Genomic DNA, 72,089 nt, shown 5'->3' on the forward strand with positions numbered 1-72,089 from the left:
ACTACTGCCAGAAGAATAGGAGAAATACAGGCTTTTTCTATTCTACCTCCCTATCTTACTGTTTTAGAAGATAGGATTATATTAAAACATGCTCCTGAATTCCTTCCTAAGGTAGTGACCAAGTTCCACTGTCAGCAGGAAATCACTCTTCCCTCCTTTTGTTCCCAGGCGACATCGGATAAGGAAAAATTATTCCACAACCTAGATGTTAGAAGGTGCGTTCTGCAGTATTTGGAGGCAACCAATAATCTGAGAAAATCAAACCAGTTACTCGTGCAATATCTGGGTCTTCACCAAGGCAAAGCAGCTAGCAAGATTTCCATCTCCAGATGGATCAAGGCCTGTATTATTCTAGCCTATGAGACTGAGGGAGTTGCTCCGCCTCCTTTGTTGAAAGCTCACTCCACCAGAGCATTGGCAAAATCCTGGGCTCACTGGAAGAGATTTGTCAGGCAGCCACATGGTCCAGCCCTTGTACCTTCTTTAAACATTACATGCTGGACGTTTCTATTAATAGGGACTTATCCTTTGGCCGCAGGGTCCTATCTGCAGTGGTCTCACCCTAGTTATTTCTCCTATGTTATTCCTCCAGGTGGTGCCGTTGTGGAGGCGTGGGGAAAAGACAGAAATTACTGTTACCAGTAATTGGATTTTCCTTTAGCCTCCACAACGGCACAGGGATTGCCAACCCAAAAAAAAAAGAGATAGATATATATGTATATATATTCAATTTTTGGGTTATATATTGAGTCGTTTTTGTGGTGCATTGTTGATTCTCAGTTTAAAAAACCTTGTTTATGTATAACAAGTGGCATTACCTCTATTATTTATGTTTATACCTTATTATTAAAATAGTTTTTGTTTCACTTCTATTCTGAGTCCTAGGTTAATAACTGGAGAGGTAAGAGGGAGGGGGCCCTTTATTTGCTGAGCTCACTATTGTTTCCTGTCCCTGAGAAGGCGGGCCAACCTCCAGGTGGTGCTGTTGTGGAGGCTAAAGGAAAATCCAATTACTGGTAAGAGTAATTTCTGTCTTTTTTCAAAAATATTATTTTGTAAAACTAAACTAAACATATTAGGTTATCGCCGTGTCTGTAAGAATCTGCTCTATAAAAATACCCCATGACCTTAACCCCTCAGATGAACACGGTCAAAAAAATAATATAAAAACGGTTCAAAAAAAGGTATTTTTTTGTCACCTTACTTTACAAATAGTGTAATAGCAAGCGATCAAAAAGTCATATGCCCCCCAAAATAGTGCCAATAAAACCGTCCTCTCATCACGCAAAAAATGACCCCCTACCTAAGATAATCGGCTAAAAATAAAATAAAAAAGTGACTCAGACTATGGAGATACTAAAATGTTTTTGTTTATAAAAGGATAATATAGTGTAAAACCTAAATAAATAAAAAGTAGACATATTAGGTATCGCCACATCCGTAAGAATCTGCTCTATAAAAATACCCCATAACCTAACCCCTCAGATGAACACGGTAAAAAAATAAAAATTAAAACGGTGCAAAAAAAGGTATTTTTTTTGTCACCTTACATCGCAAATAGTGTAATAGCAAGCGATCAAAAAGTCATATGCCCCCCAAAATAGTGCCAATAAAACCAACCTCTCATCCCGCAAAAAATTAGCCCCTACCTAAGATAATCGGCTAGAAACTAAAAAAAAAACTGACTCTTGGACTTTGGAGATACTAAAATGTTTTTTTTTTATGTTTATAAAAGGATAATAGTGTAAAACCTAAATTTAAACAAAGTAGACATATTAGATATCGCCGCGTCCATAAGAATCTGCTCTATAAAAATACCCCATGACCTAACCCATCAGATGAACACGGTCAAAAAAATAAAATAAAAACTGTGCCAAAACAGCTATTTTTGGGCAAATTTTCCATTTTAAACCGTTTTTTTTCCAGTAACAAAGTAAGGGTTAACAGCCAAACAAAACTTAACATTTATCACCCTGATTCTGAAGTTTACAGAAACACCCCATATGTGGTCGTAAACTGCTGTATGACCAAACGGCAGGGCGCAGAAGGAAAGGAACACCGTATTGGTTTCAAGAAGGAAGATTTTGATGGCCTTTTTTTTTGGGCACCATGTCCCATTTGAAGAACCCCTGATGCACCCCTAGAGTAGAAACTCCATAATAGTGACCCCATCTAAGAAACTACACCCCTCAAGGTATTCAAAACTGATTTTACAAACTTTATTAACCCTTTAGGTGTTCCTCAACAGTTTATGGCAAATGGAGATGAAATTTCAGAATTTCTATTTTTGGTAACCTTGCCTCACAAAAATGTAATATAGAGCAACCAAATCATATGTACCCTAAAAATATTTCCAACAAAACTGCCACCTTATCCCGTAGTTTCCAAAATGGGGTCACTTTTATGGAGTTTCTACTCTAGGGGTGCATCAGGGGGGCTTCAAATGGGACATGGTGTAAATAAACCAGTCCAGCAAAAACCACACGGCGCACCTTTCCCTCTACGCCCTACTGTGTGCCCGTACAGTAGTTTACGGCCACATATGGGGTGTTTCTGCAAACTACAGAATAAGGGCAATAAATATAGCATTTTTTTTAGCTGTTAACCCTTGCTTTGTTACTGGAAAAAAATGGATTAAAATGGAAATTTTGCCCAAAAATTTTAATTCTTAAATTTCATCTCCATTTGCCAATAACTCTTGTGGAACACCTAAAGGGTTAAAAACGTTTGTAAAATCAGTTTTGAATACCTTGAGGGGTGTAGTTTCTTAGATGGGGTCACTTTTATGGAGTTTCTACTCTAGGGGTGCATCAGGGGGGCTTCAAATGGGACATGGTGTGAATAAACCAGTCCACCAAAATCTGCCTTCAAAAAACCACACGGCACACCTTTCCCTCTACGCCCTACCGTGTGCCCGTACAGTAGTTTACAGCTACATATGGGGTGTTTCTGCAAACTGCAGAATCGGGGCAATAAATATAGCATTTTGTTTGGCTGTTAACCCTTGCTTTGTTACTGAAAAAAATGGATTAAAATTGAAAATTTGCCAAAAAATTTAAATTCTTAAATTTCATCTCCATTTGCCAATAACTCTTGTGGAACACGTAAAGGGTTAACGACGTTTGTAAAATTAGTTTTGAATACCTTGAGGGGTGTAGTTTCTAGAATGGGGTCATTTTTGGGAGGTTTCTATTATGTAAGCCTCACAAAGTGACTTCAGACATGAACTGGTCCTTAAAAAGTGGGTTTTTGAAAATTTATGAAACATTTCAAGATTTGCATACATACTGTAATTAATCATTTTGGTTCAGCAGATTCTGTTAAAAACGTACTTTTAAAATATGCAAATTATCTTGCTACCAGCAAGTAGGGCGGCTACTTGCTGGTAGCAGCAGCATCCTCCTATCCTACAGACGCCCCCTCCGCATGTTGATTGACAGGGCCAGCGAACGGGATCTTTCTCTGATGGCCCTGTTTGCATTCAAAATCTGGCGCCTGCGCCGTACCTGTCTTCAGTCGGCGCAGGCGCACTGAGAGGAGGACGCTCGCTCGGCCGCTCCTTCCTCAATGCGCCTGGGCCAGGTGTAGATGTGACGTCATCGGCGCAGGCGCATTGAGGATGGAGCAGCCGAGCGAGCCGCCCTACTTGCTGGTAGCAAGGTCATTTGCATATACGTTTTTAACAGAATCTGCTGAACCAAAATGATTAATTACAGTATGTATGCATAAATCGCAGTATAGGGATTATAAGTAACCCAACAAAAAAAAAAAATGTTTAGTGGGGTGACAGAAGCCCTTTAAGGTGAAAATGAGCTCGGTCCTTAAGGAGTTAACAAGAAGCCTGGAAGAAAGATTTATTTATTTTTTTATTCCATGATTGTGAGGAGCTTTTATAAATACTCATAGTTTTTCAGATCCTAAAAGTTTTAAAAAAATATCTAGAAAGTTTTAATCAGTATCCCTTTTACAAAAATGAGCCTCAGGAATATAAACAATAGACTGAACAGTATAAGCAAAAAAATCACAGAAAAAAACATCCTGTACAGTATGATAAATAAACATCCGGATGTCCCTGGCCACATTCATGAAAAAAATCACAGAAAAAAAGATGATAATACACTAACAAAATAGATGCAAGCATTATACACTGCTCAAAAAAATAAAGGGAACACTTAAACAACACAATGTAACTCCAAGTCAATCACACTTCTGTCCACTTAGGAAGCAACACTGAGTGACAATCAATTTCACATGCTGTTGTGCAAATGGGATAGACAACAGGTGGAAATTATAGGCAATTAGCAAGACACCCCCAATAAAGGAGTGGTTCTGCAGGTGGTGACCACAGACCACTTCTCAGTTCCTATGCTTCCTGGCTGATATTTTGGTCACTTTTTGAATGCTGGCGGTGCTTTCACTCTAGTGGTAGCATGAGACGGAGTCTACAACCCACACAAGTGGCTCAGGTAGTGCAGCTTATCCAGGATGGCACATCAATGCGAGCTGTGGCAAGAAGGTTTGCTGTGTCTGTCAGCGTAGTGTCCAGAGCATGGAGGCGCTACCAGGAGACAGGCCAGTACATCAGGAGACGTGGAGGAGGCCGTAGGAGGGCAACAACCCAGCAGCAGGACCGTTACCTCGCCTTTGTGCAAGGAGGAACAGGAGGAGCACTGCCAGAGCCCTGCAAAATGACCTCCAGCAGGCCACAAATGTGCATGTGTCTGCTCAACAGAAACAGACTCCATGAGGGTGATATGAGGGCCCGACGTCCACAGGTGGGGGTTGTGCTTACAGCCCAACACTGTGCAGGACGTTTGGCATTTGCCAGAGAACACCAAGATTGGCAAATTCGCCACTGGCGCCCTGTGCTCTTCACAGATGAAAGCAGGTTCACACTGAGCACATGGAGAAGCCGTGGAGAACGTTCTGCTGCCTGCAACATCCTCCAGCATGACCGGTTTGGCATTGGGTCAGTAATGGTGTGGGGTGGCATTTCTTTGGAGGGCCGCACAGCCCTCCATGTGCTCGCCAGAGGTAGCCTGACTGCCATTAGGTACCGAGATGAGATCCTCAGACCCCTTGTGAGACCATATGCTGGTGCGGTTGGCCCTGCGTTCCTCCTAATGCAAGACAATGCTAGACCTCATGTGGCTGGAGTGTGTCAGCAGTTCCTGCAAGACGAAGGCATTGATGCCACCTCATCAGGAGCATGCACAGGCGTTGTAGGGAGGTCATACAGGCACGTGGAGGCCACACACACTACTGAGCCTCATTTTGACTTGTTTTAAGGACATTACATCAAAGTTGGATCAGCCTGTAGTGTGTTTTTCCACTTTAATTTTGAGTGTGACTCCAAATCCAGACCTCCATGGGTTGAAAAATTTGATTTCCATTTTTTTTTATTTTTGTGTAATTTTGTTGTCAGCACATTCAGCTATGTAAAGAACAAAGTATTTCAGAAGAGTATTTAATTAATTCAGATCTAGGATGTGTTATTTTTGTGTTCCCTTTATTTTTTTGAGCAGTGTATATGGACCAAGTCCTCACTCTGATGTAATAAAATCTGAGACTCTTAGCCAATATATTTTGATCAAAACACATCTGTGCCCACCTACCCAGCGCCAAGGTGGTCTCAGGTCAGGCGGGTCCTATGCTAAACCTATTTTTTTTTTATTTTATTATTATTATTATTATTATTATAAATTTATTTATTCAGTTTTTCATTTTTTTTTTCTTCATAGTACAAAGTTTAAGATAACATTTGACAGTACTGAGTCCGAGTACATCCATACACAGTCTGCTAACACAGCAGATATGACACATTATATCTCACATTGAACAGGCAATAAAATACAAATCTAATACATAGTTTACACTATCCAAAATTATTGACAAATTCCCCTTTCAATACTAGAATTGACTCGGATCTCCCACTATCTATCCATACTTGTCACCCAAACCCCCCCACATGGTGGTCATCTCGGTAGAAGTCGCCAATGGTCGTGCCGGTCTCTCCCCCCCCCACCCCCGGGCGGCGGCAGCACTCATTCAGCACCTGCCGCATATTCCTCATACCTCAATCCTTGCCAATAGGTTCTTCCACTCCATAATGTTAGGTGCTCTTTTTGATCCCCACTCTCATGCAATAATAACTTTTGCCGCCATAAGGCCTCTTGTCCAGACCCTTTTTTTTCTTTCTCTCCCTAATTAATAATGGAAAAGAGCCTAGGACGGCCACTTCCAGTTTATATGGAAGGGATATTAGGGACTCTGCGCTTAGGACGCCATAGACCTCTCGCCAGTACGATTGCATGCTTGGGCAAGTCCATATCATTTGCATGTAATCAACAGACTCTTCTCTACATTTCCAACATCTTGATTCTCGTTCTTTATACATCTTGCTTAGCAATATTGGAGTCAAATATACCGTATTCTGTGAATAATATTAAAATAAATAATCCTAAAGTTGCTAGAAATCGTTGTCTTTATCATATTTTTATATATATTCCCCCATTCTATTGTGTTTGAACCTATATTTTTTGCCCATTTTTCCTCACTGTTAAACTTTAATATTTTCCCCAATCCCTTCCTTATTATCCTGTACACTTGAGAGGTGGTCACCCTTGTTGTTGTGTGTTGATAACAAAAGTCTATAAATTCGTGTTTTGTAGTGATAAAGTACTCCCTATTTTGTGTTGCTTCAAATGCATGTTTTAATTGGTAATATCGGTATTGACTCATCAAATCTATATTTATTCCAGGGCATAATTCTTTTAGTGCTCTTATTGTCCCGTTCTTTACTAACTGTGATACATAAATAATACCGTGATTTTCCCCATATTTATAATCCGTGATTAATTGGAATTATACAATATTGCTATTACACCACAGAGGTGAAAAATATAAAGTGTTCGAAATTCCCAATATTCTTTTTATCTTTCCCCAAGACAGGTCCACCATTCGACATATTGGGCATTTATTTTTTAATAAATCCCGTCTCCAATATGCTGAATATATTATACCTTAGGCCAATAAAACCCCCTTCCAGATATTCTTTTATATTATTTCCCCCTGACTTTATCCACTGGACTTGGGAGGCTAAGTAATATCCCTGGAAGAAAGGGACCCATAGTCCTCTATCCTCCTCTGCTAACCAGAGATATTTTTGTTTGAGTTTTACCCTTTTTCTTCCCCAGATTATGTCATTCAGCAGCCGTTCCAGATGGTTGAAAAACTGATCCTCTATCCAAACTGGACAGGCCGCCAAAATATACAAAATCTGGGGAAGCAAAATCATCTTTATTAATGCAATTCTATCCACCTGTCCGATTGATAACTTCTGCCAAACACTGATTTTACTTTTACATCTAGTGAAGAGGGGAATAACATTCAATCTCACAAAGTCTAATATACTCGCACTCAACTTTATGCCCAGATATTCCATAGATTCCATGGTTTTTAAGACCCTGATTCCTAAGGAGTTCGATGGTCTTTCCTGGTCAAGTGGTAACAGTACTGATTTTGCCCAGTTTACTTTATATCCAGAAATATCACTGAACTTATTTATTAATTCCATAAGATGGGGCAATTGTAATATTGGGTTCTCCAAGAAAATCGGGATATGGTCTGCATACATACTTATCTTATCAGAGGTCCCCTTCATACCAAAGCCTCAGATCTCCTTGTCCGCTCTAATTTTGGCTGCCAATGGTTCTATAAATAGAGCAAACAATAAAGGGGACAGGGGACATCCCTGTCTTGTTCCTCCATACAGCTCTATTTGCTCGGACCATATTCCATTGATATTAATTTTGGCTTGGGGGTGATTAAATAGGATCTGAACCCATCTTATAAAGTATTTACCCAGATTCATCCGATACATTATTTTCCAGAGATATTCCCACTCCACCCTGTCGAACGCCTTCTCAGCGTCCAATGACAGGATGGAGCGGGAACCGCCCCCATGCTCAACCTGCATATTTAAAAAAGCTCTGTGTATGCTAGATTGTACCAATCTCTTGGGTATAAATCCGGTTTGATCTGGATGGATTAGCCTTTCAATGACTCCCTTTAGTCTATTAGCGAATATTTTTGCGCAGATTTTATAATCTGTATTTAAGAGGGAGATCGGGCGGTACGCACCGATCTCTCTCTCATCTTTTCCCTTTTTCAGGATAAGTGTGATCACTGCTTCGGATAAGGATACAGGGAGCTCACCTGTCTGATAAGTGTTATTTAGAACCTGTAATAACATTGGCAGAATTGTGTCCCCATATTGGCGATAGATTTCGAACGGAAGTCCGTCTGTACCTGGGGAAGAGTTTCCCTGAATAGTCCCAACCGCTTCTAATAGTTCCTTTAATTCTATAGGTCGGTTTAGTATTTCACACTCCTGCTCTGTTAATTTTGGGAGGTTGATATCCTCCAAGACCTTTTCAACGTCTCCATCCTGCTGGTTTTTGTTATTTGTATATAAGGTTTTGTAATACTCTACAAACTCCCGCTCGATCTCCTCCGGGCAAGTTGTAATTTCTCTGTTTCCCAACTTGATATTTTTTATTCTATTAATACTTTTTTGGTTTTGGATCAAGGATGAGAGAAGATTTCCAGGTTTCCCTGCTTGAATGAAATATTTAGCTCTTGTAAAAAAATACCCTGTGTTGTGCTTTTTCAATTAAATAGTTTTTATATTCCAATCTAGCTTCCTCAAAATGTGATTGGGCAGTAACATTTGTGTTGTTAACTAACTCTCCCTGTAGGTTCTGGACCTTTTTTTTAAGAGATAGTTCTTTTGCTGCATATTCTTTATTTTCCCAGTTTATTTTAGCTATGTAGACTCCTCGCAAAAACGCTTTAAAAGAGTCCCACACTATATGCAAGGGTGCTGATGGAGCATTCAGTAGCCAAAATTCACGGATCTCCCTTGTTATATTTTCCTGATCTTTAACCAACTTGATCCAGTGGGGATTTAGTCTAAAGCTCCTTGTTTTCTTTTTAACATTCCTAATTTTTATTGTAACTACTATTGGAGAGTGGTCAGATATCGTGTGTACTTCATATTTAATTTTCATTACACAATCCAAAAAATTAGGGTTAGCTAAAGCTAAAAATAAGGGGTTGGGTCAGCACAACCTGCTGCAGGTGCACATCACTATGGCGAAATACATATACAAACGGAAAATGCAAATGTGATCGCACACTACATCCAGCACTCTGCCCTCCATGCTGGATGAGACATTGGTTTATATTTTGGCCAAAGCATAGTAAGCCACTCACCGCGTCAAGGCTGTCTCATGAGTGGTCCCTAACTCTTGTTCCTACCTGTTCATGGGCCATGACAGCCACATAAAATCCAGGGAATGCAGGTCAGCATGCAAGCCAAGTACACTTTGCTTGTAACCCCGTCCGGTGCCATTACAGCTTTCATCGGATCCAGGGATGCAAGTACCAACATGCATGCTGAACCTACCATATACTTCTCCTGGAGCCAGATGGCTAATGGTAGGTTCTATACAAGCAGACTCAGTTTTATACTGACTTTAAAACCAGCCTCAAGGACAGATTAACTGGTCAGGTGTGCAATGACTCCAAGGAGATCGCCACGCCTCCAATATATACTACAAAGAAAAAAATAAGGGGTTGGGTCAGCACAACCTGCTGCAGGTGCACATCACTATGGCGAAATACATATACAAACGGAAAATGCAAATGTGATCGCACACTACATCCAGCACTCTGCCCTCCATGCTGGATGAGACATTGGTTTATATTTTGGCCAAAGCATAGTAAGCCACTCACCGCGTCAAGGCTGTCTCATGAGTGGTCCCTAACTCTTGTTCCTACCTGTTCATGGGCCATGACAGCCACATAAAATCCAGGGAATGCAGGTCAGCATGCAAGCCAAGTACACTTTGCTTGTAACCCCGTCCGGTGCCATTACAGCTTTCATCGGATCCAGGGATGCAAGTACCAACATGCATGCTGAACCTACCATATACTTCTCCTGGAGCCAGATGGCTAATGGTAGGTTCTATACAAGCAGACTCAGTTTTATACTGACTTTAAAACCAGCCTCAAGGACAGATTAACTGGTCAGGTGTGCAATGACTCCAAGGAGATCGCCACGCCTCCAATATATACTACAAAGAAAAAAATAAGGGGTTGGGTCAGCACAACCTGCTGCAGGTGCACATCACTATGGCGAAATACATATACAAACGGAAAATGCAAATGTGATCGCACACTACATCCAGCACTCTGCCCTCCATGCTGGATGAGACATTGGTTTATATTTTGGCCAAAGCATAGTAAGCCACTCACCGCGTCAAGGCTGTCTCATGAGTGGTCCCTAACTCTTGTTCCTACCTGTTCATGGGCCATGACAGCCACATAAAATCCAGGGAATGCAGGTCAGCATGCAAGCCAAGTACACTTTGCTTGTAACCCCGTCCGGTGCCATTACAGCTTTCATCGGATCCAGGGATGCAAGTACCAACATGCATGCTGAACCTACCATATACTTCTCCTGGAGCCAGATGGCTAATGGTAGGTTCTATACAAGCAGACTCAGTTTTATACTGACTTTAAAACCAGCCTCAAGGACAGATTAACTGGTCAGGTGTGCAATGACTCCAAGGAGATCGCCACGCCTCCAATATATACTACAAAGAAAAAAATAAGGGGTTGGGTCAGCACAACCTGCTGCAGGTGCACATCACTATGGCGAAATACATATACAAACGGAAAATGCAAATGTGATCGCACACTACATCCAGCACTCTGCCCTCCATGCTGGATGAGACATTGGTTTATATTTTGGCCAAAGCATAGTAAGCCACTCACCGCGTCAAGGCTGTCTCATGAGTGGTCCCTAACTCTTGTTCCTACCTGTTCATGGGCCATGACAGCCACATAAAATCCAGGGAATGCAGGTCAGCATGCAAGCCAAGTACACTTTGCTTGTAACCCCGTCCGGTGCCATTACAGCTTTCATCGGATCCAGGGATGCAAGTACCAACATGCATGCTGAACCTACCATATACTTCTCCTGGAGCCAGATGGCTAATGGTAGGTTCTATACAAGCAGACTCAGTTTTATACTGACTTTAAAACCAGCCTCAAGGACAGATTAACTGGTCAGGTGTGCAATGACTCCAAGGAGATCGCCACGCCTCCAATATATACTACAAAGAAAAAAATAAGGGGTTGGGTCAGCACAACCTGCTGCAGGTGCACATCACTATGGCGAAATACATATACAAACGGAAAATGCAAATGTGATCGCACACTACATCCAGCACTCTGCCCTCCATGCTGGATGAGACATTGGTTTATATTTTGGCCAAAGCATAGTAAGCCACTCACCGCGTCAAGGCTGTCTCATGAGTGGTCCCTAACTCTTGTTCCTACCTGTTCATGGGCCATGACAGCCACATAAAATCCAGGGAATGCAGGTCAGCATGCAAGCCAAGTACACTTTGCTTGTAACCCCGTCCGGTGCCATTACAGCTTTCATCGGATCCAGGGATGCAAGTACCAACATGCATGCTGAACCCACCATATACTTCTCCTGGAGCCAGATGGCTAATGGTAGGTTCTATACAAGCAGACTCAGTTTTATACTGACTTTAAAACCAGCCTCAAGGACAGATTAACTGGTCAGGTGTGCAATGACTCCAAGGAGATCGCCACGCCTCCAATATATACTACAAAGAAAAAAATAAGGGGTTGGGTCAGCACAACCTGCTTCAGGTGCACATCACTATGGCGAAATACATATACAAACGGAAAATGCAAATGTGATCGCACACTACATCCAGCACTCTGCCCTCCATGCTGGATGAGACATTGGTTTATATTTTGGCCAAAGCATAGTAAGCCACTCACCGCGTCAAGGCTGTCTCATGAGTGGTCCCTAACTCTTGTTCCTACCCCTAAAGCTAAATCTATTCTGGACATAACATTATTTGCCCGACTGAAACAAGAGAATACTTTTTTTTCCCCATATAAATATTGCCAAATGTCTGTCAATGCCATTTCCCGGGAGACCCTTCTTAGGCTACTTTCACACCTGCGTTCGGGTGTCCGCTCGTGAGCTCCGTTTAAAGGGGCTCACAAGCGGCCCCGAACGCAGCCGTCCAGCCCTAATGCATTCTCAGTGGACGCGGATTCGCTGAGAATGCATCAGTCTGCCAGCGATCAGCCTCCACTCCGCTCAGTGAGCGGACAACTGAATGCTGCTTGCAGCGTTCGGGTGTCCGCCTGGCCGTGCGGAGGCAAGCATATGGCTCAATCTTCAAACGGATCCGCCCCCATTGACTTTCAATGTAAAGTCTGGACGGATCCGCTCAGGCTACTTTCACACTTAGAAATTTTTCTAAGTTATAATGCAGACGGATCCGTTCTGAACGGATGCAAACGTCTGCATTATAGGAGCGGATCCGTCTGATGAAACATCAGACGGACCCGCTCGGAACCCTAGTGTGAAAGTAGCCTTAGCGGTGTTGATTTATCCTTATCTACTTTATATACATGGTCCTTAGAGTACCTATCTACCTCCAAGTCCATGACATCATTAAAGTCACCCATTACCAGAACCGGACACCGTGCTCTGGAGCTAATAAAGTCCGCCAGGTATGACATGACAGACATAGCAAAAGGAGGAGGAACATACACAAATGCCAGTATACAGACAGTTAATATTCTTATCTATAAGATGTGTTTCTAAGAGGCATACTATTGCAGGAAGATGTCTCGCGACTACATCAAATATGACCACCCGCTTAGCTCTCTCGGCCATCCCCCGTATATTCCATGTTAATATTCTATTCATGTGCTTTCGTGTACCCCAATACAGCCCCTGGGACCCACCACGGAGGCGAGCAAAGGAGCAAGGAGAGAGAGCCCCCCACCGCGACCACCGAGACCCCATCCACCCACCCAGCCCATCCCACCACCCAATAACCCCTCCCCATCCTGGCTGGACGAACCAAACAGTTCCCCAACCTCTTAACCTTCACCCCTCCCACCCTCCTCCCTGCCCGACCCCCTTTATGCTCACTTTACCAATATCCCCTTATCATCTAACCATTCCTGAACCTCTTTAGGATGAATAAAAAAAAAACACTTATTCCTGATGAATCACTCTCAGTTTAGTGGGGTAGAATAGAGAGTATTTAATCTTGGCTGCCGCCATTCTCTTCTTAACTTCCCTAAATTCTCGACGCTTAGCCTGGGTTACCCTCGAGTAGTCCGGGTAAATTTGTATTTCCCTGCCATTATATTCTAGAGGCGAGAGATTTCTTTTATTTTTCATAATAGTATCTCTATCCCGGGCATTCATCAATTTGGCCAAGATTGCTGTTTATTTGGTATCCGGTGGGCTCTCTCCACCGAGAACCACTCAGAAAATCGATCCGCACCAACCACTTCCAGTAGCCATTGCTGAACAGGCCCACTCGGGTCTTCATTTTCAGCCCCTTCAGGGAACCCAACCAAGCGTATGTTCGCTCTGCGAGATCTATCCTCCATTTCCGTTACCCTTTCCTGTAGTGCTTTCTTTTCAGTTTCTATACCCTCCACTCTTCTTTTAATCCCATCCACCTCCCCCTTTAATTCCCTTGAGACCACCTAAAGATCCTTAACGTTCTCGCGCACTTTGTTCATCTCGTCCTTAATCAGAGACAGATCTACCTGTATTGTGGATATTTTAACTGACAGTTCTCCCAGTGATACACTCGACTGCTGCACAGCACTAAGAATATCTGTCAGTTTTTCCTATCCATCACTTCTATTTTCTCTGCCATTGGGGCATTCTTATCACTCTTCCCCTCTACTCTGTCACTCACTTCCACTGCTTCCACTAAGTTTTGTGGGTCTATTAGATCGATTTTATTTTCTCTATTACCCTTCTGATTTGTTCTGGTCTTATATTGTGGGGATTTCAAAAATGTATCCATCTTTTAGATTGGACTACTCCCCCTTGCTCCCAAAGATTTCCTGTTTTGTACCTTTGGTGGCATTATATTATCAGGGAGCGACCTTGGGTGTATAGAGAGGGCGAAAGAGAAAAAAAAAAGGGGGGGGGAAAGAACACAGTTTAAACCGCGGGACATTTCCACTCAGCACTGATGATCCGCAGTCAATTTTGACTTTGCTGAGTGAAAAGTTCCCCAAACAGCCAAAAGACAACCTATAACATTTACAGGGTATCAGTATTTTAGGAGGTGTCCAAGGTATTAATGCTTAAGGGTCGTCCTTCAGAACACTCACTCTTCAGTCAACTACAGTTCCACAGCGCAGTCTAGAGCCCCCCCCCCCCCCCCCCACAGCAAAATAAAAAGAAAGCTGCACCGAATGTGTATGCCTCTATGAAAAAAAAGGCAACCTCACTGCGCAGCACAGATAAATCAAATACCACTCCAGTAACTGTCCCGCTGTTCTGTATATCTCCGATATGGTTCACATTTTTGGAGAAAGTCTCATTCACCAGAGGATTGTTCATCTGCTCCATACAGTTTATTCAGAGCTTCAAGGGTTCTTAAGGAAGTTCTTAAGGAGGGACGATAAACCCTTTAAATACGCTGATTTCTTGTGCCAATATATGCAGGTAAGGGGGGAGCCCACTCTCCCAAACAGATAATCGCCACCTCCCTGTCCGGAACCACCATACAGCAGCAGGATATAAATTACAAATATCTATATCGTCTCCAGATTCAGGCGCAGACATCTATCAGTTCATTCCCGCCGGCCACCTAGTTCCCATATGTTAAAGCCACCAGCCTTTCCCTTATATCAAAAGTTCACCTCAAAACATCAGCGCACCCCCATATACATCCTCTTACCAATCAGGTACACTTGCAGTCAGGGTGAGGGGGGAAGCGCCAAGACGGGACCAAGGCTGGAACTCCTAGGAGCAGGCTAGATCAGCAGGTGGCTGCACTTCAGGAGGAAGAGACCGGCCAGAGGCTAAGCAGACAAAACTAGACAGACGCCAGGCAGAGAAAGAGCATCCATACGCCGCACGCCGACATAAGGCAGCGTGTCCACAGGTGGAGCGGTGTCAAGAGGTCAGCAGGGGAGCGTCAGCAGGGAGGCCAGGAAGCTGGTGTTCGCTGCCCACATCGCCGAGATCAAGCCAGGAGCCGGGTAAGGGGAGGGAGGTGGGAGGCGCCGCAGCATGTCTACGCGGCTACGTGATGCCGCTGAGAACCCATCTTGACGCTAATCCTATCTTAAAGCCCATTGGGCTTCTATGTTCAGGAGTGCAGACTCCGCACATATGGTGTGCTGCTCCTAGTCACCTCCATGTGCATCCAGCAACCAATGAGAGGAGGAGCAAGCACACTTATATGTACCATCTAATCAAGGCGTCTATTGGATAGGAAGGGCAAAAGTGCACAGGAATGCTACTCCCAAGACAAAATAGGAGCGCATTCACACTTGAAGGTGCCACTCCCTCAAGCATATACTACATAATAGACAAAAAAATCACAGAAAAAACTAAGATAAAGACATCCTGCACGGTATGATAAATAAATATGCGGATGTCCCTGGCCACATTGATGAAAAGAATCACAGAAAAAAAGATAATAGTGTTTATTATGTAGTATATGCTTGAGGGATTGGCACCTTCAAGTGTGAATGTGCACCTATTTTATCTTGAAAGTAGCATTCCTGTGCATTTTTGCCTTTCCTATCCAAAAGAGCGCCTTGATTAGGTGGTACATATAGGTGTGCTTGCTCCTCCTCCCATTGGTTCCTTGATGCACATGGAGGTGACTAGGAGCAGCACACCATATGTGCGGCATCTGCGCTCCTGAACATAGAAGCCCAATGGCTTAGGTAGGTTTAGCGTAGGACCCGCCTCACCTGATACCACCTTGGCGCTGGGTAGGTGGGCACAGATGTGTTGTGATCAAAATATATTGGCTAAGATTTTATTACATCAGAGTGGGGACTTGGTCCATATATAATGCTTGCATCTATTTTTTCAGTGCATTATTATCTTTTTTTCTGTGATTATATATATATATTTTTTAATAGACTGAACAGCTGGGAAAGATGAGCATTAGCTTTCTTCACACCACCCTCCCTCCCAGTCTGTTTCTCGCCATCTTTGTTTGGATATCAATCTAACACTCAAACTGGTGGGATAATAATACTGATCTTTACACTTTGTGATAACACTATTTCCTCACTGACGGCTGCATTGTTGTATAGGGATCCGCAGCCAGGTTATTTCCTTTAGTAACTGTGTGATTTTCCCTGCATGACTAGTTATTTCACACCAAACCTATCTATAAAATTACCCATCCCCACCGTCCAGCACAAATGTACAATTACAGCATATAGTCAAGTGATCAATATATCTCTTAGATTGCCCATAACAGTCACTCCTATATGTTCCACAAAATGATGTTCATAGGGTTTTGACACTGTGAGAGAGAAACTGTATTTTATGCATCTACCACCAGGCAAATAGCAAACAACAATATCGAAGAGGCCTCTCGGCTACTGAGAGACCATGTGGGTATACCAGTGTGAGAAAAAATGACCATACTCAAATTGCCATAATCTAGTCACCAATTATTCAATTGTAAATTGTTATTAAAGGGATCTAGATAGCCATCATGCATATGTGGGACCAGGGCTGGCCTTAGGTGTTCAGGCGCCCTGTGCAAGCTAATCTTGTGGCGCCCCCCCATTGGGACCCATAATGCTGCTACATGATAGAATAAAAAAATATATATATTTAAAAGAGAGGCCCTTTTAAGTATAGATACAAAAGAAATGCAAGATTCGCAGCAGCAGTGTACAGATAATTTGAATTTCCTAAATGTAGTACGCCAACATTTGCGCCAAATAAAGCATAGATAAACACAGGTACTTACTATTTGAAGTCTTCTGCTCCCTCCCTGTCTGCAGAGCACCGGCCGCCGCCCTCACACATTGAGCGGATCCTTCCGCGGCTCTCTGTGAAGGCGCAGCACTTGGAAGCTGCGCCTGCACCCCTAAGCTCCTCCTCCACGCTCCGGAACCTGACCTGGCAGCTGCAGCAGCTCAGCTCGCCAGGCTCGCCTCACACAATCTCGGGCCGGCCTGCTGTAAGAGACCGACTGCGAGCTGTGTCGGCCGCCCCTGTTGCCATGGCGCCCTGTGCGGCCGCACAGCTCGCACACCCCAAAGGACGGCCCTGTGTAGGACTTCAAAGAGTTGTGTGTTCATTTCGATGAGTGCTGTGCAATATTACAGCATTGCTTTCCCAATGATACAGGCATCACATGATCACTGGGGGGAATGCTTTCATGGCTCCAAAGTAAATATATTAAATTGTTACTTCATGCAAATCTATGAATGGATGCCGGGATAGGTCATCAGTGTATGATCAGTGAATGTTAGACCCCCCACTGTTAGCAGAATGACTGTCAGTAGCACTTTTTTCAATATGAATCCAGGCACGTCCTTAAATGCAGTTGTCTGGTACTGCTGCTTCACCCCATTCACTTTGCCAACAATGGGGCAGATTTTCTAATCCAGTCTAAAATGTAGACAGTTTCTAATTAGGCAGTCTGAAGATGCACCAAATTTATCAACGCAGCTCATGATATTATAGACTTGGTGCATAGCTAGATGGATTTGTCTAACTTTGCACCAAATATAGTTCGGCTTACTTTGGGCCAACATTTGGTACATATTAAGCCACATTCTTTTATCAAGCTAGAAAAACTAAAAACGGAAGCTTGGCGCAGTGCATTATTTCTTTGTGGCACATTTGCTTTATAAACTAAAGATATAAGAGCAATCACATTAGTACATTTGCTCAAATGTGTATTCCTGTAAAAAAGGGGTATTCTGGTGGCATATTTTAATTAAAAGCTGGGATTATTAAAAAAGTCAGTACTCACCTTATAGATCCCCCATTGCTCTACACTGCCTGTTCCTGGAATTAACACATGGGAAATGGCATAGACTGTCTGCTCAGCAAATCAGTGGATGAGGTGGGTCACTACTGCGGTAGTCCACGCCATTTCTGGTATGTCAAGCCTGAGAATGGGAGGTGGGGAGGAGCAGGCGTCAGAGCAGTGGCTGAACAGCGGTAGCGAGGGATCATGAGAACTGAGTGTTTATTTTACCCCACTAGGACTCTGCTCTTAATTACAATTATGCTGCCAATACCACTTCAACTAAGCCGCTCTGCAGTTTAGTACTAGAGAAGCTGGATGGCAAGCTATACTAGTTGAAAGCCTAAAAATGGTTGAACAGAACAACTTAAAAGGGTTTTTGTGGATTACTATGGTTTATAACAGATATGCTCATGTAATTGTTTACCATATGTACATCTTCACCATGTTTTTGTTTTTTAAGTTTGACTACTCCTGACCCATTTTCCCATGTTAAACTTCTCGTTTCTCTGCTCTAGTCCCACCCCAAACAACACCCAGCTAGTTTATAGCTCCTCGCACAAGCTAGTTACATAGACACTCCTCTATCACTGCCCCTAACAACACCCAGCTAGTTTATAGCTCCTCCCACCCAGCTAGTTACATAGACACTCCTCTATCACTGCCCCTAACAACACCCAGCAAGTTTATAGCTCCTCCCACCAGCTAGTTACATAGACACTCATTTATCACTGCCCCTAACAACACCCAGCTAGTTTATAGCTCCTCCCACCCAGATAGTTACATAGACACTCATTTATCACTGCCCCTAACATCCAGCTAGTTTATAGCTCCTCCCACCCAGCTAGTTACATAGACACTCCTCTATCACTGCCCCTAACAACACCCAGCTAGTTTATAGCTCCTCCCACCCAGATAGTTACATAGACACTCCTCTATTACTGCCCCTAACATCCAGCTAGTTTATAGCTCCTCCCACCCAGCTAGTTACATAGAAACTCCTCTATCACTGCCCCTAACACCCAGCTAGTTTATAGCTCCTCCCACCCAGCTAGTTACATAGACACTTCTCTATCACTGCCCCTAACAACACCCAGCTAGTTTATAGCTCCTCCCACCAGCTAGTTACATAGACACTCCCCTATCACTGCCCCTATCAACACCCAGCTAGTTTATAGCTCCTCCCACCAGCTAGTTACATAGACACTCCCCTATCACTGCCCCTATCAACACCCGGCTAGTTTATAGCTCCTCGCACCAGCTAGTTACATAGACACTCCTCTATCACTGCCCCTAACAACACCCAGCTAGTTTATAGCTCCTCACACCCAGCTAGTTACATAGACACTCCCCTATCACTGCCCCTAACAACACCCAGCTAGTTTATAGCTCCTCCCACCCAGATAGTTACATAGACACTCCTCTATCACTGCCCCTAACATCCAGCTAGTTTATAGCTCCTCCCACCCAGCTAGTTACATAGACACTCCTCTATCACTGCCCCTAACACCCAGCTAGTTTATAGCTCCTCCCACCCAGCTAGTTACATAGACACTCCCCTATCACTGCCCCTATCAACACCCAGCTAGTTTATAGCTCTTCCCACCCAGCTAGTTACATAGACACTCCCCTATCACTGCCCCTAACAACATCCAGCTAGTTTATAGCTCCTCGCACCAGCTAGTTACATAGACACTCCTCTATCACTGCCCCTAACAACACCCAGCTAGTTTATAGCTCCTCGCACCAGCTAGTTGCATAGACACTCCCCTATCACTGCTCTTAACACCCAGCTAGTTTATAGCTCCTCGCACCAGCTAGTTACATAGACACTGCCCTATCACTGCTCCTAACAACACCCAGCTAGTTTATAGCTCCTCGCACCAGCTAGTTACATAGACACTCCTCTATCACTGCCCCTAACAACACCCAGCTAGTTTATAGCTCCTCCCACCAGCTACCTACATAGACACTCCCCTTTCACTGCTCCTAACAACACCCAGATAGTTTATAGCTCCTCGCACCAGCAAGCTACATAGACACTCCTCTATCACTGCCCCTAACAACACCCAGCTAGTTTATAGCTCCTCCCACCCAGATAGTTACATAGACACTCCTCTATCACTGCCCCTAACATCCAGCTAGTTTATACCTACTCCCACCCAGCTAGTTACATAGACACTCCTCTATCACTGCCCCTAACAACACCCAGCTAGTTTATAGCTCCTCCCACCCAGATAGTTACATAGACACTCCCCTATCACTGCCCCTAACATCCAGCTAGTTTATAGCTCCTCCCACCCAGATAGTTACATAGACACTCCTCTATCACTGCCCCTAACATCCAGCTAGTTTATAGCTCCTCCCACCCAGCTAGTTACATAGACACTCCTCTATCACTGCCCCTAACACCCAGCTAGTTTATAGCTCCTCCCACCCAGCTAGTTACATAGACACTCCCCTATCACTGCCCCTATCAACACCCAGCTAGTTTATAGCTCTTCCCACCCAGCTAGTTACATAGACACTCCCCTATCACTGCCCCTAACAACATCCAGCTAGTTTATAGCTCCTCGCACCAGCTAGTTGCATAGACACTCCCCTATCACTGCTCTTAACACCCAGCTAGTTTATAGCTCCTCGCACCAGCTAGTTACATAGACACTGCCCTATCACTGCTCCTAACAACACCCAGCTAGTTTATAGCTCCTCGCACCAGCTAGTTACATAGACACTCCTCTATCACTGCCCCTAACAACACCCAGCTAGTTTATAGCTCCTCCCACCAGCTACCTACATAGACACTCCCCTTTCACTGCTCCTAACAACACCCAGATAGTTTATAGCTCCTCGCACCAGCAAGCTACATAGACACTCCTCTATCACTGCCCCTAACAACACCCAGCTAGTTTATAGCTCCTCCCACCCAGATAGTTACATAGACACTCCTCTATCACTGCCCCTAACATCCAGCTAGTTTATAGCTCCTCCCACCCAGCTAGTTACATAGACACTCCTCTATCACTGCCCCTAACACCCAGCTAGTTTATAGCTCCTCCCACCCAGCTAGTTAAATAGACACTCCTCTATCACTGCCCCTACCAACACCCAGCTAGTTTATAGCTCCTCGCACAAGCTAGTTACATAGACACTCCCCTATCACTGCTCCTAACACCCAGCTAGTTTATAGCTCCTCGCACCAGCTAGTTACATAGACACTGCCCTATCACTGCTCCTAACAACACCCAGCTAGTTTATAGCTCCTCGCACCAGCTAGTTACATAGACACTCCTCTATCACTGCCCCTAACAACACCCAGCTAGTTTATAGCTCCTCCCACCAGCTACTTACATAGACACTCCCCTATCACTGCTCCTAACACCCAGATAGTTTATAGCTCCTCGCACCAGCAAGCTACATAGACACTCCTCTATCACTGCCCCTAACAACACCCAGCTAGTTTATAGCTCCTCCCACCCATATAGTTACATAGACACTCCTCTATCACTGCCCCTAAAATCCAGCTAGTTTATACCTCCTCCCACCCAGCTAGTTACATAGACACTCCTCTATCACTGCCCCTAACAACACCCAGCTAGTTTATAGCTCCTCCCACCCAGATAGTTACATAGACACTCCTCTATCACTGCCCCTAACATCCAGCTAGTTTATAGCTCCTCCCACCCAGATAGTTACATAGACACTCCCCTATCACTGCCCCTTACATCCAGCTAGTTTATAGCTCCTCCCACCCAGCTAGTTACATAGGGGCAGTGATAGAGGAGTGTCTAACACCCAGCTGGTTTATAGCTCCTCCCACCCAGCTAGTTACATAGACACTCCCCTATCACTGCCCCTAACAACACCCAGCTAGTTTATAGTTCCTCGCACCAGCTAGTTACATAGACACTGCCCTATCACTGCTCCTAACAACACCCAGCTAGTTTATAGCTCCTCGCACCCAGCTAGTTACATAGACACTCCCCTATCACTACTCCTAACACCCAGCTAGTTTATAGCTCCTCCCACCCAGCTAGTTACATAGACACTCCCCTATCACTACAAAGAAAAGAATAAGGGGTTGGGTCAGCACAACCTGCCTGTAGGTGCAGATCGCTATGGCGAAATACATATACAAACGGAAAATGCAAATGTGATCGCACACTACATCCAGCACTCTGCCCTCCATGCTGGATGAGACATTGGTTTATATTTTGGCCAAAGCATAGTAAGCCACTCACCGCGTCAAGGCTGTCTCATGAGTGGTCCCTAACTCTTGTTCCTACCTGTTCATGGGCCATGACAGCCACATAAAATCCAGGGAATGCAGGTCAGCATGCAAGCCAAGTACACTTTGCTTGTAACCCCGTCCGGTGCCATTACAGCTTTCATCGGATCCAGGGATGCAAGTACCAACATGCATGCTGAACCCACCATATACTTCTCCTGGAGCCAAATGGCTAATGGTAGGTTCTATACAAGCAGACTCAGTTTTATACTGACTTTAAAACCAGCCTCAAGGACAGATTAACTGGTCAGGTGTGCAATGACTCCAAGGAGATCGCCACGCCTCCAATATATACTACAAAGAAAAGAATAAGGGGTTGGGTCAGCACAACCTGCCTGTAGGTGCAGATCGCTATGGCGAAATACATATACAAACGGAAAATGCAAATGTGATCGCACACTACATCCAGCACTCTGCCCTCCATGCTGGATGAGACATTGGTTTATATTTTGGCCAAAGCATAGTAAGCCACTCACCGCGTCAAGGCTGTCTCATGAGTGGTCCCTAACTCTTGTTCCTACCTGTTCATGGGCCATGACAGCCACATAAAATCCAGGGAATGCAGGTCAGCATGCAAGCCAAGTACACTTTGCTTGTAACCCCGTCCGGTGCCATTACAGCTTTCATCGGATCCAGGGATGCAAGTACCAACATGCATGCTGAACCCACCATATACTTCTCCTGGAGCCAAATGGCTAATGGTAGGTTCTATACAAGCAGACTCAGTTTTATACTGACTTTAAAACCAGCCTCAAGGACAGATTAACTGGTCAGGTGTGCAATGACTCCAAGGAGATCGCCACGCCTCCAATATATACTACAAAGAAAAGAATAAGGGGTTGGGTCAGCACAACCTGCCTGTAGGTGCAGATCGCTATGGCGAAATACATATACAAACGGAAAATGCAAATGTGATCGCACACTACATCCAGCACTCTGCCCTCCATGCTGGATGAGACATTGGTTTATATTTTGGCCAAAGCATAGTAAGCCACTCACCGCGTCAAGGCTGTCTCATGAGTGGTCCCTAACTCTTGTTCCTACCTGTTCATGGGCCATGACAGCCACATAAAATCCAGGGAATGCAGGTCAGCATGCAAGCCAAGTACACTTTGCTTGTAACCCCGTCCGGTGCCATTACAGCTTTCATCGGATCCAGGGATGCAAGTACCAACATGCATGCTGAACCCACCATATACTTCTCCTGGAGCCAAATGGCTAATGGTAGGTTCTATACAAGCAGACTCAGTTTTATACTGACTTTAAAACCAGCCTCAAGGACAGATTAACTGGTCAGGTGTGCAATGACAGTTAATCTGTCCTTGAGGCTGGTTTTAAAGTCAGTATAAAACTGAGTCTGCTTGTATAGAACCTACCATTAGCCATTTGGCTCCAGGAGAAGTATATGGTGGGTTCAGCATGCATGTTGGTACTTGCATCCCTGGATCCGATGAAAGCTTTAATGGCACCGGACGGGGTTACAAGCAAAGTGTACTTGGCTTGCATGCTGACCTGTATTCCCTGGATTTTATGTGGCTGTCATGGCCCATGAACAGGTAGGAACAAGAGTTAGGGACCACTCATGAGACAGCCTTGACGCGGTAAGTGGCTTACTATGCTTTGGCCAAAATATAAACCAATGTCTCATCCAGCATGGAGGGCAGAGTGCTGGATGTAGTGTGCGATCACATTTGCACTCCCCTATCACTGCTCTTAACACCCAGCTAGTTTATAGCTCCTCCCACCCAGCTAGTTATATAGACACTCCCCTATCACTGCCCCTAACACCCAGATAGATTATAGCTCCTCCCACCAGCTAGTTACATAGACACTCCTCTATCACTGCCCCTAACACCCAGCTAGTTTATAGCCCCTCCCACCCAGCTAGTTACATAGACACTCCTCTATCACTGACCCAACAAGTCCCAGCTAGTTTATAGCTCCTCGCACCAGCTAGTTACATAGACACTCCTCTATCACTGCCCCTAACAACACCCAGCTAGTTTATAGCTCCTCCCACCCAGCTAGTTACATAGACACTCCTCTATCACTGCCCCTAACAACACCCAGCAAGTTTATAGCTCCTCCCACCAGCTAGTTACATAGACACTCATTTATCACTGCCCCTAACAACACCCAGCTAGTTTATAGCTCCTCCCACCCAGATAGTTACATAGACACTCATTTATCACTGCCCCTAACATCCAGCTAGTTTATAGCTCCTCCCACCCAGCTAGTTACATAGACACTCCTCTATCACTGCCCCTAACATCTAGCTAGTTTATAGCTCCTCCCACCCAGCTAGTTACATAGACACTCCTCTATCACTGCCCCTAACAACACCCAGCTAGTTTATAGCTCCTCCCACCCAGATAGTTACATAGACACTCCTCTATCACTGCCCCTAACATCCAGCTAGTTTATAGCTCCTCCCACCCAGCTAGTTACATAGACACTCCTCTATCACTGCCCCTAACACCCAGCTAGTTTATAGCTCCTCCCACCCAGCTAGTTACATAGACACTCCTCTATCACTGCCCCTACCAACACCCAGCTAGTTTATAGCTCCTCGCACAAGCTAGTTACATAGACACTCCCCTATCACTGCTCCTAACACCCAGCTAGTTTATAGCTCCTCGCACCAGCTAGTTACATAGACACTGCCCTATCACTGCTCCTAACAACACCCAGCTAGTTTATAGCTCCTCGCACCAGCTAGTTACATAGACACTCCTCTATCACTGCCCCTAACAACACCCAGCTAGTTTATAGCTCCTCCCACCAGCTACTTACATAGACACTCCCCTATCACTGCTCCTAACACCCAGATAGTTTATAGCTCCTCGCACCAGCAAGCTACATAGACACTCCTCTATCACTGCCCCTAACAACACCCAGCTAGTTTATAGCTCCTCCCACCCAGATAGTTACATAGACACTCCTCTATCACTGCCCCTAACATCCAGCTAGTTTATACCTCCTCCCACCCAGCTAGTTACATAGACACTCCTCTATCACTGCCCCTAACAACACCCAGCTAGTTTATAGCTCCTCCCACCCAGATAGTTACATAGACACTCCTCTATCACTGCCCCTAACATCCAGCTAGTTTATAGCTCCTCCCACCCAGATAGTTACATAGACACTCCTCTATCACTGCCCCTAACATCCAGCTAGTTTATAGCTCCTCCCACCCAGCTAGTTACATAGGGGCAGTGATAGAGGAGTGTCTAACACCCAGCTGGTTTATAGCTCCTCCCACCCAGCTAGTTACATAGACACTCCCCTATCACTGCCCCTAACAACACCCAGCTAGTTTATAGCTCCTCGCACCAGCTAGTTACATAGACACTCCTCTATCACTGCCCCTAACAACACCCAGCTAGTTTATAGCTCCTCCCACCAGCTACTTACATAGACACTCCCCTATCACTGCTCCTAACACCCAGATAGTTTATAGCTCCTCGCACCAGCAAGCTACATAGACACTCCTCTATCACTGCCCCTAACAACACCCAGCTAGTTTATAGCTCCTCCCACCCAGATAGTTACATAGACACTCCTCTATCACTGCCCCTAACATCCAGCTAGTTTATACCTCCTCCCACCCAGCTAGTTACATAGACACTCCTCTATCACTGCCCCTAACAACACCCAGCTAGTTTATAGCTCCTCCCACCCAGATAGTTACATAGACACTCCTCTATCACTGCCCCTAACATCCAGCTAGTTTATAGCTCCTCCCACCCAGATAGTTACATAGACACTCCTCTATCACTGCCCCTAACATCCAGCTAGTTTATAGCTCCTCCCACCCAGCTAGTTACATAGGGGCAGTGATAGAGGAGTGTCTAACACCCAGCTGGTTTATAGCTCCTCCCACCCAGCTAGTTACATAGACACTCCCCTATCACTGCCCCTAACAACACCCAGCTAGTTTATAGCTCCTCGCACCCAGCTAGTTACATAGACACTCCCCTATCACTACTCCTAACACCCAGCTAGTTTATAGCTCCTCCCACCCAGCTAGTTACATAGACACTCCCCTATCACTGCTCTTAACACCCAGCTAGTTTATAGCTCCTCCCACCCAGCTAGTTATATAGACACTCCCCTATCACTGCCCCTAACACCCAGATAGATTATAGCTCCTCCCACCAGCTAGTTACATAGACACTCCTCTATCACTGCCCCTAACACCCAGCTAGTTTATAGCCCCTCCCACCCAGCTAGTTACATAGACACTCCTCTATCACTGACCCAACAAGTCCCAGCTAGTTTATAGCTCCTCGCACCAGCTAGTTACATAGACACTCCTCTATCACTGCCCCTAACAACACCCAGCTAGTTTATAGCTCCTCCCACCCAGCTAGTTACATAGACACTCCTCTATCACTGCCCCTAACAACACCCAGCAAGTTTATAGCTCCTCCCACCAGCTAGTTACATAGACACTCATTTATCACTGCCCCTAACAACACCCAGCTAGTTTATAGCTTCTCCCACCCAGATAGTTACATAGACACTCATTTATCACTGCCCCTAACATCCAGCTAGTTTATAGCTCCTCCCACCCAGCTAGTTACATAGACACTCCTCTATCACTGCCCCTAACAACACCCAGCTAGTTTATAGCTCCTCCCACCCAGATAGTTACATAGACACTCCTCTATTACTGCCCCTAACATCCAGCTAGTTTATAGCTCCTCCCACCCAGCTAGTTACATAGACACTCCTCTATCACTGCCCCTAACACCCAGCTAGTTTATAGCTCCTCCCACCCAGCTAGTTACATAGACACTTCTCTATCACTGCCCCTAACAACACCCAGCTAGTTTATAGCTCCTCCCACCAGCTAGTTACATAGACACTCCCCTATCACTGCCCCTATCAACACCCAGCTAGTTTATAGCTCCTCCCACCAGCTAGTTACATAGACACTCCTCTATCACTGCCCCAAACAACACCCAGCTAGTTTATAGCTCCTCGCACCAGCTAGTTACATAGACACTCCCCTATCACTGCTCTTAACACCCAGCTAGTTTATAGCTCCTCGCACCAGCTAGTTACATAGACACTGCCCTATCACTGCTCCTAACAACACCCAGCTAGTTTATAGCTCCTCGCACCAGCTAGTTACATAGACACTCCTCTATCACTGCCCCTAACAACACCCAGCTAGTTTATAGCTCCTCCCACCAGCTACCTACATAGACACTCCCCTTTCACTGCTCCTAACAACACCCAGATAGTTTATAGCTCCTCGCACCAGCAAGCTACATAGACACTCCTCTATCACTGCCCCTAACAACACCCAGCTAGTTTATAGCTCCTCCCACCCAGATAGTTACATAGACACTCCTCTATCACTGCCCCTAACATCCAGCTAGTTTATACCTACTCCCACCCAGCTAGTTACATAGACACTCCTCTATCACTGCCCCTAACAACACCCAGCTAGTTTATAGCTCCTCCCACCCAGATAGTTACATAGACACTCCTCTATCACTGCCCCTAACATCCAGCTAGTTTATAGCTCCTCCCACCCAGATAGTTACATAGACACTCCTCTATCACTGCCCCTAACATCCAGCTAGTTTATAGCTCCTCCCACCCAGCTAGTTACATAGACACTCCTCTATCACTGCCCCTAACACCCAGCTAGTTTATAGCTCCTCCCACCCAGCTAGTTACATAGACACTCCCCTATCACTGCCCCTAACAACACCCAGCTAGTTTATAGCTCCTCGCACCAGCTAGTTACATAGACACTCCTCTATCACTGCCCCTACCAACACCCAGCTAGTTTATAGCTCTTCCCACCCAGCTAGTTACATAGACACTCCCCTATCACTGCCCCTAACAACATCCAGCTAGTTTATAGCTCCTCCCACCCATATAGTTACATAGACACTCCTCTATCACTGCCCCTAACAACACCCAGCTAGTTTATAGCTCCTCGCACCAGCTAGTTACATAGACACTCCCCTATCACTGCTCTTAACACCCAGCTAGTTTATAGCTCCTCGCACCAGCTAGTTACATAGACACTGCCCTATCACTGCTCCTAACAACACCCAGCTAGTTTATAGCTCCTCGCACCAGCTAGTTACATAGACACTCCTCTATCACTGCCCCTAACAACACCCAGCTAGTTTATAGCTCCTCCCACCAGCTACTTACATAGACACTCCCCTTTCACTGCTCCTAACAACACCCAGATAGTTTATAGCTCCTCGCACCAGCAAGCTACATAGACACTCCTCTATCACTGCCCCTAACAACACCCAGCTAGTTTATAGCTCCTCCCACCCAGATAGTTACATAGACACTCCTCTATCACTGCCCCTAACATCCAGCTAGTTTATACCTCCTCCCACCCAGCTAGTTACATAGACACTTCTCTATCACTGCCCCTAACAACACCCAGCTAGTTTATAGCTCCTCCCACCCAGATAGTTACATAGACACTCCTCTATCACTGCCCCTAACATCCAGCTAGTTTATAGCTCCTCCCACCCAGATAGTTACATAGACACTCCTCTATCACTGCCCCTAACATCCAGCTAGTTTATAGCTCCTCCCACCCAGCTAGTTACATAGACACTCCCCTATCACTGCCCCTAACACCCAGCTAGTTTATAGCTCCTCCCACCCAGCTAGTTACATAGACACTCCCCTATCACTGCCCCTAACAACACCCAGCTAGTTTATAGCTCCTCGCACCAGCTAGTTACATAGACACTCCTCTATCACTGCCCCTACCAACACCCAGCTAGTTTATACCTCCTCCTACCCAGCTAGTTACATAGACACTCCCCTATCACTGCCCCTAACAACACCCAGCTAGTTTATAGCTCCTCGCACCAGCTAGTTACATAGACACTGCCCTATCACTGCTCCTAACAACACCCAGCTAGTTTATAGCTCTTCCCACCCAGCTAGTTACATAGACATTCCCCTATCACTGCCCCTAACAACACCCAGCTAGTTTATAGCTCCTCGCACCCAGCTAGTTACATAGACACTCCCCTATCACTGCCCCTAACAACACCCAGCTAGTTTATAGCTCCTCCCACCCAGCTAGTTACATAGACACTCCCCTATCACTGCTCTTAACACCCAGCTAGTTTATAGCTCCTCCCACCCAGCTAGTTATATAGACACTCTCCTATCACTGCCCCTAACACCCAGATAGATTATAGCTCCTCCCACCAGCTAGTTACATAGACACTCCTCTATCACTGCCCCTAACAACTCCCAGCTAGTTTATAGCTCCTCGCACCAGCTAGTTACATAGACACTCCCCTATCACTGCCCCTAACAATACCCAGCTAGTTTATAGCTCCTCGCACCAGCTAGTTACATAGACACTCCCCGATCACTGCTCCTAACAACTCCCAGCTAGTTTATACCTCCTCCCACCAGCTAGTTACATAGACACTCCTCTATCACTGCCCCTAACAACTCCCAGCTAGTTTATAGCTCCTCCCACCCAGATAGTTACATAGACACTCCTCTATCACTGCCCCTAACATCCAGCTAGTTTATAGCTCTTCCCACCCAGCTAGTTACATAGACATTCCCCTATCACTGCCCCTAACAACACCCAGCTAGTTTATAGCTCCTCGCACCCAGCTAGTTACATACACACTCCCCTATCACTGCCCCTAACAACACCCAGCTAGTTTATAGCTCCTCCCACCCAGCTAGTTACATAGACACTCCCCTATCACTGCCCCTAACAACACCCAGCTAGTTTATAGCTCCTCCCACCCAGCTAGTTACATAGATACTCCCCTATCACTGCTCTTAACACCCAGCTAGTTTATAGCTCCTCCCACCCAGCTAGTTATATAGACACTCTCCTATCACTGCCCCTAACAACACCCAGATAGATTATAGCTCCTCCCACCAGCTAGTTACATAGACACTCCTCTATCACTGCCCCTAACAACTCCCAGCTAGTTTATAGCTCCTCGCACCAGCTAGTTACATAGACACTCCCCTATCACTGCCCCTAACAATACCCAGCTAGTTTATAGCTCCTCGCACCAGCTAGTTACATAGACACTCCCCAATCACTGCTTCTAACAACTCCCAGCTAGTTTATACCTCCTCCCACCAGCTAGTTACATAGACACTCCTCTATCACTGCCCCTAACAACTCCCAGCTAGTTTATAGCTCCTCCCACCCAGATAGTTACATAGACACTCCTCTATCACTGCCCCTAACATCCAGCTAGTTTATAGCTCCTCCCACCCAGCTAGTTACATAGACACTCCTCTATCACTGCCCCTAACAACACCCAGCTAGTTTATAGCTCCTCCCACCCAGATAGTTACATAGACACTCCTCTATCACTGCCCCTAACATCCAGCTAGTTTATAGCTCCTCCCACCCAGCTAGTTACATAGACACTCCTCTATCACTGCCCCTAACACCCAGCTAGTTTATAGCTCCTCCCACCCAGCTAGTTACATAGACACTCCTCTATCACTGCCCCTACCAACACCCAGCTAGTTTATAGCTCCTCGCACAAGCTAGTTACATAGACACTCCCCTATCACTGCTCCTAACACCCAGCTAGTTTATAGCTCCTCGCACCAGCTAGTTACATAGACACTGCCCTATCACTGCTCCTAACAACACCCAGCTAGTTTATAGCTCCTCGCACCAGCTAGTTACATAGACACTCCTCTATCACTGCCCCTAACAACACCCAGCTAGTTTATAGCTCCTCCCACCAGCTACTTACATAGACACTCCCCTATCACTGCTCCTAACACCCAGATAGTTTATAGCTCCTCGCACCAGCAAGCTACATAGACACTCCTCTATCACTGCCCCTAACAACACCCAGCTAGTTTATAGCTCCTCCCACCCAGATAGTTACATAGACACTCCTCTATCACTGCCCCTAACATCCAGCTAGTTTATACCTCCTCCCACCCAGCTAGTTACATAGACACTCCTCTATCACTGCCCCTAACAACACCCAGCTAGTTTATAGCTCCTCCCACCCAGATAGTTACATAGACACTCCTCTATCACTGCCCCTAACATCCAGCTAGTTTATAGCTCCTCCCACCCAGATAGTTACATAGACACTCCTCTATCACTGCCCCTAACATCCAGCTAGTTTATAGCTCCTCCCACCCAGCTAGTTACATAGGGGCAGTGATAGAGGAGTGTCTAACACCCAGCTGGTTTATAGCTCCTCCCACCCAGCTAGTTACATAGACACTCCCCTATCACTGCCCCTAACAACACCCAGCTAGTTTATAGCTCCTCGCACCAGCTAGTTACATAGACACTCCTCTATCACTGCCCCTAACAACACCCAGCTAGTTTATAGCTCCTCCCACCAGCTACTTACATAGACACTCCCCTATCACTGCTCCTAACACCCAGATAGTTTATAGCTCCTCGCACCAGCAAGCTACATAGACACTCCTCTATCACTGCCCCTAACAACACCCAGCTAGTTTATAGCTCCTCCCACCCAGATAGTTACATAGACACTCCTCTATCACTGCCCCTAACATCCAGCTAGTTTATACCTCCTCCCACCCAGCTAGTTACATAGACACTCCTCTATCACTGCCCCTAACAACACCCAGCTAGTTTATAGCTCCTCCCACCCAGATAGTTACATAGACACTCCTCTATCACTGCCCCTAACATCCAGCTAGTTTATAGCTCCTCCCACCCAGATAGTTACATAGACACTCCTCTATCACTGCCCCTAACATCCAGCTAGTTTATAGCTCCTCCCACCCAGCTAGTTACATAGGGGCAGTGATAGAGGAGTGTCTAACACCCAGCTGGTTTATAGCTCCTCCCACCCAGCTAGTTACATAGACACTCCCCTATCACTGCCCCTAACAACACCCAGCTAGTTTATAGCTCCTCGCACCCAGCTAGTTACATAGACACTCCCCTATCACTACTCCTAACACCCAGCTAGTTTATAGCTCCTCCCACCCAGCTAGTTACATAGACACTCCCCTATCACTGCTCTTAACACCCAGCTAGTTTATAGCTCCTCCCACCCAGCTAGTTATATAGACACTCCCCTATCACTGCCCCTAACACCCAGATAGATTATAGCTCCTCCCACCAGCTAGTTACATAGACACTCCTCTATCACTGCCCCTAACACCCAGCTAGTTTATAGCCCCTCCCACCCAGCTAGTTACATAGACACTCCTCTATCACTGACCCAACAAGTCCCAGCTAGTTTATAGCTCCTCGCACCAGCTAGTTACATAGACACTCCCCTATCACTGCCCCTAACAATACCCAGCTAGTTTATAGCTCCTCGCACCAGCTAGTTACATAGACACTCCCCAATCACTGCTTCTAACAACTCCCAGCTAGTTTATACCTCCTCCCACCAGCTAGTTACATAGACACTCCTCTATCACTGCCCCTAACAACTCCCAGCTAGTTTATAGCTCCTCCCACCCAGATAGTTACATAGACACTCCTCTATCACTGCCCCTAACATCCAGCTAGTTTATAGCTCCTCCCACCCAGCTAGTTACATAGACACTCCTCTATCACTGCCCCTAACAACACCCAGCTAGTTTATAGCTCCTCCCACCCAGATAGTTACATAGACACTCCTCTATCACTGCCCCTAACATCCAGCTAGTTTATAGCTCCTCCCACCCAGCTAGTTACATAGACACTCCTCTATCACTGCCCCTAACACCCAGCTAGTTTATAGCTCCTCCCACCCAGCTAGTTACATAGACACTCCTCTATCACTGCCCCTACCAACACCCAGCTAGTTTATAGCTCCTCGCACAAGCTAGTTACATAGACACTTCCCTATCACTGCTCCTAACACCCAGCTAGTTTATAGCTCCTCGCACCAGCTAGTTACATAGACACTGCCCTATCACTGCTCGTAACAACACCCAGCTAGTTTATAGCTCCTCGCACCAGCTAGTTACATAGACACTCCTCTATCACTGCGCCTAACAACACCCAGCTAGTTTACAGCTCCTCCCACCAGCTACTTACATAGACACTCCCCTATCACTGCTCCTAACACCCAGATAGTTTATAGCTCCTCGCACCAGCAAGCTACATAGACACTCCTCTATCACTGCCCCTAACAACACCCAGCTAGTTTATAGCTCCTCCCACCCAGATAGTTACATAGACACTCCTCTATCACTGCCCCTAACATCCAGCTAGTTTATACCTCCTCCCACCCAGCTAGTTACATAGACACTCCTCTATCACTGCCCCTAACAACACCCAGCTAGTTTATAGCTCCTCCCACCCAGATAGTTACATAGACACTCCTCTATCACTGCCCCTAACATCCAGCTAGTTTATAGCTCCTCCCACCCAGATAGTTACATAGACACTCCCCTATCACTGCCCCTTACATCCAGCTAGTTTATAGCTCCTCCCACCCAGCTAGTTACATAGGGGCAGTGATAGAGGAGTGTCTAACACCCAGCTGGTTTATAGCTCCTCCCACCCAGCTAGTTACATAGACACTCCCCTATCACTGCCCCTAACAACACCCAGCTAGTTTATAGTTCCTCGCACCAGCTAGTTACATAGACACTGCCCTATCACTGCTCCTAACAACACCCAGCTAGTTTATAGCTCCTCGCACCCAGCTATTTACATAGACACTCCCCAATCACTACTCCTAACACCCAGCTAGTTTATAGCTCCTCCCACCCAGCTAGTTACATAGACACTCCCCTATCACTACAAAGAAAAGAATAAGGGGTTGGGTCAGCACAACCTGCCTGTAGGTGCAGATCGCTATGGCGAAATACATATACAAACGGAAAATGCAAATGTGATCGCACACTACATCCAGCACTCTGCCCTCCATGCTGGATGAGACATTGGTTTATATTTTGGCCAAAGCATAGTAAGCCACTCACCGCGTCAAGGCTGTCTCATGAGTGGTCCCTAACTCTTGTTCCTACCTGTTCATGGGCCATGACAGCCACATAAAATCCAGGGAATGCAGGTCAGCATGCAAGCCAAGTACACTTTGCTTGTAACCCCGTCCGGTGCCATTACAGCTTTCATCGGATCCAGGGATGCAAGTACCAACATGCATGCTGAACCCACCATATACTTCTCCTGGAGCCAAATGGCTAATGGTAGGTTCTATACAAGCAGACTCAGTTTTATACTGACTTTAAAACCAGCCTCAAGGACAGATTAACTGGTCAGGTGTGCAATGACTCCAAGGAGATCGCCACGCCTCCAATATATACTACAAAGAAAAGAATAAAGGGTTGGGTCAGCACAACCTGCCTGTAGGTGCAGATCGCTATGGCGAAATACATATACAAACGGAAAATGCAAATGTGATCGCACACTACATCCAGCACTCTGCCCTCCATGCTGGATGAGACATTGGTTTATATTTTGGCCAAAGCATAGTAAGCCACTCACCGCGTCAAGGCTGTCTCATGAGTGGTCCCTAACTCTTGTTCCTACCTGTTCATGGGCCATGACAGCCACATAAAATCCAGGGAATGCAGGTCAGCATGCAAGCCAAGTACACTTTGCTTGTAACCCCGTCCGGTGCCATTACAGCTTTCATCGGATCCAGGGATGCAAGTACCAACATGCATGCTGAACCCACCATATACTTCTCCTGGAGCCAAATGGCTAATGGTAGGTTCTATACAAGCAGACTCAGTTTTATACTGACTTTAAAACCAGCCTCAAGGACAGATTAACTGGTCAGGTGTGCAATGACTCCAAGGAGATCGCCACGCCTCCAATATATACTACAAAGAAAAGAATAAGGGGTTGGGTCAGCACAACCTGCCTGTAGGTGCAGATCGCTATGGCGAAATACATATACAAACGGAAAATGCAAATGTGATCGCACACTACATCCAGCACTCTGCCCTCCATGCTGGATGAGACATTGGTTTATATTTTGGCCAAAGCATAGTAAGCCACTCACCGCGTCAAGGCTGTCTCATGAGTGGTCCCTAACTCTTGTTCCTACCTGTTCATGGGCCATGACAGCCACATAAAATCCAGGGAATGCAGGTCAGCATGCAAGCCAAGTACACTTTGCTTGTAACCCCGTCCGGTGCCATTACAGCTTTCATCGGATCCAGGGATGCAAGTACCAACATGCATGCTGAACCCACCATATACTTCTCCTGGAGCCAAATGGCTAATGGTAGGTTCTATACAAGCAGACTCAGTTTTATACTGACTTTAAAACCAGCCTCAAGGACAGATTAACTGGTCAGGTGTGCAATGACTCCAAGGAGATCGCCACGCCTCCAATATATACTACAAAGAAAAGAATAAGGGGTTGGGTCAGCACAACCTGCCTGTAGGTGCAGATCGCTATGGCGAAATACATATACAAACGGAAAATGCAAATGTGATCGCACACTACATCCAGCACTCTGCCCTCCATGCTGGATGAGACATTGGTTTATATTTTGGCCAAAGCATAGTAAGCCACTCACCGCGTCAAGGCTGTCTCATGAGTGGTCCCTAACTCTTGTTCCTACCTGTTCATGGGCCATGAAGGCCACATAAAATCCAGGGAATGCAGGTCAGCATGCAAGCCAAGTACACTTTGCTTGTAACCCCGTCCGGTGCCATTACAGCTTTCATCGGATCCAGGGATGCAAGTACCAACATGCATGCTGAACCCACCATATACTTCTCCTGGAGCCAAATGGCTAATGGTAGGTTCTATACAAGCAGACTCAGTTTTATACTGACTTTAAAACCAGCCTCAAGGACAGATTAACTGGTCAGGTGTGCAATGACTCCAAGGAGATCGCCACGCCTCCAATATATACTACAAAGAAAAGAATAAGGGGTTGGGTCAGCACAACCTGCCTGTAGGTGCAGATCGCTATGGCGAAATACATATACAAACGGAAAATGCAAATGTGATCGCACACTACATCCAGCACTCTGCCCTCCATGCTGGATGAGACATTGGTTTATATTTTGGCCAAAGCATAGTAAGCCACTCACCGCGTCAAGGCTGTCTCATGAGTGGTCCCTAACTCTTGTTCCTACCTGTTCATGGGCCATGACAGCCACATAAAATCCAGGGAATGCAGGTCAGCATGCAAGCCAAGTACACTTTGCTTGTAACCCCGTCCGGTGCCATTACAGCTTTCATCGGATCCAGGGATGCAAGTACCAACATGCATGCTGAACCCACCATATACTTCTCCTGGAGCCAAATGGCTAATGGTAGGTTCTATACAAGCAGACTCAGTTTTATACTGACTTTAAAACCAGCCTCAAGGACAGATTAACTGGTCAGGTGTGCAATGACAGTTAATCTGTCCTTGAGGCTGGTTTTAAAGTCAGTATAAAACTGAGTCTGCTTGTATAGAACCTACCATTAGCCATTTGGCTCCAGGAGAAGTATATGGTGGGTTCAGCATGCATGTTGGTACTTGCATCCCTGGATCCGATGAAAGCTGTAATGGCACCGGACGGGGTTACAAGCAAAGTGTACTTGGCTTGCATGCTGACCTGCATTCCCTGGATTTTATGTGGCTGTCATGGCCCATGAACAGGTAGGAACAAGAGTTAGGGACCACTCATGAGACAGCCTTGACGCGGTGAGTGGCTTACTATGCTTTGGCCAAAATATAAACCAATGTCTCATCCAGCATGGAGGGCAGAGTGCTGGATGTAGTGTGCGATCACATTTGCACTCCCCTATCACTGCTCTTAACACCCAGCTAGTTTATAGCTCCTCCCACCCAGCTAGTTATATAGACACTCCCCTATCACTGCCCCTAACACCCAGATAGATTATAGCTCCTCCCACCAGCTAGTTACATAGACACTCCTCTATCACTGCCCCTAACACCCAGCTAGTTTATAGCCCCTCCCACCCAGCTAGTTACATAGACACTCCTCTATCACTGACCCAACAAGTCCCAGCTAGTTTATAGCTCCTCGCACCAGCTAGTTACATAGACACTCCTCTATCACTGCCCCTAACAACACCCAGCTAGTTTATAGCTCCTCCCACCCAGCTAGTTACATAGACACTCCTCTATCACTGCCCCTAACAACACCCAGCAAGTTTATAGCTCCTCCCACCAGCTAGTTACATAGACACTCATTTATCACTGCCCCTAACAACACCCAGCTAGTTTATAGCTCCTCCCACCCAGATAGTTACATAGACACTCATTTATCACTGCCCCTAACATCCAGCTAGTTTATAGCTCCTCCCACCCAGCTAGTTACATAGACACTCCTCTATCACTGCCCCTAACAACACCCAGCTAGTTTATAGCTCCTCCCACCCAGATAGTTACATAGACACTCCTCTATTACTGCCCCTAACATCCAGCTAGTTTATAGCTCCTCCCACCCAGCTAGTTACATAGACACTCCTCTATCACTGCCCCTAACACCCAGCTAGTTTATAGCTCCTCCCACCCAGCTAGTTACATAGACACTTCTCTATCACTGCCCCTAACAACACCCAGCTAGTTTATAGCTCCTCCCACCAGCTAGTTACATAGACACTCCCCTATCACTGCCCCTATCAACACCCAGCTAGTTTATAGCTCCTCCCACCAGCTAGTTACATAGACACTCCCCTATCACTGCCCCTATCAACACCCGGCTAGTTTATAGCTCCTCGCACCAGCTAGTTACATAGACACTCCTCTATCACTGCCCCTAACAACACCCAGCTAGTTTATAGCTCCTCACACCCAGCTAGTTACATAGACACTCCCCTATCACTGCCCCTAACAACACCCAGCTAGTTTATAGCTCCTCCCACCCAGATAGTTACATAGACACTCCTCTATCACTGCCCCTAACATCCAGCTAGTTTATAGCTCCTCCCACCCAGCTAGTTACATAGACACTCCTCTATCACTGCCCCTAACACCCAGCTAGTTTATAGCTCCTCCCACCCAGCTAGTTACATAGACACTCCCCTATCACTGCCCCTATCAACACCCAGCTAGTTTATAGCTCTTCCCACCCAGCTAGTTACATAGACACTCCCCTATTACTGCCCCTAACAACATCCAGCTAGTTTATAGCTCCTCGCACCAGCTAGTTACATAGACACTCCTCTATCACTGCCCCTAACAACACCCAGCTAGTTTATAGCTCCTCGCACCAGCTAGTTACATAGACACTCCCCTATCACTGCTCTTAACACCCAGCTAGTTTATAGCTCCTCGCACCAGCTAGTTACATAGACACTGCCCTATCACTGCTCCTAACAACACCCAGCTAGTTTATAGCTCCTCGCACCAGCTAGTTACATAGACACTCCTCTATCACTGCCCCTAACAACACCCAGCTAGTTTATAGCTCCTCCCACCAGCTACCTACATAGACACTCCCCTTTCACTGCTCCTAACAACACCCAGATAGTTTATAGCTCCTCGCACCAGCAAGCTACATAGACACTCCTCTATCACTGCCCCTAACAACACCCAGCTAGTTTATAGCTCCTCCCACCCAGATAGTTACATAGACACTCCTCTATCACTGCCCCTAACATCCAGCTAGTTTATACCTACTCCCACCCAGCTAGTTACATAGACACTCCTCTATCACTGCCCCTACTCAACACCCAGCTAGTTTATAGCTCCTCCCACCCAGATAGTTACATAGACACTCCTCTATCACTGCCCCTAACATCCAGCTAGTTTATAGCTCCTCCCACCCAGATAGTTACATAGACACTCCTCTATCACTGCCCCTATCAACACCCAGCTAGTTTATAGCTCTTCCCACCCAGCTAGTTACATAGACACTCCCCTATCACTGCCCCTAACAACATCCAGCTAGTTTATAGCTCCTCGCACCAGCTAGTTACATAGACACTCCTCTATCACTGCCCCTACCAACACCCAGCTAGTTTATAGCTCTTCCCACCCAGCTAGTTACATAGACACTCCCCTATCACTGCCCCTAACAACATCCAGCTAGTTTATAGCTCCTCGCACCAGCTAGTTACATAGACACTCCTCTATCACTGCCCCTAACAACACCCAGCTAGTTTTGTAGCTCCTCGCACCAGCTAGTTACATAGACACTCCCCTATCACTGCTCTTAACACCCAGCTAGTTTATAGCTCCTCGCACCAGCTAGTTACATAGACACTGCCCTATCACTGCTCCTAACAACACCCAGCTAGTTTATAGCTCCTCGCACCAGCTAGTTACATAGACACTCCTCTATCACTGCCCCTAACAACACCCAGCTAGTTTATAGCTCCTCCCACCAGCTACTTACATAGACACTCCCCTTTCACTGCTCCTAACAACACCCAGATAGTTTTTAGCTCCTCGCACCAGCAAGCTGCATAGACACTCCTCTATCACTGCCCCTAACAACACCCAGCTAGTTTATAGCTCCTCCCACCCAGATAGTTACATAGACACTCCTCTGTCACTGCCCCTAACATCCAGCTAGTTTATACCTCCTCCCACCCAGCTAGTTACATAGACACTCCTCTATCACTGCCCCTAACAACACCCAGCTAGTTTATAGCTCCTCCCACCCAGATAGTTACATAGACACTCCTCTATCACTGCCCCTAACATCCAGCTAGTTTATAGCTCCTCCCACCCAGATAGTTACATAGACACTCCTCTATCACTGCCCCTAACATCCAGCTAGTTTATAGCTCCTCCCACCTAGCTAGTTACATAGACACTCCTCTATCACTGCCCCTAACACCCAGCTAGTTTATAGCTCCTCCCACCCAGCTAGTTACATAGACACTCCCCTATCACTGCCCCTAACAACACCCAGCTAGTTTATAGCTCCTCGCACCAGCTAGTTACATAGACACTCCTCTATCACTGCCCCTACCAACACCCAGCTAGTTTATACCTCCTCCTACCCAGCTAGTTACATAGACACTCCCCTATCACTGCCCCTAACAACACCCAGCTAGTTTATAGCTCCTCGCACCAGCTAGTTACATAGACACTGCCCTATCACTGCTCCTAACAACACCCAGCGAGTTTATAGCTCCTCGCACCCAGCTAGTTACATAGACACTCCCCTATCACTGCCCCTATCAACACCCAGCTAGTTTATAGCTCTTCCCACCCAGCTAGTTACATAGACATTCCCCTATCACTGCGCCTAACAACACCCAGCTAGTTTATAGCTCATCGTACCCAGCTAGTTACATAGACACTCCCCTATCACTGCCCCTAACAACACCCAGCTAGTTTATAGCTCCTCCCACCCAGCTAGTTACATAGACACTCCCCTATCACTGCCCCTAACAACACCCAGCTAGTTTATAGCTCCTGCCACCCAGCTAGTTACATAGACACTCCCCTATCACTGCTCTTAACACCCAGCTAGTTTATAGCTCCTCCCACCCAGCTAGTTATATAGACACTCTCCTATCACTGCCCCTAACACCCAGATAGATTATAGCTCCTCCCACCAGCTAGTTACATAGACACTCCTCTATCACTGCCCCTAACAACTCCCAGCTAGTTTATAGCTCCTCGCACCAGCTAGTTACATAGACACTCCCCTATCACTGCCCCTAACAATACCCAGCTAGTTTATAGCTCCTCGCACCAGCTAGTTACATAGACACTCCCCGATCACTGCTCCTAACAACTCCCAGCTAGTTTATACCTCCTCCCACCAGCTAGTTACATAGACACTCCTCTATCACTGCCCCTAACAACTCCCAGCTAGTTTATAGCTCCTCCCACCCAGATAGTTACATAGACACTCCTCTATCACTGCCCCTAACATCCAGCTAGTTTATAGCTCCTCCCACCCAGCTAGTTACATAGACACTCCTCTATCACTGCCCCTAACAACACCCAGCTAGTTTATAGCTCCTCCCACCCAGATAGTTACATAGACACTCCTCTATCACTGCCCCTAACATCCAGCTAGTTTATAGCTCCTCCCACCCAGCTAGTTACATAGACACTCCTCTATCACTGCCCCTAACACCCAGCTAGTTTATAGCTCCTCCCACCCAGCTAGTTACATAGACACTCCTCTATCACTGCCCCTACCAACACCCAGCTAGTTTATAGCTCCTCGCACCAGCTAGTTACATAGACACTCCCCTATCACTGCTCCTAACACCCAGCTAGTTTATAGCTCCTCGCACCAGCTAGTTACATAGACACTGCCCTATCACTGCTCCTAACAACACCCAGCTAGTTTATAGCTCCTCGCACCAGCTAGTTACATAGACACTCCTCTATCACTGCCCCTAACAACACCCAGCTAGTTTATAGCTCCTCCCACCAGCTACTTACATAGACACTCCCCTATCACTGCTCCTAACACCCAGATAGTTTATAGCTCCTCGCACCAGCAAGCTACATAGACACTCCTCTATCACTGCCCCTAACAACACCCAGCTAGTTTATAGCTCCTCCCACCCAGATAGTTACATAGACACTCCTCTATCACTGCCCCTAACATCCAGCTAGTTTATACCTCCTCCCACCCAGCTAGTTACATAGACACTCCTCTATCACTGCCCCTAACAACACCCAGCTAGTTTATAGCTCCTCCCACCCAGATAGTTACATAGACACTCCTCTATCACTGCCCCTAACATCCAGCTAGTTTATAGCTCGTCCCACCCAGATAGTTACATAGACACTCCTCTATCACTGCCCCTAACATCCAGCTAGTTTATAGCTCCTCCCACCCAGCTAGTTACATAGGGGCAGTGATAGAGGAGTGTCTAACACCCAGCTGGTTTATAGCTCCTCCCACCCAGCTAGTTACATAGACACTCCCCTATCACTGCCCCTAACAACACCCAGCTAGTTTATAGCTCCTCGCACCAGCTAGTTACATAGACACTGCCCTATCACTGCTCCTAACAACACCCAGCTAGTTTATAGCTCCTCGCACCCAGCTAGTTACATAGACACTCCCCTATCACTACTCCTAAGACCCAGCTAGTTTATAGCTCCTCCCACCCAGCTAGTTACATAGACACTCCCCTATCACTGCTCTTAACACCCAGCTAGTTTATAGCTCCTCCCACCCAGCTAGTTATATAGACACTCCCCTATCACTGCCCCTAACACCCAGATAGATTATAGCTCCTCCCACCAGCTAGTTACATAGACACTCCTCTATCACTGCCCCTAACAACTCCTAGCTAGTTTATAGCTCCTCGCACCAGCTAGTTACATAGACACTCCCCTATCACTGCCCCTAACAACTCCCAGCTATTTTATACCTCCTCCCACCAGCTAGTTACATAGACACTCCTCTATCACTGCCCCTAACAACTCCCAGCTAGTTTATAGCTCCTCACACCAGCTAGTTACATAGACACTCCCCTATCACTGCCCCTAACATCTCCCAGCTAGTTTATAGCTCCTCGCACCAGCTAGTTACATAGACACTCCTCTATCACTGCCCCTACCCACACCTAGCTAGTTTATATCTCCTCCCACCCAGCTAGTTACATAGACACTCCCCTATCACTGCCCCTAACAACTCCCAGCTAGTTTATACCTCCTCCCACCAGCTAGTTACATAGACACTCCTCTATCACTGCCCCTAACAACTCCCAGCTAGTTTATAGCTCCTCGCACCAGCTAGTTACATAGACACTCCCCTATCACTGCCCCTAACATCTCCCAGCTAGTTTATAGCTCCTCGCACCAGCTAGTTACATAGACACTCCTCTATCACTGCCCCTACCCACACCTAGCTAGTTTATATCTCCTCCTACCCAGCTAGTTACATAGACACTCCCCGATCACTGCCCCTATCAACACCCAGCTAGTTTATAGCTCCTCCCACTCAGCTAGTTACATAGACACTCCCCTATCACTGCCCCTACCAACACCCGGCTAGTTTATAGCTCCTCCCACCAGCTAGTTACATAGACACTCCTCTATCACTGCCGCTAACACCTAGCTAGTTTATAGCTCCTCCCACCCAGCTAGTTACATAGACACTGCCCTATCACTGCTCCTAACAACACCCAGCTAGTTTATAGCTCCTCGCACCAGCTAGTTACATAGACACTGCCCTATCACTGCTCCTAACAACACCCAGCTAGTTTATAGCTCCTCACACCCAGCTAGTTACATAGACACTCCCCTATCACTGCCCCTATTAACACCCAGCTAGTTTATAGCTCCTCGCACCCAGCTAGTTACATAGACACTCCCCTATCACTGCCCCATTTGGTCATAATATCACAGGAAATAAGCTGCATGGACATGTGATCAGAGACCAGAACAGAAGATAGGGGCAATAAAGGTAAAAGAAATACATTACAAAATTGCCCCTTCATAAATGTATTATTTTAAAAGATTTTATGCAAACTGGAGAATCCCTTTAATATCTCCTTTAACTGGTCTTTTTAGTTTAGCAGCAAAATGCTCCAGTTTTAGTAAGGATGAGACAGCAATAAATATGAGTTTTTCTGTCACTCATACTTACTGCTGGTGTTTTTCAAGTGCCCGTTGAAAGATATCGTCCTTGTTTCAATTTCAGACTTTCCACGTATCAGTACAGACATCACGTGTCCAAAACCAGAAATTTATGAGACTTTCATCCTCCATTGACTCCTCCAAAGGTCTGCACATGTTCCCTATTCATTTGTGTTATAATCGCCTGCTACGGGTTCTAGTACCAGCATTTCAATATTTAACAGTAAAATAAAATACATTTCGATGGATTATTGCTAGTGTCTTCACCTGCATCATAGTGGTAAGTGCCCCGTTCTAGGCAGATTTTTATTCTACTTTACTTGATATAAATAAATTAGTACGTGCAATTATCGTGAAAAAGCCAGGAGGAGCATGTCACTGACAAACAGCGTAATGAAGATGCTGATGTACCATCTACTGTACCTACCAACATATTTCGTGGCTTCTACTTCCAGGAACAATTAGCAAACATCTTTATGATTTAAGTGAGGAATCTATACCTAAAACTAGTGAAAATATGGTGACACCTATTAATATCACTAATCCTGTTTTATTATCCGGTACAGTCAAGAACCAACTCCATGGACAAGTTCCAAAATATCATGGAAAGGGAACTTAGATTGTTACAACAAAGAAAAAACCTAATATGACCACTGCCCAAACTCTGGCACTTAAAGAACTTCAAAGTAACATATATATCATAATTCGCAATTCTGATAAGGGAGGAGCCGTAGTGGTCATAAATTGCAAGGATTATGAGGCAGCTATCAATAACATTTTATAGGACACTGGTACCTATAGGAAATTAACTAAATACCCCACTCCAGAATTTGCTATGGCCCTTGACTAGAGTTGAGCGAACACCTGGATGTTCGGGTTCGACGAGTTCGGCCGAACTTTCGAAAAATGTTCGGGTTCGGGATCCGAACTCGACCCGAACTTCATCCCGAACCCGAACCCCATAGAAGTCAATGGGGACCCGAACTTTTGGGCACTAAAAAGGCTGTAAAACACACCCGGAAAGGGCTAGAGGGCTGCAAAAGGCAGCAAAATGTAGTTAAATCCCCTGCAAACAAATGTAGATAGGGAAATGATGAGTTAACATAAAATAAATAAAAATTAAACAATATTAATTGGAGTGAGGTCCCATAGCACAGAATCAGGCTTCAAGTCACCCACCAATGGAGAAGGTCACTTACTATTATTTTGACCACAGCACCCAGACAAAGGAGAGAGGTCCCACAGCAGAGAACCAGGCATCATATCACCCACCACAGGAGTAGGCCACCATTTAGTTACTTTGACCCCTACACCCAGACGGAGGAGAGAGGTTACACAGCAGAGAATCAGGCATTTAGATCACCCACCACAGGAGTAGGCCACCATTGAATCAGACCCCGGCAACCATGTCAGATGGCACAAGCATAAGCTTTATATCAATCAGCACAGGAGAAGGCGACTTTGACAGACTTTGACCCCTACACCCGGACGGAGGAGAGAGGTTTCAAAGCAGAGAATCAGGCATTTAGATCACCCACCACAGGAGTAGGCCCCAATTTAATGGGACCCCGGCAACCATGTCAGATGGCACAACCATCAGCTTCATATCAATCAGCACAGGAGAAGGCGACTTTGAAAGACTTTGACCCCTACACCCAGACGGAGGAGAGAGGTTTCACAGCAGAGAATCAGGCATTTAGATCACCCACCACAGGAGTAGGCCCCCATTGAATCAGACCCTGGCAACCATGTCAGATGGCACAACCATCAGCTTTATATCAATCAGCACAGGAGAAGGCGACTTTGAAAGACTTTGACCCCTACACCCAGATGGAGGAGAGAGGTTTCACAGCAGAGAATCAGGCATCATATCAACCACCACAGGAGAAGCCACCATTTAGTTACTTTGACCCCTGCACCCAGGAAGAGGAGAGAGGCACCACAGCACATATTCTGGCATCATATCAGCCACCACAGGAGAAGCCACCATTGAGTTACTTTGACCCCCGCACCCAGGAAGAGGAGAGAGGCACCACAGCACATATTCTGGCATCATATCAGCCACCACAGGAGAAGCCACCATTGAGTTACTTTGACCCCTGCACCCAGGAAGAGGAGAGAGGCCCCACAGCACATATTCTGGCATCATACTAACCACCACAGGAGAAGCCACCATTGAGTTACTTTGACCCCTGCACCCAGGAAGAGGAGAGAGGCCCCACAGCACATATTCTGGCATCATATCAGCCACCACAGGAGAAGCCACCATTGAGTTACTTTGACCCCCGCACCCAGGAAGAGGAGAGAGGCACCACAGCACATATTCTGGCATCATATCAGCCACCACAGGAGAAGCCACCATTGAGTTACTTTGACCCCCGCACCCAGGAAGAGGAGAGAGGCACCACAGCACATATTCTGGCATCATATCAGCCACCACAGGAGAAGCCACCATTGAGTTACTTTGACCCCTGCACCCAGGAAGAGGAGAGAGGCCCCACAGCACATATTCTGGCATCATACTAACCACCACAGGAGAAGCCACCATTGAGTTACTTTGACCCCTGCACCCAGGAAGAGGAGAGAGGCCCCACAGCACATATTCTGGCATCATATCAGCCACCACAGGAGAAGCCACCATTGAGTTACTTTGACCCCCGCACCCAGGAAGAGGAGAGAGGCACCACAGCACATATTCTGGCATCATATCAGCCACCACAGGAGAAGCCACCATTGAGTTACTTTGACCCCTGCACCCAGGAAGAGGAGAGAGGCCCCACAGCACATATTCTGGCATCATACTAACCACCACAGGAGAAGCCACCATTGAGTTACTTTGACCCCTGCACCCAGGAAGAGGAGAGAGGCCCCACAGCACATATTCTGGCATCATATCAGCCACCACAGGAGAAGCCACCATTGAGTTACTTTGACCCCCGCACCCAGGAAGAGGAGAGAGGCACCACAGCACATATTCTGGCATCATATCAGCCACCACAGGAGAAGCCACCATTGAGTTACTTTGACCCCCGCACCCAGGAAGAGGAGAGAGGCACCACAGCACATATTCAGGCATCATATCACACACCACAGGAGAAGGCCTCTTTCAGTGATTTAGGCCTTTGGACCCAGACAGAGGAGAGAGGCACCACAGCACATATTCTGGCATCATATCAGCCACCACAGGAGAAGCCACCATTGAGTTACTTTGACCCCTGCACCCAGGAAGAGGAGAGAGGCCCCACAGCACATATTCTGGCATCATATCAGCCACCACAGGAGAAGCCACCATTTAGTTACTTTGACCCCTGCACCCAGGAAGAGGAGAGAGGCACCACAGCACATATTCTGGCATCATATCAGCCACCACAGGAGAAGCCACCATTTAGTTACTTTGACCCCTTCACCCAAACAGAGGAGAGAGGTTCCACATCAGAGAATCAGGCATCATATCAACCACCACAGGAGTAGGCCACAATTTAGTTTATTTGACCCCTGCACCCAGGAAGAGGAGAGAGGCCCCACAGCACATATTCTGGCATCATATCACACACCACAGGAGAAGGCCTCTTTCAGTGATTTAGGCCTTTGGACCCAGACAGAGGAGAGAGGTCAGAGATTAGCTTCATATCCCCCAGCACAGCAGAAGACCGCTTTATTTGACTTAGGCCTCAGCACCCAGACAGAAGACAGAGGTAGCATGGCAGAGGTTATGGCTTCATGTCACCCGTTAGTTTAACCGGCCACTTTCATCTGGTTAGGCCCCGGCGCCCAGACAGAGAAGAGTTTCATTCAACTGTGGGTTTCATAAAATTTGTATCAAATAAAGAAGTGGCCCGTAGCACAACAAGACATGTTTTAGGCAGTTAATAAGGACTACTCTGCACAAGGGAGGGACAGGTCCTGTGGGATCCATGCCTGGTTCATCTTTATGAAGGTCAGCTTGTCCACGTTGGCTGTGGACAGGCGGCTGCGCTTGTCAGTAATGACGCCCCCTGCCGTGCTGAATACGCGTTCAGATAAAACGCTGGCCGCCGGGCAGGAAAGCACCTCCAAGGCATAACATGCTAACTCTGGCCACGTGGACAATTTCGAAACCCAGTAGTTGAATGGGGCCGAACCATCCGTCAGGATGTGGAGGGGTGTGCAGACATACTGTTCAACCATGTTAGTGAAATGCTGCCTCCTGCTAACACGTTCCGTATCAGGTGTCGGTGCAGATAGCTGTGGCGTGGAGACAAAACTTTTCCACATTTCTGCCATGCTAACCCTGCCCTCAGATGAGCTGGCCGTGACACAGCTGCGTTGGCGACCTCTTGCCACTCCTCTGCCTTCACCTTCCACCTGTTCCCCTGTGACATGTGGGAATGCTCTCAAGAGCGCCTCTATCAGCGTGCGCTTGTACTCGCGCATCTTACGGTCGCGCTCCAGTTCAGGAATTAAAGTGGGCACATTGTCTTTATACCGGGGATCCAGCAGGGTGGCCACCCAGTAGTCTGCACACGTTAAAACGTGGGCAACTCTGCTGTCGTTGCGCAGGCATTGGAGCATATATTCGCTCATGTGGGCCAGGCTACCCATGGGTAAGGACAAGCTGTCCTCTGTGGGAGGCGTATCGTCATCGTCCACCGTATCCCCCCAGCCACGCACCAGTGATGGGCCTGGGCTGCCACCCCGCTGTGAACTTGCGTCATCCTCGTCCCCCTCCACCTCCTCCTCCTCATCCTCCTCGTCCTCCAGTACAGTGCCTTGGCTGGCGACTTGTGAACCTGTCCTCTGCTGCTTAAACAAACCTCCCTCTGAGCCACTTCGAACAGACTGGCCCGAAAGTGTTAGAAACGAGCCCTCATCCTCCTCCTCCTCCTCCACCTGGGCCACCTCCTCTAACATCATTGCCCTAAGTGTTTTCTCAAGGAGACATAGAAGTGGTATTGTAACGCTGATAACAGTGTCATCGCCACTGGCCATGTTGGTGGAGTACTCGAAACAGCGCAGCAGGGCACACAGGTCTCGCATGGAGGCCCAATCATTGGTGGTGAAGTGGTACTGTTCGGCAGTACGACTGACGCGAGCGTGCTGCAGCTGAAACTCCACTATGGCCTGCTGCTGCTCGCACAGTCTCTCCAGCATGTGCAAGGTGGAGTTCCACCGGGTGGGCACGTCGCATATGAGGCGGTGAGCGGGAAGGCCGAAGTTCCGCTGTAGCGCAGACAGGCGAGCAGCGGCAGGATGTGAACGGCGGAAGCGCGCACAGACGGCCCGCACTTTATGCAGCAGCTCTGACATGTTGGGGTAGTGGTGAATGAACCTCTGCACCACCAAGTTCAGCACATGCGCCAGGCAAGGGATGTGCGTCAAACCGGCTAGTCCCAGAGCTGCCACGAGATTTCGCCCATTATCGCATACCACCAGGCCTGGCTTGAGGCCCACCGGCAGAAACCACTCGTCGGTCTGTTGTTCAATACCCCGCCACAACTCCTTTGCGCTGTGGGGCCTGTCCCCCAAACATATGAGTTTCAGAATGGCCTGCTGACGTTTACCCCGGGCTGTGCTGAAGTTGGTGGTGAAGGTGTGTGGCTGACTGGATGAGCTGGTGGAAGCAGTGGAGGAGGAAGCCGAGTAGGAGGCTACAGGAGGCAGAGAATGATGCCCTGCGATCCTAGGGGGCGGAAGGACGTGCGCCAAGGAACTGTCCGCCGGGGGCCCAGCCGCCACTACATTCATCCAGTGTGCAGTTAGTGAGATATAGCGTCCCTGGCCGTGCTTACTGGTCCACGTATCTGTGGTTAGGTGGACCTTGCCACAAATGGCGTTGCGCAGTGCACACTTGATTTTATCGGACACTTGCATGTGCAGGGAAGGCACGGCTGTCTTGGAGAAGTAGTGGCGGCTGGGAACCACATACTGCGGGACAGCCATGGCCATCAGCTGTTTGAAGCTGTCTGTGTCCACCAGCCGGAATGACAGCATTTCAAAGGCCAGCAGTTTAGAAATGCTGGCGTTCAGACCAAGGGCTCGAGGGTGACTCGGGGGGAATTTGCGCTTCCTCTCTAAGGTTTGAGATATTGAGAGCTGAACGCTGCTGTGTGATATAGTGGAGACGCTAGTTGACGGTGGCGGTGGTGGTGGTGTCGGTGGCACATCCTCTGTTTGCTGCTCGGCAGGTGGCAACATTCCTCTCGAGGCGGAAGCCGAGGCAGCAGCGGTAGAGGGAGCAGGGGGAGCCTCAGCGAGTGCCTGGTTTTTAAGGTGTGTACCCCACTGCAGTTCATGCTTTGCATGTAGATGCCTGGTCATGCAGGTTGTGCTGAGGTTCAGAACGTTAATGCCTCGCCTCAGGCTCTGATGGCAGAGCGTGCAAGTCACTCGGGTCTTGTCGGTAGGACATTGTTTAAAGAAGTGCCATGCCAGGGAACTCTTTGAAGCTGCCTTTGTGGGGCTGGGTCCCTGTTGGCGATGTCCAGTAGCAGGCGAACTCTGGGGGCGGCGGCTCGTCTGCTTTGGCCCCCTGCTCCCTCTTTGGCTTCGCTGTTGTCTCGGTCTCACCACTACCTCTTCCTCTGAACTGTGAAAGTCATCGCCACGACCTTCAGTCCATGTGGGGTCTAAGACCTCATCGTCCTCTGCATCGTCTTCCACCCAGTCTCCCTCCCTGACCTCCTCCTGTTCAGTCTGCACACTGCAAAAAGACGCGGCAGTGGGCACCTGTGTTTCGTCATCATCAGAGAGTCGGTGACTCTGCTGTGGTGGTATTCCCATGTCCTCTTCATCTGGAGACATAAGTGGTTGTGCGTCAGTGCATAGTATGTCTTCCTCCACTGGGGAAGGGCTAGGTGGACGCCCCTGGGAAACCCTGGAAGCAGAGTCTTCAAACAGAAGAAGAGACTGCTGCATAACTTGTGGCTCAGACCGTTTCCCTGATATGCTTGGGGGTGATGTGACAGACTGATGGGCTTGGTTTTCAGGTGCCACCTGTGCGCTTTCCGCAGAAGACTGGGTGGAAGACCATGTGGTGAACGTGCTGGAAGCACTGTCGGCCACCCAATCGATTAATGCCTGTACCTGCTCAGGCCTTACCATCCTAAGAGCGGCATTGGGCCCCACGAGATATTGCGGTACATTCTGCCGGCTAGTTGAGGGAGTTCGTTCCCTACTGTGTGCGCCTGGGGCCGAACGGCCACGTCCTCTACCAGCAACAGAGGCTCCACGGACACCACCACGACCGCGTCCTCGTCCCTGAATAGTATTTTTCTTTATTGTTGCGATTCAACTCGCACCACAATGAAATATATTATTTTTTATAAGCAAAATCCCCTCACTGGAATACTTTCAGTCTTTTGACTGTATGGATTACAGATGGAATGACTGTTATATGTGAGTACCGCTTTCTTTGACAGATTCTAGTATGGGTACATATATGTTTTCCCAACCCCAGCACATTAGTTTGCTAATTCCAGATGTATGAAACGCAGGCCTAACTGTATCTAGTATATTGAACGCCAGATAAACTAACTTGGCCTTTTTTAAATAAAAAAAAAATTCCCTCACTGGAATACTTTCAGTCTTTTGACTGTATGGATTACAGATGGAATGACTGTTATATGTGAGTACCGCTTTCTTTGACAGATTCTAGTATGGGTACATATATGTTTTCCCAACCCCAGCACATTAGTTTGCTAATTCCAGATGTATGAAACGCAGGCCTAACTGTATCTAGTATATTGAACGCCAGATAAACTAACTTGGCCTTTTTTAAATAAAAAAAAAATTCCCTCACTGGAATACTTTCAGTCTTTTGACTGTATGGATTACAGATGGAATGACTGTTATATGTGAGTACCGCTTTCTTTGACAGATTCTAGTATGGGTACATATATGTTTTCCCAACCCCAGCACATTAGTTTGCTAATTCCAGATGTATGAAACGCAGGCCTAACTGTATCTAGTATATTGAACGCCAGATAAACTAACTTGGCCTTTTTTAAATAAAAAAAAAATTCCCTCACTGGAATACTTTCAGTCTTTTGACTGTATGGATTACAGATGGAATGACTGTTATATGTGAGTACCGCTTTCTTTGACAGATTCTAGTATGGGTACATATATGTTTTCCCAACCCCAGCACATTAGTTTGCTAATTCCAGATGTATGAAACGCAGGCCTAACTGTATCTAGTATATTGAACGCCAGATAAACTAACTTGGCCTTTTTTAAATAAAAAAAATTCCCTCACTGGAATACTTTCAGTCTTTTGACTGTATGGATTACAGATGGAATGACTGTTATATGTGAGTACCGCTTTCTTTGACAGATTCTAGTATGGGTACATATATGTTTTCCCATCCCCAGCACATTAGTTTGCTAATTCCAGATGTATGAAACGCAGGCCTAACTGTATCTAGTATATTGAACGCCAGATAAACTAACTTGGCCTTTTTTAAATAAAAAAAATTCCCTCACTGGAATACTTTCAGTCTTTTGACTGTATGGATTACAGATGGAATGACTGTTATATGTGAGTACCGCTTTCTTTGACAGATTCTAGTATGGGTACATATATGTTTTCCCAACCCCAGCACATTAGTTTGCTAATTCCAGATGTATGAAACGCAGGCCTAACTGTATCTAGTATATTGAACGCCAGATAAACTAACTTGGCCTTTTTTAAATAAAAAAAAATTCCCTCACTGGAATACTTTCAGTCTTTTGACTGTATGGATTACAGATGGAATGACTGTTATATGTGAGTACCGCTTTCTTTGACAGATTCTAGTATGGGTACATATATGTTTTCCCAACCCCAGCACATTAGTTTGCTAATTCCAGATGTATGAAACGCAGGCCTAACTGTATCTAGTATATTGAACGCCAGATAAACTAACTTGGCCTTTTTTAAATAAAAAAAAAATTCCCTCACTGGAATACTTTATGGCTTTTCACTGTATGGATTACAGGTGGACTGGTATTAGTAGGGGTGACACAAGCACACCCAAGTCCCTGATGTAGGATTTCTATGGCACAGACCACTATTACAAGTGATTAATGGACGTTGGGAGAGATTGTGCTGCAGCACTAGTCCCAAGATGGCCGCCGCCTATCAGCCCAGTAACATGTGCCACAAAATGGTCTGCACAACCTTTAAAAAAAATAGCCTTGGACTGTGCTGCTAAATCGCTATTGGTCTGAATCCCAGGTGTAGATGTCTGACTTGTTTGGAGCTTTGGAATGCACACTGTGGCAGCTTCTGCTGCAGCACTACAAGTCGCAAAATGGCGGCCGGCGGTCAGCCCAGGTACATGTGGATGGAAAAATCACTCTGGCCACTCTAAAAATAGCCAATCCCTATCAAAAAAGCAGCTCAGCTGCAGTTGTTCAGATGAATCACAGGTGGAGGAGAGAAATTTGCTTCCAGTTATTCAATTATCCCTGCCTATTCTCGCCCTAGCATCAGCTGCGTCTATCCCTGTTCTATTCACATCGGGAGTGAGCACGTCCCGACGTGCGCACAAGCTTATAAAGAGGCTGAGTCACATGCTGCACTTGGCCAATCACAGCCTTGCCAATAGTAGGCATGGCTGCGATGGCATCTTAGGGCAAGTAGTATGATGCATGTTGATTGGCTGCTTTGCAGCCTTTCAAAATGCGCCAAAATACATGCCGAACGACGAACCCGAACCCGAACTTTTACGAAAAAGTTCGGGTTCGGGGCCGTGTCACGAACACCCCAAAATTCGGTACGGACCCGAACTATGCTCGAACTGTTCGCTCAACACTACCCTTGACTCCATACTAGACGAAGGTCTCAGATTGGGTGTCTTGAGTAATAATAAAAAAAAGTACCTGAAAATGGATTGTCCCTGTACACCTATCATGTATGGCCTACCTAAGACACATAAGCAGGATACCCCTATTACATGTAGACCTATTGTCTCCTGCTCTGGATCTATTTTTGAAAGACTTTGTGACTGGGTGGATCATCATTTACAACCTCTGGCCACCCGAATCCCAGGATATTTGAAGGACAGCAAAGATGTTCTAAACAACATGAATAATGTATGGTAGGATTCATACTCAACCTGGGTTACCTACGACATTCAAGCGCTGTATCCTTCTATACCACACCCAGGAGCCCTGACAGTGACTATCCAGCTGAACTGAAAGAATATACAGTATCATTGATGTTACCAGTTTTTTACTATCTAGGAATGATTTTTCTTTTGATAATTTTTTCCTACAGGTGACAGGCTGCCCAATCAGGGGCGAGGTTTTCCCCTACTCTCGCTATTATTTTTAGCCACTCATATGAAAGTTCCTTTCTGGATCTAACCCTGATTGAACATTCCTGTCATAACCGGGTTATTACCAAGTTGTATCGAAAAACCTACAGCACATAACCGCTATTTTGGCCGGTAGGGGAGTACATCAGGGCGTTACGTGCCTCTTCAGACATCAAGGATTTTCACAAGGAATGTGTCATCACTGATAACCGCCTCAAAGAAAGAGGCTATCCTATTTGGTCTCTCAATTGTGCCAAAAATACTGCGATTACCAAAAATAAAGAATCTTTACTCAGCGATGGCACTGTCACAATAAAATTCCCGCCAAAAATGTAACACTACTATCGTAATACTGATTTGGTTACTTTTTCTTCCAATTATTCTTTAGAATGTGATCAGATTGTTAATCTGCTTATAAAATATTTACCTATCTTGGATGATGACCCCCAAATCAAAAATATTCTCAAGAATGGCTGCAGATTTGTAGCCAAATGGGTTGTTGTCACACTAGGTAATACTTTAGCTCCTTCCATGTATGTGTCTCCAAACAGTCACATTTGCAAAAATGCATAACATTGGCTCACATGCAAAGGCCTGTATAAATGTGGTCACAACAGATGTAATATATGTAAATACATCGAACCCTGTAAATCTGTGACCTCCACAGCAAATTATTGTCATAATGTCAATACTTTTATTAACTTCAACACCAACTATATTATTTATGTTATTGAATGTATTGAATGCAGGATCCAGTATATTGGGTGTACCACCAAAAGCTTTAAAAAAAAAACAACACATTGCTGAACACCTAAATAATATCAAAAATCCTCAAGTGAAAAACCTGTCCGGTGCAGCTGCATATTATGTGAACAGCCACCAAGGCAACACACAGACCTTGCAGGTGAAAGCCATTGAAAGAGTTAATCAGCCCAAAAGAAAAGGTAATTGGAAACAAGCCCTGCTGAGGCGTGTGGTGTACTGTCTCCTAATGGAATAAACCTTAAGGGCATTTTCACACGAGCGGATGCCGTGCGTGGAATCCGCTGCGTGAAACAGAGCCAAGCCCCATTCCGGACGTCAGAGACACTGAGGATTAAGATTGATAATGCTCCGTGCCTCTCTGTGATCTTTTTACTACAAAATCACAGTGACAACTTTATCTGACTGTGATTTTGTAGTAAAAAGATCACAGAGAGGCACAGAGCATTATCAGTCATGTTAATGCTCCGTGTCTCTGCTGTCCGGAATGGGGCTTGGCTCTCTTTCACGCAGCGGATTCCACGCACGGCATCCGCTCATGTGAAAGAGGCCTAAGACCGATTTGTCATACCTGTATTGATGACCTTATTCACACTGCATTTTGCCTTCTTTTTACATGCACACTCTGCAATACTGTATGTGTCTGTACTTGGCATTGTATGTTATATTACTCTTTTATTAAGATATCTCCATTCCAGCTCCTACTCCATCCATACCAGAGTTTCGGTGTTACTGCTTTTCCTGCATGCCTGTCAGTGTATATATTTTTATCATTTTCTGTCTTGTATGAGGGAGGGATTGTATGTCCGAAACATGTAAGCGACAGTGGTTTTAATATTTTTTTTACTGTGTTCTGAGTTAATAAAGGAATTAGTTTTTATTTTGGCGCCGGATCTATCCATGTTTTTCCTGCATTGTTCCGTGTTCCCAGCCCAGAACGTGTGCACCATACCTGTATCAGTGCTGTGCATTATGATAAAACCAATGCTGGCTCTTCAAACTCCATATGATGGAACAATGAAGAATATATTGTACACTAAATTAGGCTACTTTCACACTAGCGTTCGGGGCTCCGCTTGTGAGCTCCGTTTGAAGGGGCTCACAAGCGGCCCAGAACGCATCCTTACTGCCCTAATGCATTCCGCTCAGAATGCATCAGTCTGCCAGCGCTCAGCCTCCGCTCAGTGAGCGGACACCTGAACGCTGATTGCAGCGTTCGGGTGTCCGCCTGGCCGTGCGGAGGCAAGCGGATCCGTCCAGACTTACAATGTAAGTCAATGGGGACGGATCCGTTTGAAGATGACACAATATGGCTCAATTTTCAAATGGATCCGTCCCCCATTGACTTTCAATGTAAAGTCTGGACGGATCCGTCTGAACTACTTTCACACTTAGAATTTTTTCTAAGCTATAATGCAGACGGATCCGTTCTGAACGCTGGTGTGAAAGTAGCCTTAATGGGCTTAAAAATAGCAATAATGTTCACAAATACAATAAACATAAAACATTAATAAAAACTTTAGCTAATAAGGACATTGATAATGATGAAGCAGCACTAAACTAAGTATATGATCCAGGAGAAATAACACATTCTCTGCAGGGTCCCAGGGGGAATGTAACAGATGTAAAAGAAAAAATACAGGTAGCAGAGATTTTGCCCTGTGCGAGTGTTCCATATACAGTAATACTTTATACAACCAACTCACTTTATAAACATGCCACCATACCACTGTGTGTTCAAACAGTGCTAGTACTACTTATGCTGGTTTACTTGTGCGCAACAATTTAAATGTGGAAGGGCAAATGGGCTTGTTTCCTGACCATCAAGAGGTATCATGCCTTCGTCAACTAGTTTGTTCTCTAAGAGTGATCTGCTCAGAAACCATGATTCTGTATGAGGATGAGGGATCGCAATAGCCATCCCTCGTCCTCATACTGTGAAGGAGATCACTGCATATAAATGCACGGTCTTCTTCACTGAACGAGCAGCTGACTGTCAGGAAGAAGTGCTTCCTTCCCAACAATCAGTCGCTCAGTCGGCCTGTGGAAATTCAGCTTTAGGCCTCATGCACACAACCGTATTTTTTCACGGTCCGCAAAACGGGGTTCCGTTGGTCCGTGATCCGTGACCGTTTTTTCGTCCATGGGTTTTCCTTGATTTTTGGAGGATGCACGGACATGAAAAATTTTTTGTTTTGGTGTCCGCCTGGCCGTGCGGAGCCAAACTGATCCGTCCTGAATTACAATGCAAGTCAATGGGGACTTATCCGTTTGACGTTGACACAATATGGTGCAATTTCAAACGGATCCGTCCCCCATTGACTTTCAATGTAAAGTCAGGAGTCCCTATTATACCATCGGATCGGAGTTTTCTCCAATCCGATGGTATATTTTAACTTGAAGCGTCCCCATCACCATGGGAACGCCTCTATGTTAGAATATACTGTCGGATATGAGTTAGATCGTGAAACTCATATGCGACAGTATATTCTAACACAGAGGCGTTCCCATAGTGATGGGGACACTTCTAGTTAGAATATACTACGAACTGTGTACATGACTGCCCCCTGCTGCCTGGCAGCACCCGATCTCTTACAGGGGGCTGTGATCCGCACAATTAACCCCTCAGGTGCTGCACCTGAGGGGTTATTTGTGCATATCATAGCCCCCTGTAAGAGATCAGGGGCTGCCAGGCAGCAGGGGGCAGACCCCTCTCCCTCCCCAGTTTGAATATCATTGGTGGCCAGTGTGCAGCCCCACTCCCGGCACCCCCTCCCTCCCTCTATTGTAATATCATTGGTGGCCAGTGTGCGGCCTCCCCCGGCACCTGAGGGGTTAATTTTGCGGATCACAGCCCCCTGTAAGAGATCGGGTGCTGACAGGCAGCAGGGGGCAGTCATGTACACAGTTCGCAGTATATTCTAACTAGAAGCGTCCCCATCATTATGGGAACGCCTCTGTGTTAGAATATACTGTCGGATATGAGTTTTCACGAAGTGAAAACTCATATCCGACAGTATATTCTAACACAGAGGCGTTCCCATAATGATGGGGACGCCTCTAGTTAGAATAGAGCTTTTATGCAGACGGAGCTTTTATGCAGACGGATCTTCGGATCCGTCTGTATGAAAGTAACCTACGGCCACGGATCACGGACGCGGATGCCAATCTTGTGTGCATCCGTGTTCTTTCAAGGACCCATTGACTTGAATGGGTCTGTGAACCGTTGTCCGTCAAAAAAATAGGACAGGTCATATTTTTTGGACGGACAGGAAACACAGATCACAGATGCGGCTGCAAAACGGTGCATTTTCCGATTTTTCCACGGACCCATTGAAAGTCAACGGAAAATGGCACAATGGCCACGGATGCACACAACGGTCGTGTGCATGAGGCCTTATGCTGGATCACACACTATCTTGATGGACACTGTCTCTCTTGCCTGCGCCACACAGACAGCTGACTGGACACCTTTGTGACTGTGCAGTCTATAGTTAGGAATCTATAGTTAATCGGCCCTTAAGCTTCTTCATCAGTATATCGGTTTTCCAGCTACTGATGATGTGTGACCCAAAGGGAAACCAAATTCATAAGATGTAGGTGCCTTTCCCAGGATAATGATCAGGTATGAGCACTAAGCGTGGAGAGTCCGTTTTTTCTATCCTATTAGATCATGGTGCAATGCCTGGTATGAAGGTGAGAATTTCCAGAATATTAATCACCATGACACGCTGTGAACAGACATGAGAATGCTGAAGTCTGCAGAATGGTGAATGCAGGATAAGTAAGACTATATTCATACCGATGTTCAAGGCTCTGTCAGGAGCATCTATCACACATTCTGTCAAAAAACTCCATACAAAATGGTACTGTTGGTGTCCAATGACTGAGCAGAACAACGAAAAATAATTACTGCAGATTTGAATGAGCCTTAGGGCTCATGTACACTGTTGTTGCCTGTTTTGCGGTCCGCAAATTGCGGATCCGCAAAACACAGATACCGGCCATATGTGTTCTGCATTTTGCAGAATGAAACGGCTGGGCCATAATAGAATATTGTCTGTAATCCGGACAAGAGTAGGACATGTTCTATATTTTTGCGGATGTCACGAAACGGACATACGGTTGCTGTCCGCATCTTTTGTAGCCCCATTAAAGCGAATGGCTGCGGATTGGATGCAGACAAAAAGTACTTTCATGTGTAGGTGCAGGATTGTATCCAAGAAAAAAAATTGATCTGACAGATCGAGAAAAAACAGATCCATATGTGATCATGATGTCATATCCGTTAAGATTCCTGTAATAATGGACATCATGTCATCAGTGTTACCACAGCCGTATACACTTTATGTCCTGTGCTGTTGATGTTCTCATGGACTTTTCATGAAGACTTAATAAAGACGTTTTTACTTTTATCGGATGCTATCCACATTTCAAGTGTTCCTGTCACCTTGGTGCAGCTGACTTTCAGGGGGAGCTAGATTTCTTATATATCTTCAGAGCATATACAGTATGTTTATATGGCCTCATGCACACGACCGTTGTGTGCATCCATGTCCGTTGTTCCGTTTTCCGTGATTTTCTGCGGACCCATTGACTTTCAATGGGTCCGTTGAAAACTCGGAGAATGCACCGTTTGTCATCCGCGTCCGTGATCCGTGTTTCCAGTCCGTCAAAAAAATATGACCTGTCCTATTTTTTTGACGGACAACGGTTCGCGGACCCATTCAAGTCAATGGGTCCGTGAAAAAACACGGAGGCACACAAGATTGTCATCCGCGTCCGTGATCCGTGTCCCGTTTTTTTCCTATAATTTTCAATGCAAACTTGACTTAGATTTTTTTTTCACTTTTCATGTCTGGTGATCCTCCAAAAATCAAGGAAGACACACGGGAAAAAAAAACGGACACGGATGACGGAACAACGGAACTCCGTTTTGCGGACCGTGAAAAAATACTGTCGTGTGCATGAGGCCTATTGCTGAGGAATTTATGTGAAGCAGTCTCAAACACAAATCCTTTTCTTTTTTTTCTTTTTTTGTTGTTGCTAGGTTTCCTGGTAGATTTTTCATTCTATGAAATTCATTTACAGCATCTCATTGAAAATTCTCTTCCACTTTGTGAATTAAAATGTAGATATAAAGAATTCATAGAATATCTGACAGAAGGCTGCGGGGGGTACTATTTCTCATCACGGAGAGTGCCCACTGCCTAGTAGGCGTAAGGAGTCTTATAGGTCAAGCGATGACCCTCTGGATTCTGGGAAAAGAATATGCAAATTAGGTCTCTTTCTAAAAAGAAAAGAAAGCCGAGCCTCTGCTGCCACCGGATGTCATATGGAATAAACAAGTTCTCTCTTTTGGGGAATTTATCTTATGAGCATGCCTAATATTTAGTAAACGTGTAAGTGCTGCTTTTTTAAAAAAAAAATTATTGTATCTTTGTGTCCAAATAGGTGGCACAAGCTAACTCAATGCCCAAAATAAGAGCTGCAAAATTCAGTGTTACAAATAGCAAAGGCTCCCAGATGACCCCTCCGCATATTATAGCAAAAGGAATAACATACCAAGCCCTAAAATTCCTATTTATATGTAGATTGGCAAGCGCAGTCATTTCCTGTGTAACCCATGATTGCTGTGACAGAACCATATAATGGATAGGAACATCTCGCATACCAGTAATTAGTCTGCATTCTTTCTTCACTTTCTTGCTGAGCTAAAATTACCAGCAAAGGCTTACACAAAGTGCTGTTGTTTCTCTTCATTTTAGTGAATCTGTCTGCCTGGTAATCTTCAGCCTTGTACTGCGCATGTGCCGAATGAGCAGCTGTGATTTCATGGCCAGACATGATTACATCTACACTGCCTGGCCCCGTCAGTCAAAGTGGTGGGGGCACAACTGACAGCAAAAATTAGCCTCTAGGTGCAACTGCAACACCCTTGTTGCACCAAGGGGCTCATTAGCATATCATAAAAATGCGTTTTTCTCAGAATTGGGATCAGGATGGGTCGAACGTCCATCGTATTCAGGGGGAAAGCACACATCCAGTGGGCTGGCTTCATTTACAGGTATATGCTGACAGATTCCCTTTAATAGTTTTTAGGAATCAATGTCAGGAATGTGAATGGGTTTAGTAATGGCAACTACTGTGATATGAGATACAAGTCCTTAATCCAAAACTGGATGATATGAAATTCCAGTTAATCCACGACTAAAATAATTCAACATCAGTCCAATACAAATTTGGCAAAGAGTCAAGCAGTAGTCCATTGTTTTATGCTCTCAACCCAGAAGAATAAAGGCCATCCAGTCGGCAATAAAGTTTGATCCATGAAGCGCTGGATAAGAGTTACAATATAGTCCCTGTATGGTCCCCTGCACTGAGCACCATCTACCTTTTATGACACTCCTTGCATTCAGTATTGATGGTAAGCTCTTATGCACAGTGACCTCTCTGTTTTGTGTCTTTAAAATGGTTGCCTCCCCACTTTTAAAGATGTTGGCACTATATAAAGGTTATTATATGGGCACCAGACCACATGCATGCTGACATTCAAATTTCCATCTGCAAAGCACGGACATATCTGGACGGCTCTCTTTTTCCACATCCATTGATTTGAATGAAAGAGTCTCAGATAGAAAATGGACAAGAATTGTGCAGCCTGGGAGTAGGTCCATGCTGATAAAATGAGCCATTTACTTGAATGGGTCTGTGTGCTATGTGGATACAGGCTAGATAGCACACAGACGTATAATACTAGGCCTTAGATAATGACTCATTTCAAAAAATGTTCACATGACTGTCTGTATAATAGAAGGACTCTAGACTGGTCTTATCATCCTTTTAAGAACACACACTCCTGAAGAAGAGGGCCTCAGACCCTCGAAACGCGTTGAGCCACGTATTATTAATAAAGCGATTGACCAGAAGCCACTTGTTGTAGGCTGCGTTCAGTCACTTAGATTCCTACCTGCGATCCTGGCCGGGGGGGGGGGGGAAATAGTCCCAGGTGTCTTGAGCTTATCCTGGTGACTACCCCCCTGTGAAGTGAGTGTATTTGATTTTATAATCTCCATCTCTAACACCACTATTGGAGTATTTGTTCATTATGCACATTAAGTTTTCATCCTCAAAAAGACCCGGGTGAGGGTCATTAATAATTGAATATAATCTTTATCACTTATAGCGATTAAGGGATTTGGCGCCTCTTACGTGTTTCTTTCTTTTTTCAACGGGTGCAAAGGGTTCCTCCCTCATCTTACCTTTCCCCTTCCCTCCTTTATTCTTCGCACCGCCTCCATTGTATAATAGAAGGACAGCTTGAGTCCACCAGAACTGGATCCAAGGAAAGGGGGCTCCAAGCAGGGGACCCCCAGTATGATGCATGTGTCCATAAAAGGCATATGGACAAGGATTGTTTTCATGAGGCACCCCCTGTAAGCACCATGAATCTGCAGCTACAAAATTGCCTGTGCAGCACTAGCTTCAGTGTACGTTTACATGGTCGTGACAAATACATAGTCACTGAGCCCCTCACCCAACTGATATATGCATATTCACACAGATATGTTAGGAATAAATATAAATTGTCAAAGCTTTGCAGAACATGACCTAGCATTCAAACTATCAACCTCATTCTCCAACCTTACTGCAAGAAAAATATTGTGCATTCCAAACAATATTAGAACCGTATTTTCCCCACACGTCGGTGTCGGAAGTACTTCTTAATGCTCTATTTTTTCAGGTAAGTTTCAATTGAAATACTTTGAATTTTCTTAAGATGCACGGCTGGATAAATGACATGATTGGCATTGTGGAGCTCAAGGGAAACGGCCAACGGTGTCTGTTTCTATGGTTACCAGGCCCAAAGGAACATGGCAATGCATTAGGGTGGAAAAGACAGAGGTAGATAACCAACTCTGTCAACCATTGCTTTAAATTGAATAGTAATTATTGTTGTTAGAATTGTTAATTAGAATTTATTACTGCTCCAAACATAAGATTTTGTTACTGGAAACCAGACTACAATTAGTTTTTTAGCACACACAATACTTTTCTGCAGCGCATGCATAATGAATCTTAATAACTTGTAGTACATCCAGCAGTAGTAGGTACAAAGTGCAGTTTCTGTCACAAGATGATAAGGTATAGTGGCTTGATAAATGACAATTTAATGGCACCAAGGTGTTTGGTCTTGCTGATGTCTCGCTCTCATGATTCTGGCAAACAGAAGTATGCAGGCACTTGTGGAGATAGGTGTCCACTGTGTGATACGGGCTTGGAGTTAGACTGGTCCTGGATGTTGTTTAGGTGATGTGTGTCCGATCTGTATTCCCTCACCTGCAGCAGGGTCTGTAAAGCTGTGGTTTGCTGGTCACTCTGCTGACTATGAAGTAATCTTGATTCTGTTAATCTCTCTGGAGTAGCGGTATCACAGGGGTTCTGTTACATAGTTACATACATAGTTGATACAGTTGAAAAAATACATAGGTCCATCAAGTTCAACCAAGGGATAGGTGGGGACTAGAATCCCAGAAAGAAGTGAGACATTTTCATAAGCATTAATAATGTTTACTTTCAAGAATTCATCTAAACCCTTTTTAAAACTGTCCACTGTTCCTGCTGTGACCACGTCCTGAGGAAGTCTATTCCACAGATTTACAATTCTTACAGTAAAGAAGCTTTGACGCTTCTGGAGACTGAACTTTTTCTTCTCCAGTCGGAGGCAGTGCCCCTTGTCTTTTGAGGGCATTTTACATGGAACAGTTTTTCACCGTATTTTTGTACGGCCCATTTATATATTTGTATATGTTAATCATGTCCCTCCTTAGACGTCTCTGTCACTACCAGAGCTTTGGGACGTTCTCACAGCTCTGTTTCTCCACCCCTGTGATGATGTCACTACTAGAGCTGGGAGGAGTTTTCTGTTTCCTTCCTCCCAGCTGCGTTAGATTTCCCTGCCTTTATATTCCCCCTCCTCCTATTGTAGGTGTGGATTATATTTCTCATTTGGGTTGTAGCTCTTGCTTGAGTATCTTCCCTTGCATGCTATCCTTTCACTGGACCTGTGTTCTGCTGCAGCAAGTACTCCGGATATTGCCAGCCTGTCTTTGGATCCGTCTTCACTTCGGCTGCAGCCCCTTCAGCTAAGTGTGCAGACATTGTTGTGTATCTGTGTGTTTTCTGACTGGATCCGAGGCGACCACGGTTCCCTCCATATACTGAGCAGGGCACCGGTGGCCGTGCCCCTTCCACTATTGTAGGGGTTACAGTGGTCATCAGTCTTAGGTACGCGGGCATGCCTCCTTCCACCATTTGGATCCGGGCATGGGCTTAGCAGCATAGGGAGAGCTTTCGAGGGTCTGACAGGGGTAACCCTTTATCCTCCCTAGTTTGGGTCCGGTCAGTAGCTCTATTTTCTGTGCATGCTCTTGTTGCTCACATACAGCCATGACATTATAATCCACCAAAACCGTCTTTTTTGACATGGATCCGCTTTCTGGCCTGGTTGACCGCATGCAGGGTCTTTCTTTGGCGGTAGCGGATCTCCGTCAATCTATGACTCAGCTTCAAGCATTGGGCTCTGCTCCGGCCCATGGAGTCTGTTGCGAGCCAAAGGTCTCACTTCCGGAAACGTTCTCCGGGGGCAGTGAGAGTTTTGTTCGCTTCAGAGAGGCATGCAAACTCCATTTTTGCTTGTGTCCACATTCCTCTGGTAATCAGGAGCAGAGGGTGAGGATTGTCATCTCCCTGCTCAGGGGTAATGCTCAGACTTGGGCTTTTTCGCTGCCATCAGGGGATCCCTCCCTTCGATCCGTGGAAGGATTTTTTGTGGCCCTGGGGCAGATATATGATGACCCGGATCGTGTTGCTCTGGCCGAATCTAACTTACGTTTTTTATGCCAGAGCAAACTGTCTGCGGAGCTTTATTGTTCTGAATTTCGGAGATGGGCAGCTGATTCAGGTTGGAATGATGCTGCACTCCGGAGTCAGTTCTGTCATGGTCTCTCAGAGAGATTGAAAGATGCGTTTGCTTTCCATGAGAGACCAACGTCCTTAGAGTCTGCCATGTCATTGGCGGTACGCCTTGACAGGCGTCTAAGAGAAAGAAACGAGACCTCTCTGTCCAGCCATTGTCAGTCTAGGGGCAGTGGTGCGGACTCATTCAGTGTGCAGGGGCCTCATCCTGTCTCGCTCCCCTCTGAGGAGGAGCCCATGCAGCTAGGTCGACTTGCCCCTGATAAAAGAGGATTTAGTCCTCAGAGTATGGTGTGTTTTTGTTGTGGGGGCATAGGTCATTTGGCAAATGTTTGTCCGTCTAGGAGATTCTTGAACTGTACTAAGAGCGATAATAAGAGAAAAACCTCAAAAGGTAAATCATCAAACTCTGCTTCATCTGCTACTTTGGGCAAAGTTGATGTAGGAATTGATGCTTTTCCTCTGACCTGCAGTTCCCGTTTTCTCCTGTCTGCCAGGGTGGCGCTAGAGAGCAAAGTCATTTCTTGTGAGATTTTTGTTGATAGTGGAGCGGCCATCAATCTTATTGACACTCAATTTGTAGCCATGCATGGTTTTCAGGTTTGCACATTAGAAAAGGATATACCTGTTTTTGCTATTGACTCTGCTCCACTCTCACAGAGATCTCTGAAGGGCATTGTTCACAATATCCGGTTAGCTGTAGGTGACACTCATGTGGAGGATATATCTTGTTTTGTCCTTAACGGATTGCCTTCTCCTCTAGTTTTGGGGTTACCCTGGCTCACTAGACATAACCCCACAATTGATTGCCAAGGAAGGCAAATAAATGAGTGGAGTGACTTTTGTAGAGAGAATTGTCTTACAGCGACTTTTGCAGAGGTGTCTACTAAAACTGTGCCATCATTTCTCTCTGATTTCTCGGACGTGTTTTCCGAGAGCGGTGTTCAGGAGCTACCTCCTCACCGGGAGTTTGACTGTCCCATTAACCTCATTCCCGGCGCCAAGCTGCCAAAAGCTCGCCTCTACAATCTCTCACAACCGGAAAGAATCGCAATGCAAACCTATATCTCCGAGAGTCTCGATAAGGGGCATATTCGTCCCTCAAAATCACCTGTTGCCGCTGGTTTTTTTTTTGTTAAAAAAAAAGATGGCTCTCTGAGACCTTGCCTAGATTTTAGGGAGCTGAACCGTATCACGATTCGCGATCCCTATCCCCTTCCTCTGATCCCGGACTTCTTCAACCAAATTGTTGGGGCCAAGGTTTTTTCCAAATTGGATTTGAGAGGCGCGTACAACCTGGTCAGGGTCAGAGAGGGGGATGAATGGAAAACGGCCTTTAATACCCCTAACGGGCATTTCGAGAATCTCGTTATGCCTTTCGGCCTGATGAATGCTCCCGCCGTCTTTCAGCATTTTGTTAACAGTATTTTCTACCATTTAATGGGGAAATTTGTATTGGTGTATCTTGATGATATTTTGATTTTTTCCCCTGATGTTCAGACCCATCAGGATCATCTTTTTCAGGTTCTGCAGATTCTGCGGGAAAATAAATTGTACGCCAAGCTGGAGAAATGTCTTTTTATGGTATCGGAGATTCAATTTCTGGGTTTTCTCCTCTCTGCTTCTGGTTTTCGCATGGATCCGGAGAAGGTCCGTGCTGTACTTGAGTGGGAGCTTCCTGAGAATCAGAAGGCATTGATGCGCTTTCTGGGTTTTGCGAACTATTACAGAAAGTTCATTTTGAATTATTCCTCTGTTGTCAAACCCCTCCCTGACATGACAAAAAAGGGGGCGGATTTTTCCTCTTGGTCGGAGGAGGCGCTTGTAGCTTTTTCTAAGATTAAAGAGAGTTTTGCATCTGCTCCCGTTTTGGTGCATCCCGATGTTTCCTTACCTTTTATTGTTGAGGTGGATGCTTCCGAGGTGGGTGTGGGTGCGGTTTTGTCCCAGGGCCCTTCTCCTGCCAAATGGCGACCCTGTGCCTTTTTCTCTAAAAAACTCTCCCCGGCAGAGAAAAACTATGATGTGGGAGATAGGGAGTTGTTGGCCATCAAGTTGGCTTTCGAGGAATGGCGCCATTGGTTGGAGGGGGCCAGGCACCCTATCACCGTTTTTACCGACCATAAGAATCTGGCATACTTGGAGTCGGCCAGGTGTATGAATCCGAGACAGGCCAGATGGTCTCTGTTCTTCTCCAGATTCAATTTTGTCGTCACATTCCGCCCTGGGATCAAAAATGTGAAGGCTGATGCTCTTTCTCGCTGTTTTCCGGGAGGAGGAAACTCCGAGGACTCGGGTCCCATTTTGGCGGAGGGGGTAGTTGTTTCTGCTCTATATTCGGATTTGGAGGCCGAGGTCCAGGCTGCCCAGACTGAGGCACCTGCCCGTTGTCCTTCTGGGAAGTTGTTTGTGCCTCCTGAGCTACGTCACAAACTCTTCAAGGAGCATCATGATACTGTTCTTGCTGGTCACCCCGGGAGTAGAGCCACGGTAGATCTCATTGCTCGGAGATTTTGGTGGCCGGCTCTTTGTAAGTCGGTGGAGGGTTTTGTGGCTGCTTGTGAGACGTGCGCTCGCGCTAAGGTCCCTCGTTCACGGCCTTCAGGTTCCCTTCTCCCGTTACCCATACCTTCCCGTCCTTGGACACACCTGTCCATGGACTTTATCACGGATCTTCCTCGTTCCTCAGGGAAGTCGGTGATCCTGGTGGTGGTGGACCGTTTTAGCAAGATGGCTCATTTCGTACCTTTCCCTGGTTTACCCAATGCTAAAACGTTGGCGCAAGCTTTTGTCGACCATATTGTTAAATTGCATGGCATTCCCTCTGATATTGTTTCCGATAGAGGCACGCAGTTTGTGTCCAGGTTCTGGAAGGCTTTCTGTTCTCGCCTGGGGGTTCGGCTGTCCTTCTCTTCTGCTTTTCACCCGCAGTCGAATCAATCAGAATCTGGAGACATATTTGCGTTTCGTGGCAGAGAACCAGGAGGATTGGTGTTCATTTCTCCCTCTTGCTGAGTTTGCTCTGAACAACCGTCGTCAGGAATCTTCTGATAAGTCGCCATTCTTTGGTGCATATGGGTTCCATCCGCAGTTTGGGACATTCTCGGGAGGGGCTCTTTCTGGTTTACCTGAGGAGGAGAGATTTTCCTCGTCTTTGTCTACCATTTGTCTACCATTTGGCAAAAGATTCAGAGTAATCTTAAAAAGATGAGTGAGAAGTATAAGCGTGTGGCTGATAAGAGACGTGTGCCTGGTCCGGACCTGAGTGTGGGTGATCTGGTGTGGTTGTCTACAAGAAATATTAAACTGAAGGTTCCCTCCTGGAAATTGGGTCCCAAGTTTATTGGGCCTTATAAAATCTTGTCAGTCATCAATCCTGTTGCCTTCCGTCTTGATCTTCCACGGGTTTGGAAGATACATAATGTATTTCACAGATCTCTCTTAAAACCATATGTCCAGCCCACGGTACCCTCCTCTTTGCCTCCTCCTCCGATTTTGGTTGATGGCAATCTGGAGTTTGAGGTTTCCAGAATTGTGGACTCTCGCATTGTCCGCAGTTCTCTCCAGTACCTCGTTCATGGGAAGGGTTATGGTCCTGAGGAGAGGATGTGGGTTCCGGTGTCGGACAGTAAAGCCACTCGCCTCATCAGGGCATTTCATAGGGCTCATCCTGAGAAGGTGGGTCCTGGGTGTCCGGAGTCCACCCGTAGAGGGGGGGTACTGTCACTACCAGAGCTTTGGAACGTTCTCACAGCTCTGTTTCACCACCCCTGTGATGATGTCACTACTAGAGCTGGGAGGAGTTTTCTGTTTCCTTCCTCCCAGCTGCGTTAGATTTCCCTGCCTTTATATTCCCCCTCCTCCTATTGTAGGTGTGGATTATATTTCTCATTTGGGTTGTAGCTCTTGCTTGAGTATCTTCCCTTGCATGCTTTCCTTTCACTGGACCTGTGTTCTGCTGCAGCAAGTACTCCGGATATTGCCAGCCTGTCTTTGGATCCGTCTTCACTTCGGCTGCAGCCCCTTCAGCTAAGTGTGCAGACATTGTTGTGTATCTGTGTGTTTTCTGACTGGATCCGAGGCGACCACGGTTCCCTCCATATACTGAGCAGGGCACCGGTGGCCGTGCCCCTTCCACTATTGTAGGGGTTACAGTGGTCATCAGTCTTAGGTACGCGGGCATGCCTCCTTCCACCATTTGGATCCGGGCATGGGCTTAGCAGCATAGGGAGAGCTTTCGAGGGTCTGACAGGGGTAACCCTTTATCCTCCCTAGTTTGGGTCCGGTCAGTAGCTCTATTTTCTGTGCATGCTCTTGTTGCTCACATACAGCCATGACAGTCTCTTCTCAAGACTAAATAAATTCAATTATTTTAATATTTCTTCATAACTAAGACCCTCTATGCCCCTTATCAGTTTAGTCGCTCTCCTCTGTACTTTTTCCAGCTGCAGTGCGTCTTTTCTATGGACTGGTTCCCAGAACTGAACTGCATATTCCAGATGAGGCCGCACCAACGCTTTGTAAAGTGGTAATATTACATCCCTGCCCCGCGAGTCTATGCCTCGTTTAATGCATGACAATATCCTGGTAGCCTTAGAAGTAGCTGATTGACATTGTATGCTGTTATTTGATCTACCATCTACAAGGAAACCCAAATCCTTCTCTAGAAGTGATTCTCCCAGTGTTACATCACCTAGGACATATGAAGCACGGAGATTATTACTACCAAAATGCATAACTTTACATTTATCCACATTGAACCTCATTTGCCAATTTGATGCCCAATCACTCAGAGTGTTCAAGTCAGCTTGTAGTTTATGGACATCTCCCATAGACTGTACAGTACTACATAGCTTGGTGTCATCTGCAAAAATAGAAATGGTGCTATTAATCCTGTCCTCGATATCATTAATAAATAAATTAAATCATAGAGGGTCCAGCACTGAACCTTGGGGTACACCACCTATACCTTGGACCATTCTGAATAGGAATCATTGACCACAACTCTCTGGACACGGTCCTTCAACCAGTTTTCAATCCAACTACAAACTATACTTTCCAAGCCTATAGACCTTACGTCTTTGAGGGACTGTATCAAAAGCCTTTGCAAAATCCAGAAACACTACATCCACAGCCGCCCCTCTGCCCAGGCTACTACTCACCTCCTCATAAAAACAAATCAGGTTAGTCTGACAACTTCTGTCCTTGGTAAACCCATGCTGATTATCACTTATAATATTATTTAAAGTCACATACTCCTGTATATAGTCCCTTAAGAGTCCTTCAAACATTTTTCCCACAACAGAAGTTAAACTAACTGGTCTATAATTACCTGTGAAGAACCTAGATCCTTTTTTGAATATGGGCACCACATCTGGATAAGGTCCCTTGGAAAAGGATATCAAGCATGTGCTTCCTTCCTCCACACAATCTCTCAGGAACTCACCCTCCTGGCAGGATGCAGAACCAGCCCCAAGAGGGGAGGAACGTGGTAATGAACCTTGTACCTGCCAACCATACCTTCTCTGTTAGTGTACACGGCATAACATAACAATAACACATAAAACAGTTGTAGATATTTCCAGGTCTGGGATACTGCACTATCATGCTAATGCAACCCTGGGTTAGTCACCCTTTAGCCAGGCCCTGGTCCACCTCTTTAAATGTGTGTATTGTTCTGTGTGTACAGTAGGGCTGAAATGATTACTCGATTGAATCGAGTAATTCGACACGGAGCGGGAGTGAAGCGCTTGCTATTACGTACTTACCATTCTGTGGTCACCCGCAGGCCCGCGCGCTGCACTTTTAGCCCTGACACATCGTCAGGCCATAGAGCACTGCGACGCTTTGTGACGTCAGGATGACACTGCAGTGCGCGGAGGAGAAGATGGAGGAGCTGTAGAGCAGCGCCCCTAGAGGAAAGGTAAGTATTGGCATTGGGGGCAAGCTGATGGCACCTAGGGGGGCAAGCTGATGGCACCTAGGGGGGCAAGCTGATGGCACCTAGGGGGGCAAGCTGATGGCTCTTAGGGGGGCAAGCTGATGGTACTTAGGGGGCAGCTGATGGCACTGGGGAGTAGCTGAAGGCACTGGAGTAGGGGAGAGTTGAAGGCACTGGGGGAACGGAGCTGATGGCACTGGAGGATAGTGGAGCTGATGGCACTGGGGGGAACTGATGCACTTGAGCTGATCGCACAGGGGGGAACGGAGGATGTTGGGGAATGATGGCAGGGGGTCTGATGAGTTTTTATAAAGGAAAACAGTCTATTAATTCATTTTTTCTTATTAGAGTACTCGATTAATCGTAAAAATAATCGGTAGAATACTCGATTGCTAAAATAATCGTTTACTGTAGCTTTAGTGTACAGTACACATCTCGTGTGCTTGCCCTGCTTTCCAAACACAGGCTCTCTTCTGTATGCATCATTCACTCCTCTGAGCACAGCAGAATAGTAGAGGGAGTGCATGGAACTGTGTACTATATACCAGACATTTCTTGAAATTGCTGCAGAATCACTGCGACACACAATTATGGTGCTGCGGGTCAGCTGCTTAGCTACTTGCAAAGAGCGAGCGCCTACCTGAAAAGGCAGGAACAGTTTTGCTCTCAGGCTATATTTTAGCAATGATAGAAATAGGCACCTTCCATAAAACACAATAAAAGAACAGCAATAGCCTACAGAAAAAAACTGTAATTCATAGTAGACATAGGAACATGTTTAAGAGGGATTATGCCCTTATCATAACCTAGGTACTGGATTTCCAAAAAGAAATTCAATAAGTACATAGTAAAGTATTGATTATCAAAATTGATGAGCTTTGGAGGGTTCAGGCGGTTAATGTAATAAATAAGTAGGAGTTCCAAAAAATTTTTATTGAGTCCCCATGAAGAGGCTAACAAAAATTAATGGAGTCTTCCAAGATTTTTTACCTGATGACCTATTTTTTGCATAAGTCATCAATATCTAATCTAATCTGTGGCTCTCTGACACCAGGGACCCCCACACATTACAGTGGGAAGCGAAAGTTTGGGCAACCTTGTTAATCGTCATGATTTTCCTGTATAAATCGTTGGTTGTTACGATAAAAAATGTCAGTTAAATATATCATATAGGAGACACACACAGTGATATTTGAGAAGTGAAATGAAGTTTATTGGATTTACAGAAAGTGGGCTATAATTGTTTAAACAAAATTAGGCAGGTGCATAAATTTGGGCACCACAAAAAATAAATGAAATCAATATTTAGTAGATCCTCCTTTTGCAGAAATTACAGCCTCTAAACACTTCCTGTAGGTTCCAATGAGAGTCTGGATTCTGGTTGAAGGTATTTTGGACCATTCCTCTTTACAAAACATCTTTAGTTCATTCAGGTTTGATGGCTTCCGAGCATGGACAGCTCTCTTTAAGTCACACCACAGATTTTC

This window comes from Bufo bufo, chromosome 3, assembly GCF_905171765.1.
Source record: "Bufo bufo chromosome 3, aBufBuf1.1, whole genome shotgun sequence".
Classification (NCBI taxonomy): Eukaryota; Metazoa; Chordata; class Amphibia; order Anura; family Bufonidae; genus Bufo; species Bufo bufo.